The 72,089-nt window shown below is 39.2% G+C and overlaps 1 protein-coding gene, 1 non-coding gene and 4 pseudogenes across 2 annotated transcripts; 1 reads left to right on the top strand and 5 right to left on the bottom strand.

The window, feature by feature from the left end:
• Positions 1 to 13,935: 13,935 nt before the first annotated feature.
• LOC140607696 (U4 spliceosomal RNA) lies at positions 13,936 to 14,074 on the bottom strand. The gene has a single exon (XR_012009645.1). It is a non-coding gene; the product is annotated as a U4 spliceosomal RNA (small nuclear RNA).
• A 1,305-nt stretch (positions 14,075 to 15,379) lies between these two features.
• Positions 15,380 to 21,462, top strand: LOC140605644 (general transcription factor II-I-like; annotated as a pseudogene).
• A 2,304-nt stretch (positions 21,463 to 23,766) lies between these two features.
• LOC140607435 (olfactory receptor 1D2-like) lies at positions 23,767 to 24,743 on the bottom strand (annotated as a pseudogene).
• A 12,362-nt stretch (positions 24,744 to 37,105) lies between these two features.
• Positions 37,106 to 38,441, bottom strand: LOC140607434 (cyclin-J-like; annotated as a pseudogene).
• Positions 38,442 to 50,921: 12,480 nt separating this feature from the next.
• Positions 50,922 to 51,851, bottom strand: LOC140607433 (olfactory receptor 1A1). Its single transcript, XM_072782175.1, has one exon. It carries the CDS (start codon positions 51,849 to 51,851, stop codon positions 50,922 to 50,924), a length of 930 nt encoding a protein of 309 aa, XP_072638276.1.
• A 15,215-nt stretch (positions 51,852 to 67,066) lies between these two features.
• Positions 67,067 to 67,981, bottom strand: LOC140605643 (olfactory receptor 1A1-like; annotated as a pseudogene).
• Between the last annotated feature and the right edge of the window lie 4,108 nt (positions 67,982 to 72,089).

The following is a 72,089-nucleotide window of genomic DNA, read 5'->3' as shown; positions in this document are numbered from 1 at the left end:
TCTTCTTCCCAACTCACACAGGAGCAGCTTCAGCCTTCCTGTGTGTACAGGCAGTGACCCAGGATGTTGAGGAGACACTTATTTGTGGCTGGCCCCTTGGTGCTCTCTACCGGAAGAGAGAAGCGTGAGAGAATGTATTATGAGGTGGATTAGTCAAGTCAGGAGATAGCAAATAAAAGAGACACAGAAAGACAAGTTAGGCTATCTTCCAGATGACTTAAGTGTCATGCCTGCAAAGGGAACTGGCTGGGGGAAGTGATTCCCCATCATGGGAGACTTTCAGACAGGCTCATGATATAGTGATATAGGCTGAGTGATCGTTTCAGAGTTGATTCAAGCATTTAGTGGAGGTGAATGTGGTTAATTTCTCTTTTACCCCAAGATTCCAAATTACAGAATAATCATGTGCTGGTCCTTTGGTATTTGAGTTAAAATGGGGGTGATCCTTAGGACATGCTTTTTTGTGGGCTCACATCTATTTGTTACTCATATAGCTCTGCTAAGTTTCTATACTAAGACTGAGCGCTTTTGTTTCTCAGAGTGTTTTAAGCTTCAAGTTGAAGAGACTGTTTGCCTCTCAGGAAAGCAAAGAGTTTCAGTGAAAATAGGACCAGATGGGCTCATCCCAGAGGCCACTCCAAGACCTCCAGAGTGACCTGAGGATGAAAAAGAACACCATGGCAATGGCCTGACGGTCCCAGCTCTGAGCACTGGCCACCATTTCTGCTTCTGCCATGAACACAAAGATCTTCCACCTCCTTAGATCTCATCAGACTATTTCTTTCTGCAGCCTATTGCCTGAATTCAGCGTTCTCTGGGACATCCCTCTGACAGGAGGGAGGAAGAAAGGAGGGAAGAAAGCTGGAGAAAGTCAAAAGACACCTGGAAGGAATGATAGCCTCCTCTCTAGCCCTCAGGGCAAATGTCTTTTGTGTGCATCAGAATCGCCTGTAATACTTTAAAACAAAAAGCCGATTTTCTGGCTCCCTTCCTTGAAATATTATTTCTGTTTTGAGGACCAAGTCCTTTTTAGCAATCACTGATTTTTCTGATGGTGCACTTTAGGAAATCCTGTTTGAGTCTGTAAGAGTCAGTGGTTTCTGAACACTAGTGTGGTCAGTTGGCCTTAGGACACAAGGCTTTCTGTGGTGTGGCTGGATGGAGAGGGGAGAGAATAGGGAGTGGGGGACTGTATGGGCAAGGGCTCCAAAGTCAGCATAGAAAACTGTCCTTTTATCCCTATCTGCATGAGCTGTGAGCCTCCGCATCTCACCCATGAAGCCCTTTTTGCAGGCTTGAGAATTACATGTGTTGGCATGTGACAGAGCTTTGAAAACCATGGAGTTCTAAGAGGTGGGAGGGATTGTTGTATTCCCTTTAAATACTAAGGAGTTAGATTATATGAAAAATTTTAAAGTATGTGGGTATGTTCATGAGAGAGCTAATGGAGAAAACTGGTTGTGTGTGTGTGTATGTGTGTGAGTGAGTGAGTGAGAGAGAGAAAGAGACTGAGAGAGACATGCACACAGAGAAACAGAGAGACAGAGAATATCTGAGATGTCAAGACCTTACCCACTGCTCTGTGCTGCTCTCAGAGTTGGGTAGTACACTGCCTCCAGATTCCTTTTCAGGATGAAAATTCCATCAGGACACAAAGTACCTTAGGGCATTATTTCTGAATAGAATGGGAATTGATGCCTGGATTTTCAGTGCTTGCACAAAAAGAGAAGAATTTAAGTCTGTGGATACTCCAATGAGCTTGGTGAATCTGAGAACTGAACCCTGGATATAAGGTTTATGAAAAAAGGAACTGAACTGGAGCCATATCAGAGCTTATTTATCAGTTTTGGAGAGACACTGGGGAGGCAATCCCAAGACAGCTTGTTGAGATGAACCTGAATAATTGCTCCAATGTTAATATCTATATGCAAAGGTCTTGGGAAATAAGTCTTGTTTACAAGGAATAAACAAATACCACCTTGGGCAGCAATCCTAAAATATGCCCTAGGAGTTAGATTCAGCCGGAAAGAAAGAACTACACACATGCTATACCCTGGCTTTGAGTCATCAGAGGTCCAGAGAATCTCAAGCACTGAATTTGGATAATCCCAGATTGCTAGTGACTCCAAGTACTAAGTAAAAGAAAAAAAAATGTTTTAAAGATTTTATTTATTTATTCATGAGAGATAGAGAGAGAGGCAGAGACACAGGCAGAAGGAGAAGTAGGCTCCCCTCAAGGAGCTTGATGTGGGACTCGATTCCAGACATTGGGATCACTCCCTTAGCAGAAGTCAGATGTTCAACCGCTGAGCCACTCAGCATCTCAGTAAAAAAAAAAATTTAGAAAATCTTATCTGTAGGAAAATAATATCAACTTCAAATTATTTTTCTCTATTGTATTTTCAAGCAGTTTTGAGCACAGACACAAAGACAGGCAGACACACAAGGAAATAAGAGACTGAAAGCAAGAGCCAACAGCTGAAAGGCATATAGTAGAACAGTCAGACACAGAACGAAAAATAATGATGTTTGTGACTTTTTTTTGTTTCTTTTTTTACTTTTTTATTGTTTTGATTTTTTTTTTGTTTTGTTTTGTTTTGTTTTTTTGGTATATTTTTTTATTGGAGTTCGTTTAAAAATTTTCTTTGTAGACACCTTAGTGACACATTCTTGCAGGTTTGTTTGTCAGAGAATGCCATTCAGTTTTGAAGAATGTTTTTGCTGTATACAGTCTCTAATTATTTCAACAATTAAAAGATGACATGGTAATGTCTTCTCCTCATCATTTCTATTATGAAGTTAGTTGTTGTTCTAATTGTTACTCCTGTGAAGACAATGTGCCCCTACTCTCATCCCTAGTTGTTTTAAGAGTTTTCTTTCTATTTGGTTTTACATGTGTAGATTTAGTTTTGTTTGAATTTATACAACAGGGTTAGCTGAACAACCTAAACATGTAGTTTTATGTCTTTTATTTGTTTGGAAAATATTTGGTCATTATTTTCTCAAATATTGCTCCCTCTTTTTCATTTTCTTTCTCCTGTCTTTTTTGGATTCCAGTGATACATATGTTAGATTTACAGTGCATGTCCCACATATCTCTTATGGTCTCATCTGTTTTTTTTCTTTAAATTTTAAATTCAGTTTTGGTATTTTATAATGACATATCTTCTAGTTTATTAATTCTATACCCTGCTATTTCCAGTCTGCTGTTAAACGTACCCACTAAATTCTTAATTCCAGATACTCTATTTTTCACTTCTAGAATATTCACTGATTTCTTTTTATATATATGTCACTTCCTGGTGAAAATTATGCATCCTTTCATTATTTTCAGATATTAATTATTGTGTTTTAAATTCCTTATCTGCCACCTCTAAAATCAGCTTATGTTTGCTGCTTCTTTTCTTTTCTCTTCCTCCTTCTCCTTTATTTTGTTTTTCTCTTCATTATTGGCAACAATATTTTGCCTCTTCCATATTTCTGGTCTTTTTTATTGTATGCTGAACATTATTACCATTAGGATTGCTGTGGCTCCAGATGATGTCATCTTCTAATAGAGATGATTCTCCCTTTCCTGCTATGCAGATATGGTGAATGGGTTGATCACTTTATTACAACCAGGGATTAGTTTTGGCTTATGGCTGGGTTGCAGACTTAGGAAGACTAAATTTATTACTTCCTAGGGTGTGTTTCTCCCAGGCTTTTGATTGAAAACCTGATGAGTTCCTCAGCTCTAAAAGATAATGGGAGATTCTCTTTAGAGTTGTTTTTTTTCCTTTAGCTCTTTAGCCTCTTGCTCCATGAAACCTCAAAATTTGGCAAATAATATTGAGAAAAAGGCCAGATATGTGTTTGAAGAAGGCCTCTTCTTTTGATGAATCTTGGATTTCAGTCCTGAAAGACTGTAGGACATTTTTTGCTGACTTTTTAAAAACGTGTCCTCATTTTTTAGAATTGCACCAGATTCATCAAATGTCCCCTGAGGAAAACCAGCTATGTGTTTATGTCCCCTCAAATTTCCAGCAAGCATCCACTGCCGTAAGCTCGGATGCTTCCTATTTCCTTAGCAGAAATCCTCTGTCTCAGTCTGTGCCCAGGAAATAGCCTCCACATAAAATTAGTCAGTTGTACTTACCTCATCTCAGAGCATTCTGTCTCTCTCTGAAACTTTAATTTGTGTAGTTTTTGTTGCTTTTGCAACTCTTTGATGCCTTTTATTATTTAAAAAGTTATTTGTTGTTGTTGTTTTTTAAATGATTGCTGTGCAGAACATTGCTTGATGCAATCCACTATATTCTATATGAATGGAGAGACTTGTTTACTTTATTTCCTTTTTTAAAATTTAAAAAAATTTTTAATTTTTTAATAATAAATTTATTTTTTATTGGTGTTCAATTTGCCAACATACAGAATAACACCCAGTGCTCATCCCATCAAGTGCCCCCCTCACTGCCCGTCACCCATTCACCTCCACCCCCCGCCCTCCTCCCCTTCCACCACCCCTAGTTCATTTCCTAGAGGTAGGAGTCTTTATGTTCTGTCTCCCTTTCTGATATTTCCTACCCATTTCTTCTCCCTTTCCTTCTATTCCCGTTCACTATTATTTATATTCCCCAAATGAATGAGAACATATAATGTTTGTCCTTCTCCGATTGACTTACTTCACTCAGCATAATACCTTCCAGTTCCATCCACGTTGAAGCAAATGGTGGGTATTTGTCGTTTCTAATGGCTGAGTAATTTTCCATTGTATACATAAACCACAGCTTCTTTATCCATTCATCTTTCGATGGACACCGAGGCTCCTTCCACAGTTTGGCTATTGTGGACATTGCTGCTAGAAACATCGGGGTGCAGGTGTCCCGGCGTTTCATTGCATCTGTATCTTTGGGGTAAATCCCCAGCAGTGCAATTGCTGGGTCGTAGGGCAGGTCTATTTTTAACTCTTTGAGGAACCTCCACACAGTTTTCCAGAGAGGCTGCACCAGTTCACATTCCCACCAACAGTGAAAGAGGGTTCCCTTTTCTCCGCATCCTCTCCAACATTTGTGGTTTCCTGTCTTGTTAATTTTCCCCATACTCACTGGTGTGAGGTGGTATCTCATTGTGGTTTTGATTTGTATTTCCCTGATGGCAAGTGATGCAGAGCATTTTCTCATGTGCGTGTTGGCCATGTCTATGTCTTCCTCTGTGAGATTTCTGTTCATGTCTTTTGCCCATTTCATGATTCGATTGTTTGTTTCTTTGCTGTTGAGTTTAATAAGTTCTTTATAGATCTTGGAAACTAGCCCTTTCTCTGATACGTCATTTGCAAATATCTTCTCCCATTCTGTAGGTTGTCTTTTGGTTTTGTTGACTGTATCCTTTGCTGTGCAAAAGCTTCTTATCTTGATTAAGTCCCAATAGTTCTTTTTGCTTTTGTTTCCCTTGCTTTCATACATGTATCTTGCAAGAAGTTACTGTGGCTGAGTTCAAAAAGGGTGTTGCCTGTGTTCTCCTCTAGGATTTTGATGGAATCTTGTCTCACATTTAGATCTTTCATCTATTTTGAGTTTATCTTTGTGTATGGTGCAAGAGAGTGGTCTAGTTTCATTCTTCTGCATGTGGATGTCCAATTTTCCCAGCACCATTTATTGAAGAGACTGTCTTTCTTCCAATGGATAGTCTTTCCTCCTTTATCGAATATTAGTTGACCATAAAGTTCAGAGTCCACTTCTGGGTTCTCTATTCTGTTCCATTGATCTATGTGTCTGTTTTTGTGCCAGTACCACACTGTCTTGATGACCACAGCTTTGTAATACAACCTGAAATCTGGCATTGTGATGCCCCCAGATATGGTTTTCTTTTTTAAAATTCCCCTGCTATTTGGGGTCTTTTCTGATTCCACACAAATCTTAAAATAATTTGTTCTAACTCTCTGAAGAAAGTCCATGGTATTTTGATAGGGATTGCATTAAACGTGTAAATTGCCCTGGGTAACATTGACATTTTCACAATATTAATTCTGCCAATCCATGAGAATGGAATATTTTTCTATCTCTTTGTGTCTTCCTCAATTACTTTCAGAAGTGTTCTGTAGTTTTTCGGGTATAGATCCTTTACCTCTTTGGTTAGGTTTATTCCTAGGTATCTTATGCTTTTGGGTGCAATTGTAAATGGGATTGACCCCTTAATTTCTCTTTCTTCAGTCTCATTGTTAGTGTATAGAAATGCCATTGATTTCTGGGCATTGATTTTGTATCCTGCCACACTACCAAATTGCTGTATGAGTTCTAGCAATCTTGGGGTGGAGGCTTTTGGGTTTTCTATGTAGGGTATCATGTCATTGGCGAAGAGGGAGAGTTTGACTTCTTCTTTGCCAATTTGAATGCCTTTAATGTCTTTTTGTTGTCTGATTGCTGAGGCTAGGACTTCCAGTACTATGTTGAATAGCAGTGATGAGAGTGGACATCCCTGTCTTGTTCCTGATCTTAGGGGAAAGGCTCTCAGTGCTTCCCCATTGAGAATGATATTTGCTGTGGGCTTTTCGTAGATGGCTTTTAAGATGTCGAGGAATGTTCATTGTATCCCTACACTCTGAAGAGTTTTGATCAGGAATGGATGCTGTATTTTGTCAAATGCTTTCTCTGCATCTAATGAGAGGATCATATGGTTCTTGGTTTTTCTCTTCCTGATATGATGAATCACATTGATTGTTTTACGAGTGTTGAACCAGCCTTGTGTCCCGGGGATAAATCCTACCTGGTCATGGTGAATAATTTTCTTACACTACTGTTAGATCCTATTGGCTAGTATCTTGTTGAGAATTTTTGCATCCATGTTCATCAGGGATATTGGTCTATAATTCTTCTTTTTGGTGGGGTCTTTGTCTCGTTTTGGAATTAAGGTGATGCTGGCCTCATAGAACGAATTTGGAAGTACTCCATCTCTTTCTATCTTTCCAAACAGCTTTAGGAGAATAGGTATGGTTTCTTCTTTAAACGTTTGATAGAATTCCCCTGGGAAGCCATCTGGCCCTGGACTTTTGTGTCTTGGGAGGTTTTTGATGACTGCTTCATATTCCTCCCTGGTTATTGACCTGTTCAGGTTTTCTATTTCTTCCTGTACCAGTTTTGGTAGTTTGTGGCTTTCCAGGAATGCGTCCATTTCCTCTAGGTTGCCTAATTTATTGGCGTATAGCTGTTCATAATATGTTTTTAAAATCGTTTGTATTTCCTTGGTGTTGGTAGTGATCTCTCCTTTCTCATTCATGATTTTATTAATTTGGGTCTTCTCTCTCTTCTATTTAATAAGGCTGGCTAATGGTTTATCTATCTTATTAATTCTTTCAAAGAACCAACTCCTGGTTTTGTTGATCTGTTCCACAGTTCTTCTGGTCTCGATTTCATTGAGTTCTGCTCGAATCTTAATTAACTCTCTTCTGCTGCTGGGTGTAGGATCTATCTGCTGTTTTTTCTCTAGCTCCTTTATGTGTAAGGTTAGCTTTTGTATTTGAGTTCTTTCCAGTTTTTGAATGGATGCTTGTATTGCGATGTATTTCCCCCTCAAGACTGCTTTTGCTGCATCCCAAAGATTTTGAACGGTTGTATCTTCATTCTCATTAGTTTCCATGAATCTTTTTAATTCTTCCTTAATCTCCTGGTTGACCCTTGCATCTTTTAGCAGGATGGTCCTTAACCTCCACGTGTTTGAGGTCCTTCCAAACTTCTTGTTGTGATTTAGTTCTAATTTCAAGGCATTATGGTCTGAGAATATGCAGGGGACGATCCCAATCTTTTGGTATCGGTTCAGACCCGATTTGTGACCCAGTATGTGGTCTATTCTGGAGAAAGTTCCGTGTGCACTTGAGAAGAATGTGTATTCAGTTGAGTTTGGATGTAAAGTTCTGTAGGTATCTGTGAAATCCATCTGGTCCAGTGTATCATTTAAAGCTCTCGTTTCTTTGGAGATGTTGTGCTTAGAAGCCCTATCGAGTATAGAAAGAGCTAGATTGAAGTCACCAAGTATAAGTGTATTATTATCTAAGTATTTCTTCCCTTTGGTTATTAATTGATTTAAATATTTGGCAGCTCCCACATGCGGGGCATATATATTAATGATTGTTAAGTCCTCTTGTTGGATAGATCCTTTAAGTATGAGATAGTGTCCCTCTTCATCCCTCACTACAGTCTTCGGGGTAAATTTTAGTTTATCTGATATAAGGATGGCTACCCCTGCTTTCTTTTGAGGACCATTCGAATGGTAAATGGTTCTCCAATCTTTTATTTTCAGGCTGTAGGTGTCCTTCTGTCTAAAATGAGTCTCTTGTAGACAGCAAATAGATGGGTCCTGCTTTTTTATCCAGTCTGAAACCCTGCGCCTTTTGATGGGGTCATTAAGCCCGTTCAGGTTCAGAGTTACTATTGAAAGGTATGAGTTTAGTGTCATCATGATATCTATTCAGTCCTTGTTTTTGTGGATTGTTCCCCTGGACTTCTTCTTAAAGGGGAATTTTAAGAGTCCCCCTTAAAATTTCTTGCAGAGCTGGTTTGGAGGTCACATATTCTTTCAGTTCCTGCCTGTCTTGGAAGCTCTTTATCTCTCCTATTCTGAATGAGAGCCTTGCTGGATAAAGTATTCTTGGTTGCATGTTCTTCTCATTTAGGACCCTGAATATATCCTGCCAGCCCTTTCTGGCCTGCCAGGTCCCTGTGGAGAGGTCTGCTGTTACCCTAAGACTCCTCCCCATAAAGGTCAGGGATTTCTTGTCTCTTGCTGCTTTAAGGATCTTCTCTTTATCTTTGGAATTTGCAAGCTTCACTATTAGATGTAGAGGTGTTGAACGTTTTTTATTGATTTTAGGGGGGGATCTCTCTACTTCCTGGATCTGAATGCCTGTTTCCCTTCCCAGATTAGGAAAGTTTTCAGCTAGGATTTGTTCAAATACATATTCTGGCCCTCTGGCCCTTTCAGCACCCTTGGGAACCCCAATTAAACATAAGTTTTTCTTCCTCAGGCTGTCGTTTATTTCCCTTAATCTATCCTCATGGTATTTTAATTGTTTGTCTCTTTTTTCCTCAGTTTCCCTCTTTGCCATCAACTTGTCTTCCATGTCCCTCACTTGTTCTTCCACCTTGTTAACCCTCGTCGTTAGGACTTCTAGTTTGGATTACATCTCATTCAATTGATTTTTAATTTCTGCCTGATTAGATCTAAATTCTGCAGTCATGAAGTCTCTTGAGTCCTTTATGCTTTTTTCTAGAGCCACCAGTAGCTGTATAGTAGTGCTTCTGAATTGGCTTTCTGACATTGAATTGTAATCTAGATTTTGTAACTCTGTGGGAGAGAGGACTGTTTCTGATTCTTTCTTTTGAGGTGAGGTTTTCCTTCTAGTCATTTTGCTCAGTGCAGAGTGGTCAAAAACAAGTTGTATTGGGAGAAGGAGAAAAAGAGAGGAGAGAAAGAAGGAAAGAAAAGAGAAAAAGAAAGAAGAAAAAGGAAGAAAAAAAGAGAAGAAAAAGAGAAAACGTAAAAAACGGGTGGGGGAAGCAAACAGAAATCAAAAAGCAAAAAAGCAAAAAAGCAAAAAAGCAAAAAAAAAGAAAAAGAAAAACACGGGGGAGTATCTTCTGATTCTGTATACTTTAAGTCCCTTGACTCCCCCTGGAACTTGTCCGTCCAGCTGGTCTTCCGGGGGAGGGGCCTGTTGTGCTGATTTTCAGGTGTTAGCACTTGGGGGAGCTGCTCTGTCCCCTGCCTGGTGCAGGGCTCAGTGGGGGTTGTTTACCCCGTGAGGCCCCAGGAGGAACAACCGCAGTGGCGGGGCCAGCTCTGCAGCCCTGGAGTCAGCTCCCCCAGTAGCTCCGGAGCTCTCGGTCTGCAGGGCCTGGAGGCTCCAGGGCGGGGCCGCTGATCTGCTCAGCTCCGGGCAGGAGCATCCTTGCTGTCCTGGGACCTCCCGGCCTCTGCCTGTCCCGGGGGGAGGCCGGATCCTGGGCTGTGTCCCCGCGCCCTGGGCTCCCGGTCTGTGCTGTTGGATTCGCGCTCCCGGCCGCGCAGCCCCCTCCGGGGAGCCGCCGCCCGAGCCCCCCTACCCCCGCCCTGAGCTGCTCCGGGTCCCACCGTGCGCGCTGCAGCCCTTAGGGAGCTCGGCGCACTCTCCCGGGGTGCAGGTGTCTGTTAGTGTCCCAGGGAGCCCGAGGGCATCCCCGCCCTCCCGGGGTCCTGCTCCAACTCCCTGCGAGCGCCTTTCCGCCCGGGAAGATTGGTGAAGCTCCTGCTTCTCCGGGACGGAGGTTTCCTGTCCTGGGGACACTCGCCCCGGCCTCAGCCCGGCTCCTCGCGGGGCCCCTCCCCCTTGGATGCCTTTTGTTTCTTTATTTCTCCCCCCCCCCGTCTTCCTACCTTGATAGAAGCGCAAACTCTTCTCACTGTAGCATTCCAGCTGTTCTCTCTTTATTATTTTTTTTATTTATGATAGTCACACAGAGAGAGAGAGAGGCATAGACACAGGCAGAGGGACAAGCAGGCTCCATGCACCGGGAGCCCGACGTGGGATTCGATCCCTGGTCTCCAGGATCGCGCCCTGGGCCAAAGGCAGGCGCTAAACCGCTGCACCACCCAGGGATCCCCTGTTTTCTCTTTAAATGTCAGGCCGAATTCGTAGATTTTCAGGATGATTTGAAGGTTATCTAGGTAATTTGGTGGGACAGGTGACTTGGGGACCCTACTCTTCTGCCATCTTGCCCCTCCCCCAGCTCATTTCTCATATAGGTCCTGCTACCCACCCCAAAGCCACCATTCAGATCATTCAGATGGTTTTCTCACCAAACCGTCACAACAAATCCGGTCTCTCCACACTTACTTTTGCTCCCTCCCATCCCATTGACATCCATAATTTTTCTTTTTATAACTCAAACCTTCTTGTGCTATTATTCTAATTGAAGAGTTTCCACTTTCCAGTAACATTAAGTTCAAAATGGTTAACATGACCTTGTGGTCATGATCCTTTTATTTCATCAGATCCATTAGCTCATGTCCGATTCTCTATCCACTACAGGCATACCAAGTATTTCTCATTTTCTCAAAGGCATCCTGCTGTCACCCACCATATCACATCCTGTCTTGCATTACCTAACACATGCTGTCTGCATCTCATTCCGTTCTGTCTCCTAGGAATTCACCCCGATCATTAAACAGGGATTATTTGCTCTTTGTTAGACTTTAAGGATAAGGAAAGGTTCTATCTTGTTCATTGCTGAACCTCAACATTTAGAACAATGTGTGGAGGAAGGAAGGAAGGAAGGAAGGAAGGAAGGAAGGAAGGAAGGAAGGAAGGAAGGAAGTTAATTTATGCCTCCTGAGGGATTTCTTATTTGTTTCAACAGACACCAAAAATATTGAAGGTTGAAACATACACTGACACTGAGGCTTTACAAATTTGAGCTCTCTTATCTAAATCTGTTGCATTGATTTCCAGATAATGCACAGCAGACTGTCTAGAATTTCTCTCTGGGTCAGAATACTACCCCCTCTCAAGATATCCTGCTATATATATGGCTTACACTAATCTTTTTTTTGGGGGGGGGGAGCTTTTTTTGTGGTTTACACTAATCTACCCAGACAACAGTGCTATCATTTTTTCCTTAAGATTTACCCCACACAATATCAATATTAATGTAGGAAGAAATGAGATGGATGTGGAAGTCGAGAGATCATGAAAAAGCAAAAAGACGAGCATAATTTCCAATCTCTTGGATCTAGTTTCTGGTATCCTCCAACATCCTTCCCATAGTGTGAGTCAGGACTGACAAAAAAAAAAAAGAGCATTTCAGGATGAGAAAAAGATCTCCTAACCCTGAGGAGAGAAAAGTGTGCTTACTGCAGGACATTCACCAAGACTTTAGGGCTTAAATCAGGCATATGCATATGTTTTCACAATTGGACAGAGGAAAGAAAGATCTGTTACTATGTATTACTGGGGGAAGGATCTATCTCCGACTCCTCAGGAATTCCCTTTTCTGAGAAACAAGTGGGATCCATCTATTGTATAAAATACCTGATTAAGAGCCCAAACCATATATCACTTACAAATGCTGCCATTAATAAGCCCTATGAACTTCACTTACTCCTTTCATTTCCCTACATCTTACTTGCTTCAGCTTGAAAATGACAGTACTGATTTGTCCCTGCCTATCTTACAAAGCTACTGTAAATTGAAGTCTCTTTTGAGAAACCTCCTTACAAAACATAAAGGACTCTGTTGTGAAATGCTTGCGAATACTATTTTAAATACCTATTGAATCTGGTGACACAAATCAAGCTATTTCTAGTATGTTGAGCGTTTTTAAAAATTTTAGACTGCCTCAAGAACAATCCCATAGAGTCATATCATAAAACCCCAGTAACCTGAATGCTAAGGTTGAGAGAAGCTTAAGTCATATACCCTCCAGCCTAACTTACCAAGTATATCTCAAGGTGACTTCTGGGCTTTTGCCCAGGATCTCTCAACTCTTATTCATATATGAATATATTCATTTTATTTTATTTTATTCATATATTCATTTATAAGATCAGGGAGATTCAGACTCTGTAGTCATCACCTAAGTCTACACCATCCCTTCTCACTTCTCTCGTTCTGTCTTCCTGAGCCTGGGGAACATTGGGTCTCAGTGGAACCTATATCTTGGGGGGAAGGGACATTAATAACAAAGTAAATTCTAAACCTCCCTGGGACAAATTCCCTAGGATGTCTAAAGCAGGGACTTCTTAATTACTAGCCATCTTTAGGTAGGGAGATAGGCAACAGAAAAAATAGCTCATGCCCTAGTCCCACCAGAAATGCTGCCCTAGTTACCACAGCCCAGAAGATTTCTTCCTTCTTTGACTTAATTATTTTCACTCCTGAAGTATTTGCCTTCTGAAGTGCTTAAAAGTGATAACCAGGGCACCTGGGTGGCCCAGTGGTTGAGCATCTGCCTTTAGCTCAGGGTATGATCCTGGAGTCATGGGTTTGAGTTCCATATTGGGTTCCTTGCAGGAAGCCTGCTTCTCCCTCTGCCTATGTCTCTGCCTTTCCCTTTGTCACTCACGAATAAACAAATAAAATCTTTTTTTTAAAGTGATAACCTATTTTTCTGGATAGTCCAATTATTGTTTCAGAATTATCATCCTGAAAACAGGAAAAGAAATCCTCATGTTGATCAACTTATTCAATAATTGAGTTCCATAATTTATCCCTGCTACATTTAGGAAAAGTAACTGTGACTTATTTCCACACATCATTCATTATTTAATGATGAAATCTAATCACAGTTTGTAAACACAGCACAGACACTACCTCCTTACTTTCCTTGCCACTCCCAGCCACATTTGAAAACTGTGTCTTACATCTTAGATCTCTATGAGGCAACTGGATGAAAGGATAGATGGAAAGAAAATGGTGATCTCAGCAAACTGAATAATGTGCAAAGATTTAAGAAGTAAAGAGAACATGGCATACTCAGAAAATTCAAGAAAGTTCAGCATGACTATCACATATTGTTGAGGGAGAGAACACAAAGGCTTGGATGAGAATCAAGCAGATGCCTGGTTGGGGAAGATCTTGTAATATGTGTTACCAAGGCCAATTTCATCCTCATCAAAACATCTCTAAATGGTTTTAAGGGGAATTGCATGTTCAAATCTCAATCTTAGAACAGTAATTCAGATTAAAGGAAAACACACTAGCATTAAAAATAAGGAAGACAGAGAAATCATTAAAAGGCTTTTTCAGTACCCCAGGTCAGAGAAAAGAGTTTCTTGAATCCAGGTAGCAGCAACAGGGTTTCAAAGCATATATATTAGAAGAAGATCAATGGAACAGAATAGAGAATCCAGAAATGGGCCCTCAACTCTATTGTCAATTAATATTCAACAAAACAGGAAAGACTATCCACTGGAAGAAAGACAGTCTCTTCAATAAATTGTGCTGGGAAAATTGGACATCCACATGCAGAAGAATGAAACTAGACCATTCTCTTACACCATACACAATTAGCAATAATCGCGCCTCGGATAAACCTCATTGGCTACGATACTGCCACTGCGCAAAGCTCTTACACCATACACAAAGATAAACTTAAAATGGTTGAAAGATCTAAATGTGAGACAAGAATCCATCAAAATCCTAGAGAACACAGGCAACACTCTTTTTGAACTTGGCCACAGCAACTTCTTACAAGATACATCTATGAAGGCAAGGGAAACAAAAGCAAAAATGAACTATTGGGACTTAATCAAGATGAAAAGCTTCTGCACAGCAAAGGAAACAGTCAACAAAACTAAAAGACAACCTACAGAATGGGAGAAGATATTTGCAAATGACATATCAGATAAAGGGCTAGTATCCAAGATCTACAAGGAACTTATTAAACTCAACAGCAAAGAAACAAACCATCCAATCATGAAATGGGCAAAAAACATGAACAGAAACTTCACACAGACATAGACATGGCCAACAAGTACATGAGAAAATGCTCCGCATCACTTGCCATCAGGGAAATACAAATCAAAAGCACAATGAGATACCACCTCACACCAGTGAGAATGAGGAAAATTAACAAGACAGGAAACAACAAATGTTGGAGAGGATGTGGAGAAAGGGGAACCCTCTTGCACTGTTGGTGGGAATGTGAACTGGTGCAGCCACTCTGGAAAACTGTGTGGAGGTTCCTCAGAGGGTTAAAAATAGAGCTGCCCTACGACCCAGAAATTGCACTGCTGGGGATTTATCCCAAACATACTGATGCAGTGAAATGCCGGGACACCTGCACCGCAATGTGTATAGCAGCAATGTCCACAATAGCCAAACAGTGGGAGGAGCCTCGGTGTCCATCGAAAGGTGAATGGATAAAGAAGCTGTGGTTTATGTATACAATGGAATATTACTCAGCCATTAGAAACGACAAATACCCACCATTTGCTTCAACGTGGATGGAACTGGAGGGTAATATGCTGAGTGAAATAAGTCAATCGGAGATGGACAAAAATTATGTGGTCTCATTGATTTGGGGAATATAAAAAAATAGTGAAGGGGAGAAAGGGGAAAGGAGAGAAAATGAGTGAAAATATCAGTGAGAGTGACAGAACATGAGATACTCCTAACTCTGGGAAACAAACAAGGGGTAGTGGAAAAGGAGGTGGGCGGGGGGTTGGGGTGACTGGGTGACGGGCATTGAGGGGGGGCACTTCATGGGATGAGTACTGGGTGATATGCTATATGTTGGCAAATTGAACTCCAATTTAATAAAAAGAAGAATGCGTCACCTATAAATATTCAATAAATATTTTAACCAAACTAACATTTCTTGACACAAGTCTTTTTGGAAATAAAGTAAACACCAACAGGAGGAGGGGCAAGATGGCGGAAGAGTAGGGTCCCAAAGTCAACTGTCCCCACCAATTTACCTAGATAACCTTCAAATCATCCTGATTCTGCGAATTAGGCCTGAGATTTAAAGAGAGAACAGCTGAAACGCTACAGTGAGAAGAGTTCGCGCTTCTATCAAGGTAGGAAGACGGGGAAAAAGAAATAAAGAAACAAAAGGCATCCAAGGGAGAGGGGCCCCGCGAGGAGCCGGGCTGAGGCCGGGGCGAGTGTCCCCAGGACAGGAAACCTCCGTCCCGGAGAAGCAGGAGCTTCACAAATCTTCCCGGGCAGAAAGGCGCACGAGAGAGTTAGAGCAGGACCCCAGGAGGGCGGGGATGCCCTCGGGCTCCCTGGGACACTAACAGACACCTGCGCCCCGGGAGAGTGCGCCGAGCTCCCTAAGGGCTGCAGCGCGCATGGCGGGACCCGGAGCAGCTCCGGGGGGGGGGGGGGGGGGGCTCGGGCGGCGGCTCCCCGGAGGGGGCTGCGCGGCCGGGAGCGCGAATCCAACAGCACAGACCGGGAGCCCAGGGCGCGGGGACACAGCCCAGGATCCGGCCTCCCCCCGGGACAGGCAGAGGCCGGGAGGTCCCAGGACAGCAAGGATGCTCCTGCCCGGAGCTGAGCAGATCAGCGGCCCCGCCCCGGAGCCTCCAGGCCCTGCAGACCGAGAGCTCCGGAGCTACTGGGGGAGCTGACCCAGGGCTGCAGAGCTGGCCCCGCCACTGCGGTTGTTCCTCCTGGGGCCTCACGGGGTAAACAACCCCCACTGAGCCCTGCACCAGGCAGGGGGCAGAGCAGCTCCCCCAAGCGCTAACACCTGAAAATCAGCACAACAGGCCCCTCCCCCGGAAGACCAGCTGGACGGACAAGTTCCAGGGAAGTCAAGGGACTTAAAGTATACAGAATCAGAAGATGCTCCCCCGTTTTTGTTTTTTTGTTTTGTTTTTTTTTTTTTGCTTTTTTGCTTTGTTGCTTTTTGATTTCTGTTTGCTTCCCCCACCCGTTTTTTACGTTTTTTTCTTTCTCTTTTTTCTTTTTTTCCTTTTATTTTTCTCTTTTCTTTCCTTCTTTCTCTCCTCTCTTTTTCTCCTTCTCCCAATACAACTTGTTTTTGACCACTCTGCACTGAGCAAAATGACTAGAAGGAAAACCTCACCTCAAAAGAAAGAATCAGAAACAGTCCTCTCTCCCACAGAGTTACAAAATCTAGATTACAATTCAATGTCAGAAAGCCAATTCAGAAGCACTACTATACAGCTACTGGTGGCTCTAGAAAAAAGCATAAAGGACTCAAGAGACTTCATGACTGCAGAATTTAGATCTAATCAGGCAGAAATTAAAAATCAATTGAATGAGATGTAATCCAAACTAGAAGTCCTAACGACGAGGGTTAACAAGGTGGAAGAACAAGTGAGGGACATGGAAGACAAGTTGATGGCAAAGAGGGAAACTGAGGAAAAAAGAGACAAACAATTAAAATACCATGAGGATAGATTAAGGGAAATAAACGACAGCCTGAGGAAGAAAAACTTATGTTTAATTGGGGTTCCCAAGGGTGCTGAAAGGGCCAGAGGGCCAGAATATGTATTTGAACAAATCCTAGCTGAAAACTTTCCTAATCTGGGAAGGGAAACAGGCATTCAGATCCAGGAAGTAGAGAGATCCCCCCCTAAAATCAATAAAAAACGTTCAACACCTCTACATCTAATAGTGAAGCTTGCAAATTCCAAAGATAAAGAGAAGATCCTTAAAGCAGCAAGAGACAAGAAATCCCTGACCTTTATGGGGAGGAGTCTTAGGGTAACAGCAGACCTCTCCACAGGGACCTGGCAGGCCAGAAAGGGCTGGCAGGATATATTCAGGGTCCTAAATGAGAAGAACATGCAACCAAGAATACTTTATCCAGCAAGGCTCTCATTCAGAATAGGAGAGATAAAGAGCTTCCAAGACAGGCAGGAACTGAAAGAATATGTGACCTCCAAACCAGCTCTGCAAGAAATTTTAAGGGGGACTCTTAAAATTCCCCTTTAAGAAGAAGTCCAGGGGAACAATCCACAAAAACAAGGACTGAATAGATATCATGATGACACTAAACTCATACCTTTCAATAGTAACTCTGAACCTGAACGGGCTTAATGACCCCATCAAAAGGCGCAGGGTTTCAGACTGGATAAAAAAGCAGGACCCATCTATTTGCTGTCTACAAGAGACTCATTTTAGACAGAAGGACACCTACAGCCTGAAAATAAAAGATTGGAGAACCATTTACCATTCGAATGGTCCTCAAAAGAAAGCAGGGGTAGCCATCCTTATATCAGATAAACTAAAATTTACCCCGAAGACTGTAGTGAGGGATGAAGAGGGACACTATCTCATACTTAAAGGATCTATCCAACAAGAGGACTTAACAATCATTAATATATATGCCCCGCATGTGGGAGCTGCCAAATATTTAAATCAATTAATAACCAAAGGGAAGAAATACTTAGATAATAATACACTTATACTTGGTGACTTCAATCTAGCTCTTTCTATACTCGATAGGGCTTCTAAGCACAACATCTCCAAAGAAACGAGAGCTTTAAATGATACACTGGACCAGATGGATTTCACAGATACCTACAGAACTTTACATCCAAACTCAACTGAATACACATTCTTCTCAAGTGCACACGGAACTTTCTCCAGAATAGACCACATACTGGGTCACAAATCGGGTCTGAACCGATACCAAAAGATTGGGATCGTCCCCTGCGTATTCTCAGACCATAATGCCTTGAAATTAGAACTAAATCACAACAAGAAGTTTGGAAGGACCTCAAACACGTGGAGGTTAAGGACCATCCTGCTAAAAGATGCAAGGGTCAACCAGGAGATTAAGGAAGAATTAAAAAGATTCATGGAAACTAATGAGAATGAAGATACAACCGTTCAAAATCTTTGGGATGCAGCAAAAGCAGTCTTGAGGGGGAAATACATCGCAATACAAGCATCCATTCAAAAACTGGAAAGAACTCAAATACAAAAGCTAACCTTACACATAAAGGAGCTAGAGAAAAAACAGCAGATAGATCCTACACCCAGCAGCAGAAGAGAGTTAATTAAGATTCGAGCAGAACTCAACGAAATCGAGACCAGAAGAACTGTGGAACAGATCAACAAAACCAGGAGTTGGTTCTTTGAAAGAATTAATAAGATAGATAAACCATTAGCCAGCCTTATTAAATAGAAGAGAGAGAAGACTCAAATTAATAAAATCATGAATGAGAAAGGAGAGATCACTACCAACACCAAGGAAATACAAACGATTTTAAAAACATATTGTGAACAGCTATACGCCAATAAATTAGGCAACCTAGAAGAAATGGACGCATTCCTGGAAAGCCACAAACTACCAAAACTGGAACAGGAAGAAATAGAAAAGTTGAAGCACATAATTTTTGACAAATCCCAAAGACTATCATTTACTACCCCAAATCTTTAAAAAGTGTGAAGGCTAGTCAATTATTTCATTTAACACATCATTGCACAATGTAATTATTCATTTTATAATCATATTGAAAAATAAACCAAAAATTTCTATCTTATTTTTGCTTAAATTTTTCATATCATAATTTTTCTCTACACTAATTGTTGTGAGATTCATTTAATGTATAATAGGTTTGACACAGGTGCTCTTTGCTTGTTTACTAAATGTGTTGGAATTCCACATATTCCAGAAACATTCTCACTTTTTCCTGAAAAACATAATTATTTATTTTTTCCATTTTTGGTATCTCTATGAACCCAGTAAATGTTACCTTCTTCTGAGAAAAGCAATACCAAGAAGGCAATGATTAATGTTGATAAACTGGGGAGCTTATGCCCTGTCTAAAAGGTCAAAGTGCTACTGAGACACAGAAGGTTGCTTCTGTGTAGGAATATAGCCCCCATATCACAATATCTGCCAGGTATTTCACTCCATGTCTGACTTCTGTTTGTACAGATGCCCAATATTTCGTGCATCCAGTTTATTAGCAAAGCACTGGATGACTAGTCCAATTCCTGGGAGCACATTCCTTTAAACTATATATTTGGATTAAACTATAATTATTAAACTATACATTTGGTTTCTTATTTCAATCTTTCAACTTCTAATATTGACCACAATTAATATGAAAATTAATATTCTTTAGGTCAAATAAACAGATGCAGCCTTTGACAGAACTGCCCTTATTCTTGGGCAAAAGGGGCCCTTCCAGTGGGCCACATTTGCCCCACTTGGCACTCCTGACATTTTGGGCTGTACAATTTCTTGTTGTGGGTGCTGTCTTGTGCACCATAAGATGTTCAGCCACATCCCTGGCTTCCACCCACTTGTTGCCAGTGGCGTTACTCCTCATCCAAGCTGTGAGAACCAGAAGTGTCTCCAGACATTGCCAAATGGCCTCACGTGTGGTGTGGGGTGAATAATCGCCCCAGCTGAGATGCACTGCTTCGGAGTGCTCTTACAAATCACAAATACACATCGGTGCCTCCTCCACTGGGGATCTGGAGCTCAGTAATGGCACAGCAGGATCCAGAACCAGAAAGATCACTCTTGCAATATATAGCATTCAAGCCCCAGGGAAAGAGTCCATCACTTCACTTGCCCAAGGTCTTTGAGACAAAAGCAAATACATTTTAATGTTGTTAAGTCTTGTGTGCTGTGCTTCTGCTGATGGTGGTGGTGGACACTGCTTCAGAGTGTTGGGAGGGTTAGACCAGTGGAGCTCTAAGGTTAGAGAAAAGACTAACTTGTCAAGCCCTCCCTTTCATATAGCATGTGTGCAATGGACTTTTGAATGAATGAGTGTTGTTTCTTTTTCTTTTTAAAAAGATTTTATTTATTTGAGAGAGAAAGACAGCAAGCGAGCATAAGCAGGGGAAGTGGCAGAGGGAGAAGGAGAATCAGGCTCCCCACTGAGCAGGGAGCCTGATGTGGGGTTTGATCCCAGGACCCCTTGATCATGACCTGAGCTGAAGACATGTGCTTAAATGATTGAGCTGACTGAGTTGTTAACAATCCTAGATTAATTATTTCCTATTTGTCTCCTGGAATGGCTAGTAAATACTAAAGCCTTGCAGTCCCTGAAAAGACTATGAAGCACTAGGAGAAATTCAAAAGTTCCTGAAATTGAAGTCACTATGGAAGGCTCTAATAATAACAACTTCAAACCTCAGCAGTTCGAACCCCTACTCAGACTAATTGTTCTAATGTTCCCATTAAGCTTCAAGGGAGAGAGTTTTCCTTTGAGGCCTGGAATTGCCAAAATCATAGACCTAAAACAAAAAGTTGAAAATCTTTTGAAAAGAAAAATGCTGTGAAGCGCTTGGCCTTAAGCAAACTGTGAAAGTACCATTTGCATTATTTGAAGGCTTGCCTGAGGGTGTGCCATTCTGTCTGCAGTCTACTTTTGGCCTTCCGAGGCTGGGGAAGATAGAAACAAAGCTAAAATTAAGTTCGTCACTAAAAAGCCTGAAATGTTTGAGGCCGCAATTAAGGAGAGCACCTCCTTCTTGGAGAGCCCTACAAGAAGAATATTCATCACCCAGTGTTAATACTACTGCATCAGGGGTTGAAGATCTTAACATTATTCAGATGACAATTCCAGATGATGATAACAAAATAATATCAAAAGTTGAAAAAGCTAGACATCTCAGAGAAAAAGTTAATGACCCCTTCAGTTGAAAATTTGCTGAAGCTATTGTTATGGGTTTCCCAGTGAAAGTGCCCTGCAGGAAAATCACAATTAACCCTGGCTATGTGGTGGTTGATGGCATTCCTCTTGGAGTGTCATTCAAAGCCTCCAGTTACCTGGAAATCAACTCCATGGGAAGGACCTTAGATTCTGCTGAGTTCATTAAATTCAGTCATTAAACCATTTCTAGGACTTGTGATTATTAATCAGTTAGTTCATCAGAGTGTGTCAAAAGGCCCAGTGATGCAAGAATCAGCTGAGCCAAACCAGTTGGAGCTTCCTGCAACAGAAAAAATAAAGGAAACTGATGGAAACCCTTAGATTAAGCAAGAACCAGACCCTACACTGTAGATTCTTCCCTCCTAGTCTTGAAGTATCAGTGGGTCAGAAGAGCTATACAGACCTGTTACTTCCCCAAGCTGTGTAATATGCTTGTTGTAACAGAAATATCTTCCATAAAAACTTCTTCCTTCTTTTAGATAGAAATGTCTACTTTTCAGCAATTCTGTCAATTGAATTAAAGAGCAGAGTGACTGTAGATTTGGAATGGCTGGTTTACTGTGGAATGTATTATAAGGATTTTACAACAACGCTGGAAAAATGACAGGGATGAACCTCATCAGATATTTAATGTGTCAACAGGGCCTTCAACTATGGTGTTTATTTCCCAATCAAGTGACGATCTTACCTACTGGAACATCTCAGCTTCTGCAGCGAAGAAAGCACCTGTGATAGTCCAGTCCTTTAGTTTTTCTATTTGAAAAATCATTTAAATGATCCTTTTGTTCACAGCTCTCCTTGATGACTGAGTGAATAGTTAATATCTACATATTTGACTAAATCTTTTCCTAAGCTACCTATCATGGTTCATATGTTTTATTTTATCATAATTTAAAAACCGCCATCTGGATCAACTAACAGCCAGTAAGAGGTTAATATGTCAGCAGGTGGCTTACAGACAGAATACAGAGAATCTCTTCCACATTTATTTTTCATCCAAGTAAACGGCATGGTGTACCAGAAGTTTATTTATTTATTTATTTATTTATTTATTTATTTATTTATTTGTTTTTAAGTTTTTTTAATTTTAATTTTATTTTTTAAAAAGATTTATTTATTCATGAGAGACACAGACACAGGCAGAGACACAGGCAGAGGGAGAAGCAGGCTTCATGCAGGGAGCCCGACGTGGGACTCGATCCTGGGACTCCAAGATCACACCCTGGGCTGAAGGCAGCGCTAAGCCACTGAGCCACCTGGGCTACCCTGTACCAGATGTTTAAGATCAGTATGAATGTTTGGGCAAACTCAATGACATTAAACCCTCACTATAATGTAACCTAAACTGTGGTGTGGATTTCTTTGGAACACTGTCCCCGCTTGGCTCAGACTCAGGGGTTTTCATAGCCTTCATTATTTTATAACTCTACTTGTAACATTGAGGCTCTAGTGTGGGGAGTGAGGGGTCAATAAGCTAATTATGTACCCTCTGATATTCTGGACCATTTGTGGGAGAATCTTAAGTGTGTTGTGATTTCACTGACAATGAGAGCTGGAAAATACCAGCTATAAGAGAAGGTGGAGTATGTGATGGCCTAGAGTTTTCATTAGCTTTATCAGAATATTCACAATGGAGAATTACATTACATAGTAGCAGAAATGGGCATTTTATGTGTTGCTTATATTTTACTCCAAATTAAACTATAGGTATAGGGTAATAAGTAAAATGCATCTTTTCACAACACCCTCTCCCCTAAAAAAAAGAATAAAAAAGACTTGTGTTATGGCTTATCATGTAATCTACCCTGTAGAATGCTTTGTGGCACTGTAGAAGAATGCTTATTTGCTGCTGTTTTATGGAATGTTCTATATGTGTCTGTTAGGTCCATTTGGTCTGTAGTATTTCCAAGTCTGCTGTTCCCATTTTCTGCATGATTTATCTGCATGAATTATCTATCCATTGTTGAAAGTGGGGTGTTGAAGTTTCTTACTCTTATTGTTGCTGTCCGTTTTCCTCTTCAGGTCTGTTAATACTGCTTTCTGTACTTAGATGCTCTTAACTTGGGCACATATACATTTATAATTGTTATATCTTCATGTTAAATTGACTTAAAAAAATCATTTTATAATATCCTCATCTCTTGTGACATTTTGACCTAAAGTCCTGTTTGTCTGCTATAAACATAGCTACTTGTCCTCTTTAGGTTGCATATAATGTGGAATGTCTTTTTCCTATCCGTTCACTTCCAGCCATTGCATTCTTAAATCTTAAGTGATAATGTCTTGTAGTCAACATATAGTTGTGTATATTTATTTTATCCATTCAGATATTGTATATCTTTTAGTTGGTGAGTTTAATCCATTTACATGAATTATGGATTCCAGAGCATGGTGGCAATGTGGTACTGTGGTCACATAAGATGAAGGATCTTATCCTACAAAATTCTGGTATTGGTGCTAGTGTGATCTAATTTATTTCCAAGGCCTTTGTGACAGGAGGACTTTGGGTTATGTATACATGTTTTTCCTTCACCACAGATATATACATTCATTTTGAACCAGAGCTATGTCCTAATCACTCCTGTATCCCCCATAGGATAATGCTTTGCACATGATAGAAAATTCCCAGCCTCCACTTCAGCATCCATAATTACCTCATGTCAACCTCTGGAAGGCTTTCCCTAGGAACAGTCTTCCCAGAGCCCCATGCATGTCCTTGTTCTTCAGGCTGTAGATGAAAGGGTTCATCATGGGGGTCACCACAGCATACATCATTGTGGCTACTGAGTCCTTCATGGAGTAGGTGTGGAGGGGCTGCAGATATACCATACCAAGTGTCCCATAGAAGAGGGAGACTACAGCCAAATTGGGGGGGGCACAAGTGGAGAAGGCTTAGTACTTGCTAGAGGCTGAGGGCATTCAGAGGATGGCTTTGACAGTGTGGACATAGGACATGATCACAAACCCTAAGGGGGTCAGGAAGATAAAGATGCCTGGGGTAATCAGCAGTATGTGAATGCTCTGGGTGTTGGAATAGGCCAACCTTAGCATGACACACATCTCACAGAAGATGTAGCGGATCTTCCAGGAACCAAAGAAGGTCACTCTGGTCATAAGGAGGGTGTGGGTAAGGCCACAGATGACAGAAAGTGCCCAACACAAGGTGAGGAACAAAATAGAGAGTCCAGGGCTCATGGCTGTGACATAGTGGAGGGGGCGGCAGATGGCCACATAGTGGTCATATGCCATTGTGGCCAGAATGAGGTTGTCCAGTGTCACCAGGGAGACCAAGAAGTAGAGCTGTGTTAGGCACCCTGCATAGGAGATGGCTTTGTTCTGAGACTGAAGGTTTGCCAGCATCTTGGGTATTGTATTGGTGACAAAGAAGAGGTCTGTGAAGGAGAAGTTGGCCAGGAAGGAGTACATAGGAGTGTGCAAGCAGGGATCAGAGCCAATGGCCAGGATGATGAACACATTTCCCACCCCTGTAACCAGGGACCTGGACAGGAACATCCAGAACTGGACCTGTTGTTGCTCAGAACTGAGATCCCCAAGAGTAGGAATTCAGAGACTTCAATGTGGTTGCCTCCATCCATTTATCCAACTGTCTGCAACATCAGTACCATCAAATGTCTGCTAAATGTCCTTTGTTGAATAAGGACATTCAGATAAGCAAAATCAATGGCTTTTTTAGCATTAAAAAATATCTTAATTTCATAAAAACATCATTAAAATAGACTAAATTTTATAATTTCTTTTTAAATAAGAAGGAATAAGAGACACAAAAAAAAGAACATAGAAAGTCTTTATGCACCTAATCATTCCAACAACTTCTAATTTGGCATACTCAATATTCTAGGGATTATGTCAATGTCATATGTGAAACGGTATCATATTGTACTCTTGCAGTGCTTAAAGACTCAAATGTTGTGTTGTGATAGTGTATATTGCATACGTTTTCAAAGACATTTTTTAATAGTAAATTTATTTTTTATTGGTGTTCAATTTGCCAACATACAGAATAACACCCAGTGCTCATCCCATCAAGTGCCCCCCTCAGTTCCCGCCATCCAGTCACCCCCACCCCCCGCTCTCCTCCCCTTCCACCACCTCTAGTTCGTTTCCCAGAGTTAGGAGTCTTTATGTTCTGTCTCCCTTTCTGATATTTCCTACCCATTTCTTCTCCCTTCCCTTCTATTCCCTTTCACTATTATTTATATTCCCCAAATGAATGAGAACATATAATGTTTGTCCTTCTCCGATGGACTTATTTCACTCAGCATAATACCCTCCAGTTCCATCCACGTCAAAGCAAATGGTGGGTATTTGTCGTTTCTAATGGCTGAGGAATATTCCATTGTATACATAGACCACATCTTCTTTATCCATTCATCTTCCGATGGACACCGAGGCTCCTTCCACAGTTTGGCTATTGTGGACATTGCTGCTAGAAACATCGGGGTGCAGGTGTCCCGGCGTTTCATTGCATCTGTATCTTTGGGGTAAATCCCCAACAGTGCAATTGCTGGGTCATAGGGCAGGTCTATTTCTAACTCTTTGAGGAACCTCCACACAGTTTTCCAGAGTGGCTGCACCAGTTCACATTCCCACCAACAGTGCAAGAGGGTTCCCTTTTCTCCGCATCCTCTCCAACATTTGTGGTTTCCTGCCTTGTTAATTTCCCCCATTCTCACTGGTGTGAGGTGGTATCTCATTGTGGTTTTGATTTGTATTTCCCTGATGGCAAGTGATGCAGAGCATTTTCTCATGTGCATGTTGGCCATGTCTATGTCTTCCTCTGTGAGATTTCTGTTCATGTCTTTTGCCCATTTCATGATTGGATTGTTTGTTTCTTTGGTGTTGAGTTTAATAAGTTCTTTATAGATCTTGGAAACTAGCCCTTTATCAAAGACATTTAAAGCAAGATATATACATTATAAATATGGGTATTACACAAAGAATACAAAGAACAAAGAATGGTAAGTAAAACTATTCGAAAGGAAAAGGAAAAATTATTTGCTGAAATGAGAACTTATCTGGGAAATCTAAGATAATCAACAGATTTGCCATTAGGAATAAAAAAGGTTTACATTAAACTGAACAATTACACAGTACATGGACCCCAATCTAATGGAATTCTCATAGTCCTATCATGCAATTATTAAGATTATATGGTCAGAACGCTTGAATTCCAGACTGAGTCTTGCCACATGTGAGTTGTCTGGTAAATTACTTGAGCTCTTTAATAGCCCATTTCTTCATGTGAAAATGATCCTGGTAAAATTAAGGTAAAATTAAGTAGTAATGTTCTTAACATTGGGATCTTGTCTGCAATGAACAGTCAAAAACATTGGCTATTGCTTTTATATGTAAACAATAATTAGAAATAGTATAGAACATAATGTGAAGCAATCACATCCACATAATCAGCAAACAGGTCCACAGATTAAAATGTTAGCAGGATGAAAAAAATGTTAGCAGGAATCAGGAACTTCAAAATCTCCAGTGAGGTATGATGTAGAAATTTAATAATAGATACATGATGATACCAAACAGAAAGATAAATTTGTTGTAATGGTACATTTTTCTTTGAATTAATCTAAAATCTAATATATTGACTGGGTGACGGGCACTGAGGTGGGCACTTGACGGATGAGCACTGGGTGTTATTCTATATGCTGACAAATTGAACACCAATAAAAAATAAATTTATTAAAAAAATAAAAATAAAAAAATAAAATCTAATATATTGAAACAAAATTGTAACATGGCTTTAAAGAAATAAAAGATAATCTGTCATCTACAAATAAGCACGAAAACAAGCTAAGAAAATGTGGAGAAACAGAAAGAACGAGGTATTGCTTTGTCACATATCCAGGACTCTAAAACAGTGTGTACTAATGTTAGAATGAAAGATGAATAGAACTGGATAGATACTTTAGAAACAGAGCCAAGTGTATGTGGGATCAAGTGGATTATTATGATAAAACTTGAAATTAGTAGAAAAAAGTTGCACCATGCAATGAATGTCATTGGGACAACTGTCTATTATTTGGGAGAAAATCTAAATCAATGTCTTTATCTTACCAAATTGCAGCGATAGTAAAGACTAAACTACCTATTGCATCTTTTATCCTCTTGAAAATGTAATGTTTAAGAAGTAAAGATTTTACAAATAAAAATAAATAAATATAAATAAATTATATCAAATCCTACCAGAGTGATAGGTAGTGGAGTGATAGATAACTACTATTAAGATTTTGGTGTCTTTGGGACACCTGAGTGGCTCAGCAATTGAGCATCTGCCTTTGGCTAAGGGTGTGATCCTGGAGTCCTGGGATCGAGTCCCACATTAGGCTTCCTGCAGGGAGCCTGCTTCTCCCTCTGCCTAAGTTTCTGCCTCTCCCTCTGTCTTTCATGAATGAATAAATAAAATCTTTCAAAAAAAAAAAGGTTTTGGTGTCTTTTTCATTGAGGCACAAAAGGCAGAATAAGCCAGTTTTGTCAAGCATTGGGTAAAGAGCCTTGCAGAAAGAGAGCTGTATGTACAAAGGCCCTGAGGTGGGAAAGGTCTCGTTCCGTTTAAGGTACTAAATAAAAGTCAGTACAGCTGGAGGCTTAGAGATTTTTCTTATTCTTCTTGCATAACCTGTATAATTTTTTCTTTACTCTTTAAAATTTTAATTTTCCAATCTTTTTCATTGGTGTTTCTCCATCTGATAGAGGGTCTTTTCCAATCTAAAATTTATTTCTCCCTTCATTTTATTGCATTCTCTCATTATTTTATTTTCCTACATTTCTTGAAATTAATACTATAATGGATATATATTAATGTTTCATATTGGGAAACTCTAACCCCCTCCAAATCAGTAGCAAATCCAAACTTACCTCGCTGAAAATGAACAGACATATTAGAATCACAGTCATTTGAATGAATTAAAGAGTCTAAAAGTAAGTTATCATTCTAAGTAATCAGATGAATGGTCCCTTTATGCAGAAGACTTTTTTAATGAAAAGAGAGAAACTTTAAAAATTTGATTCATTATATCAAAGTAGGAGAATATTGCATCTATCTAAAGAGACTGCTTCACTTTTAGGAAGTCTTGCTTTTGTGTGAAAAATAAGAAGATTTAACACAGAGTAAGCAATTAACTTCTGGCATGACAGTGTGAGATGCTCCAGTGTCCAGTCCACAGGAAAACTGGTAGAAATATAGAAATATGGTAATTTAAAGTCACTGGAAATGATCCTAAGACTGAACAGCAAATGAAGAAACATCTATTCAAGAAACTCTTAGAAAATTCAGTGGAAAACACCAGAAGCTGTGGCATTTAAACTAAGATGCTCCCTCTCCCTCCTCCTAGCTCATTGATATGGGGACTTCACTCTAGACTTCTACATCCCAAAGCCACAGATCTCTTTATACCCAGAAGAAAAGCTTTCTTCCCAGGAGAGCAGATCTTTGGTGCTCCTAGTCATGCCCCCAGCTACCTGTTGCTGAGGTTAAGTCCTAGACAAGTGTAGTTAAGAGGTGGGTCCTTTTTCTGCTTAGCTTCCACTTCTTGAACAGAGGCTCTACCTTGGTGTGGAGTGCTGAGTTTATAGAAACTCCAATGGTCCTTGCTTATCCTGGCTTATGGAGTTGTTGATTCTACACCAGGAGAGGTAAGCTCCCTCTCCCTGGAACTCAGGCTGCTGCCTCTCTGACAAAGTGCTCAGCTTCTAGGGGCTGTGGGGTGACTTAGAAGATTGCTAATTTCCTCACCCCCAGTTCCAGAAACATGGTTTAGAAATTTGCTTGAGTGTAGAAGCAGTCCTAAAAAGTAGCTCTTAATTTATTCTCCCAAGAATTGAGTTCATTTGCAACAAAGCACAAATTCAAGCCTAAATGTGCTCTCAAGAACAGCAGAAAGGCAATTGGTATATATAGCCTAGGCTGTAGGCCAGTTACTGCACCATAGAAAATGGAGAAATAAGACAGCTGGAAAGAACCTTCATAGGGGCAGAAGAAATATTAAGCACTGAGTTAAAACACTATTCCTTCCAAGGAGTCACAATTTGATAGGATTCATTGTATGGCAATTTAAGTCACCAGAGAATTGCTGAAAATCATAGAACAACCAGCTGTCAAGTAGTGGAGTTTAATAGCTGAATGCTGTGAAGGAAAGAGAGGAAGAACCCTCCCAATTCTATGGTTAGCTCACAGTGACTGTAGGCATACTCACAGCTGTGCTGTCCCCAGGAGCAACACCAGAGGTTTAACACTGTGGGGATAAAATTGACTGCAATAAAATAATTCAGCCAACACTAAAAAAAAATAAGTAACATAACAAGATTCAGAAGGGAGGCTCAGTACCTAGAGTTGCTGCAATGTAGTATCTAAAATGTTCAGTTTTCAACAAATTCTTATACCTTAAAAAACAAAACAGGGAAATATGACCTATACAGCTGGATAAAAAAGCAGGTAAGAGAAACCATCTGTGAGAATGATGAAATGACAGCCCTAACAGAAAAAGACTTCAAAGAAGCCATTAAAAGTATGTTCATAGAACTTAAAAAACTCAACACTCGCAAACAATCCAATTTAAAAATAGCAGAAGACATTTCTCTAAAGACGATGTCCAGTTGGCCAACAGACAGATGAAAAAATGCTCAACATCACTCATCATCAAGGAAATGCAAATCAAAACTACAATGAGCTATCACCTCACACCTGTCAGAATGGCTAGCATATTTTTTTTTAAAGCACAAGAAACAACAGGTGTTATTGAGGATGTGGAGAAAAGAGATTTCTTGCACTGTTGGTGGGAAGAGAAACTGGTGTAGCCTCTGTGGAAAACAGTATGGAGGTTCCTCAAGAAGTTAAAAATAGAGCTACCATATGATTCAGCAATTGCACTACTGGGTATTACCCAAATAATATAAGAATACTAATTCAAAGAGATACTTGTAGCCCTATGCTTATCACAGCATTATTTACAATAGCCAAAGTATGGAAGCAGCCTAAGTATCCATTGATTGATGAATGGATAAAGAAGAGTGGTGTATATATATATATAGATATATATAGATATATATAGATATATATAGATATATAGATATATATAGATATATATACTGTTCATTCATAAAAAAATGAAATCTTGCCATGAATGGAGCTAGAAAGTAAGTATAATGCTAAGTGAAATAAGTTAGTCAGAGAAAGACAAATGCCATATGATTTCATTTATATATGGAATTTAGAAAAACAAAAACAAGTTAGGAAAGAGAAAGAGAGAGAAAAAGACAAATCAGGAAATAGACGCTTAACTCCAGAGAATAAACTGATGGTTACCAGAGGGGAGATGGGTGGGAGATGGGTGAGATAGGTGATGGGGATTAAGGAATGCAATTGTGATGAGCACTGGCTGGTGTATATAGAATTACTGAATCACTGTATTGTATACTTGAAACTAATTTAACACCATATATTTATTAACTGGAATTAAAATAAGTACTTAAAAATTAAAAATAAAAAAGATTTAAAATAGAAAATAAGGTTTATAAATTTAAAAACAGAGTATATTCATAGAAAAAAAGGAAAACATTCAAAGAAGTAAAAGAAAGGACAAACATTATATGTTCTCATTCATTTGGGGAATATAAATAATAGTGAAAGGGAATATAAGGGAAGGGAGAAGAAATGTGTGGGAAATATCAGAAAGGGAGACAGAACATAAAGACTCCTAACTCTGGGAAACGAACTAGGGGTGGTGGAAGGGGAGGCGGGTGGGGGGTGGGGGTGAATGGGTGATGGGCACTGGGGGGGGGCACTTGATGGGATGAGCACTGGGTGTTATTCTGTATGTTGGTAAATTGAACACCAATAAAAATAAATTTATTTAAAAAATAAAAAATAAATAAAATTCTGTAGAAAGATTGATATAGATTATGCAAGTTGAAAAAAGAGAGAAAATTAAGAGAGCCTCAGAGAAATGTGGGACATCATTAAGCACACCAACATATGTAGTAGGAGTACTGGAAAGAGGAGAGATAAAGAGAAAGAGAGAGAGAGAGTAAGACAGAGAGAAAGATATACAGAAAAATATTTGAAGAAATAATTACTGAAAACTTCCCAAATTGGTTGAAAAATACACATCTAGAAGCTCAATAAACTCCAAGTAGAATAAAAAGAGGATTCTGCAGATGTATCATCATAAAAAAGCTGAAAGGTGAATACTAAGAGAAATCCTGAAAGCAGCAAGAAACCAATAACTACTTACACAGGAACCATAACATTAACAGCTCACTTAGCAAAAACAGTGGGGTCCAGAAGGCAGTGGGATAACATATTTGAAGTATTAAACAAAAGTTAAAAAAAAAAAAAGCCTATCAAACAAGAATCACATGTCCAGTGAAGCTACTTTCCAAAAAAGGAAATATAAAATATTTCTCAGGTCAACAGAACTGAAAGAATTTGTTCCTGCTTCACAGAAAATACTGAAGGAGTTATTTTGAACTGAAAGTATAAGTGACCCCAGGTGTAATTCACATGCACACAAAAAACAAAGAACAGTGGTAAAGGCAATTAAGCAAATATAAAACACAGTATAAATGCTTATTTTCTCCTTTTTGCCTGAATCAATTTACAAACCAAGTTTACAGAATAATATGTATGTGATATATTGTTGAGCCTATAGCCTATAGATGTATATAATATGTGTGTAATATATTGTCAATAGCAGCACAAAGAATGTCAGTGGGATCAAAGCTGTACTGATGAAGGAAATGACTACAGAGGGTAAAGTAATAATTATAACAATATATGGTTCAGCTTGTAAACTAATAGATGTTATACTATAACCATAATAGTAGAAAAAAGAGGGAAAAGAGAATAGATCTACATAAGAATAATGTTCCTATACATCACTGGAATTAAGCTAGTATAGGCCTGAAGTGCTTCTCACATTTTAAGATGTATATAGAAGAACCTAGAGCAACCACTGAAACGAACAATCCAAACCTTAAAGAATATAGTTTCAAAATCATTAAAGAAATTAAAATGCTATATTAGAAACTATTCACTTAATGGAAAAGAAATCAGTTAAAGGAGGAATAGAGGCACAAAAAGACATGAGACGTGTAGGAAATGTTGTTATTTCTTGGTCTTTGTGTTCTTTGACACTTGCCCTATCCTACATTTTGCTTGAATGTCTGTTCTCCACAATACTGTGAGTGCTTCAAGAGCAGAGATGGTAGCATTACTTGTACCCCAGGACCTTGCATGGCATCAGACACAGCATAGGATCAACATATGAAGGTGGAACTGAACTGTACAGGGTATTAGGCATTGTGTGCATTCGAGATAAATGAATGAAGTACAGTGATCAGCTCAATAACTTAAATGAATCAGCAATACTACAGATAAAATGCAGTAATTAGAAAAATCAGCCAGGGTGACAGAGGAAGTAGGCCTGTTCTGGAATTTCAATCTGGAATATGATGAATTTGAAGTAGCAGTAGGACAAACAAATGCAGATGTATGGAAGATGAGTAACCCAAGAGATTAAAATTACTTGGGGCTCCAGTTTGGGGGAAGAGCAGAAGGCCCAGCAGTTAACAAATGAATAGATTTGTTATCTTCACAAAGTTGAATCCCCATGTACCCAGTGTGGGTGGTACAGTGGGGGGGGGCGGGGAGGACATTTTGAATCTGAAGTTTGGGTTCAAGTCCTAGTGTAACATATACAACTGTTTTTCTGAACAACTACCCCTTTGGAGCACTGATTAGAAAATGTGTTGCGTTTTATATATGTTAAAATATTGTATTTAGTTCACACAATATCACAAGTTGACTCTAATATTCCAACTTCTTGAATATGAGTTAATGAGCTTACCAAGTTGCTCAACCAGGAACTGATAGAGTCAGAATGAGAGTGCCCCTCTTATTCCTCCAAAGTCCATGCCCTCATCACTTTGCCATACAATAAATAAGACAATGCCTAGCCTAATGGAGGTTTGGAGAAGAGCTGAAATACTGTACACAGATGTACTTCTCCAACCTAAATGGGAATGACTGTAAAGGAAGTCCTATTCTTAATTTTTTCTCCAATTTCTGACTATTTTCCACTTCCTCCAGTAGGAAACCCTGCTCTCAGGACAAAGAGACATCAGGGGCCCTAGTCACCTCTTCATCCCCAGCCTGGCTCTGCCCACCTGTGTCTGCAGAGAGTGACCTAGATGCAGATCCATTTGTGGCTGGCTCCTGGGTCCTGTTTACCTGGGGAGAGATGAGTGACAGAAAGTAGCATCATGGACTTCCCATACATGGAGTATGATTTGTCCAAGTCAGCAGCTAGGGAGTAAAATAGAGACAAAGAGAAGAGCTAGTGCTCTGCCAATGAAGGGGGCTGGTGGGGAAGTGGATTCTCTATCACAAAAGGCATTCAAACATTATCCCAGAGGCTGAGTGGTCATTTCAGAGCTGATGCAAGCATTTAGTGGAGGTAGGTGTAGTTAAGATCTCTTTGAACTCTGAGATTCCAAACTGTAAGAGTAATCATGTGATAGACCTCTGGCATTTGAGTGAAAATGGGAGTAATTATTAGCACAGGCTCTAGAGACTTTTTGTATATACAGCTTCCCACATTTGTTATTTGTTACTGTAAAATTCACCTATGGTTCAACACCATGAATGAGATCATTTATTCTCCCAGTACTTAAGGGAGGGTTTTAACTGAAGAGATCTGTCCAAGGTGGTGGAATGATTTAGTGGCAGGGATGAGGCTTTGACCAGGAGTTCCAAACCACATGTTTGCTTTGTTAGTCCAGAACTGGGAGGAGTAACCCTGAAAACTTGAGACTAGCAAAAGAAGGACTGCTTGCCTCTTAGAAAAATAGTTGAGTGGGATCCTTGGGTGGCGCAGCGGTTTGGCGCCTGTCTTTGGCCCAGGGCGCGATCCTGGAGACCCAGGATCGAATCCCACGTCGGGCTCCCGGTGCATGGAGCCTGCTTCTCCCTCTGCCTATGTCTCTGCCTCTCTCGCTCTCTCTCTGTGACTATCATAAATAAATAAAAATTAAAAAAAAAAAAAAGAAAAATAGTTGACTGATAATGGGGACTGATGGGCTAATTCCAGAGACCACTCCAAGACCCCTGCCCCCCAAATGGCCTAAGGATGAAAACAAGCATGATGGTAATTCCCAGAGTGACCCCAACCCTGAGCACACCGGCCACCACCTCAGTTTCTGTCCTGGAGACAAAGGTCTTTCACCTTCTTAGACCTTATCAAAAAGAAGCATACATACAAAGAAATAAGATACCAAAGGCGAGAACCAACAGATGAAATGCATACAGGGACTCCAGACAATATAATAATCAGACACAGAAAAAAACCCCAAAGATTTTCGTTTATGAGCTAAAACCAAGCCTGAAAATTTGGATAGGAATTTTGACAAATTGACAAAATGTGAATAACCAGAACTCACATAAAAAACACATTGTTAGCATTTCACAATTATGTCCTCTTGCAGCCACTGTTCCTGCAAGACTAACCACTCCTAATAGCATAATTTACTTTTACCCATATTTTACTTTATATAAATGAAGTTACATCATTTGCGCCTATTTCACTTAACGTTATATATGTGAAGTTTATCCATATTGCTGCATGTGGTTATAAATAATTCATTACTGTATAATGTTCTGTTATGTGACTATACCACTAAAAGAAATCCATTCTATCTTGATAAGTACTAACAGTTTCCATTTTTGGCTGTTATGAATAGTGCAGCTATGCATACTCTTGGGCATCTATACTTTGTGCTAAGTGATTTATTGTTTTTTTTTTTAAATGTTTATTTTATTTATTTATTTTTTTAATTTTTATTTATTTATGATAGTCACACACAGAGAGAGAGAGAGGCAGAGACATAGGCAGAGGGAGAAGCAGGCTCCATGCACCGGGAGCCCAACGTGGGATTCGATCCCGGGTCTCCAGGATCGCGCCCTAGGCCAAAGGCAGGCGCCAAACCGCTGCGCCACCCAGGGATCCCTGATTTATTGTTTTAACTTTAACATTTAGATGTGTTATTAATCTAGAACTGATTATGATATTTGGTGAGGTAGAGGTCAAAATACATTTTTCCCCCACAAGTGTGGATATCCAGCTAAATATTAAATATGGTGTATTTTTCTGTTTTTTTTATTTTAAAAATTATTATATTTTTTTTCCAAATTTTTATTGAAATTCCAGTCGGTTAATATATAGTGTAATATTAGTTTCAGGTGTAGAATTTAGTGATTCATCATGTGTATAGAACACCCAGTGCTTATCACCACAAGTGCCCTCCTTAATATCCATCACCCTCTTAACCCATCCCCCTGCCCACCTCCCCTCCAGTACCTTCAGTTTGTTCTCTATAGTTAAGAGTCTGCTTCTTGGTTTGCCTTTCTTTTTTCCCCCCTATGCTCATAAGACCTAAATGTGAATAGGAAACCATCAAAATCCTAGAGGAGAACACAGGCAGTAGCCTCTTTGACAATGGCTGTAGTGACTTCTTACTAGATATATATCCAGAGGAATGTTGAGGAAGCAGAGCAAAACTAAACTATTTCATCAAAATAAAAGCTTCTGCACAGCAAAGGAAACAATCAACAAAACTAAAAGGCAATCTACAGAATGGGGGAAGATATTTGCAGACGACATATATGATAAAGGGTTAGTATCCAAAATAATAAAGAACTTACAAAACTGCATACCAAAAAAAGCAAGTAATCTAGTTAAAAACTGGGCAGAAGACATGAATAGCCACTTTTCTGAAGAAGACATACAGATGGCTAGCAGATACTTGCTTACTTTAAACAAATAATAATGTGGTATAGTCTTCAGAGTAGAGATCTTCTACATCTTTTGCTAGATTTATTCTTGTTTGTGCCTTTTATTAAATATTTCCCAGATTTCAATACCTACAGAAAAATAATTGTCCATACCAATAATTATATTATGTTATCATATATTTACTAAGCTAGTAAAATGAGTACAACAGTGAAACATTATTGGTGAGACTGTGAGTAAAGAGTATATTTTGATGACAAATTGACAGTATAGAACATGAACTTTAAAATTATTCATATGTATGTGTGGATGTATTTACTTTTAAGAATGTATGTGAGGGGAGTAAATCACATGAAAAATAGTGCATGTTGAAATGATTTTTTTTAATATTCAAAAATTTGAATTAATCCTCAAACAGTACAGTAGGGTAATCTTTGACAAAACTATGGTGTGAGGGTGTGTTGACACTTCTTAAAATGTATAGTTATGACACGTGTTAACTGTGTTGTTACAAACATATTCACATACAAAATATAAATATGAAAGAGTAACATAATTTAAGTTAAAAGGTAGAACTAAAAATATTGGTGAATATTTACTTAAGCAGTGAAAGATGCATGTTTATCAATGAATTACGAGAGAGTATAGGACAGTACAAATCTGTGTGTTTTCAGTTAATTGGGTAAATTTTTACTTTAAATCTATCTATCTAGCTAGCTAGATAGCTAGATAGCTATTTCATTGGAGTTAGATTTGCCAACATATAGTATAACACCCGGTGCTCATCCTGTCAACTGCCCCCCTCAGTGCCCATCACCCAGTCACCCCATTAGGGCCAACATTAGGCCCAGAGCCCACCAAAGGTCAAATCTCAATTAGAGTCTGTCCAAATTTTCTGTTGTATTGAATATTTTTGAAATATTTGGATCATCAGCCAGGGTTTAAAATTTTTATCACACAGGGATGTGTTTTAACAGGATTTGATATACATATTGTTAAAGTGTTTGCAGTGTTTGTTCAGTCCTGCCAGGTATTCAAGGTGCACTGAAAGGGAAATTCTGTCTTCCTGATGCTGGTATCTGAAGAGCTCTGATGCAATCTGGATCCCTTTCCTTTCGAAGAGAAGTTTACAAAAAGCTTGCCCCAGAGCTTCAAGTCCCAGAACAGTCTAGGTCAGGAATTACCTTCACATAAAATCACCTTTCAAAGCATGGAGTAATGCAAGGGTAATGTTCATTTATCTGATAACTCTGGTTATAAGAAACATTCGGACAGGGCTTCACTTGTACTGGTATTGCCAGTGACATCCCAATACCAGTCTGCAAATATCCTCAGCAAACAAAGGATATTTTGGGGACTTGTTACGTATGTTGTACAGCAGAGAGATTTGTCGTCTATATGACTTCCAAATCCTGTAAACGAAGCATTTCAGTGTTGTCATTTTCAGCTATAGACCATCCCACGATTATTGCTTTTACTTTTTCTATTAAGAGATGGCTCTGTATGTCAATTATTTTTCAATAAAATTGGGGGAAAAGGAAAAAATATGCACACGCCCGAGGCCCTGAACACTGGCTTGGAAGCCAGCAGGCCGGGTCTGCAGTGTGTCCAGTGTGTCGGGCGAGGTGTGTGTGGTAGATCCGATCTGCGGGCAGCCGGGCCCCTCCGCTACAGGATGGCGGTGCTGCAGGGAGGTGTGGTGCGTCTGATGGGGGCAGTGGGGCTGCTGGAAGTGAGGCTGGGAGGCCGACTGCAGCTCACTCAGCCCGCCGGCCCGGACCCTGCCTGTGCTGTTTGTTGGCCTCCTTGACATCGTTATCATGTGCGATCAATAGCGGTTCAATGCACTGCACTAAAAAGTCCCAGGAGTAAGCAGGAAGAGGATGCAGTCTTGTGAGCCACGTAGGAGAAGGACGAAGTATAATCCTTGAAGAAGCCACACATGCAGCAGCTTGCAAAGATACTTCCAGGAAATAATCTGCATCCTTGGCCATGTAGAGTTTCTTTTTTTCCCCAAGCAAATCATCGGCCAGCCATCATGAAGCTCTGTTTGGTGTACTGCTCCGGAGAGATAATACTCCATGAAATGGGCAGCTGCTGGAAGGCAGAAGTTCCACTGAAAGGTTTCTAATAATAGCAGTTCCATATGTAGCAAATTTTGCTCTGTTAATACTAGATTCCTATTAGTCATACAACCCAGGCTGTTGAGCTGTTCCAGCTTGGGCATGCTATCTTCTTTTTCTTCAGGTTTACTTGCTAACAGTGGGCAGGAAAGTGCAACTAAATGCAGCTGCTGGATAGAGAGGTCATATCGATCCATAAATGTCCGGCAAATAGCAAGATGTTGGGCAGAAGGGCAGAGGGTGAAGCGATTGCTCACCAATGGCAATCAGGTCAGCAAACTACCTTCTGAGACGCAGTGGAGGGGACGGACTGGCCTTTGTAGGAAGGCAACTTCAGCTCCTTGTATCGAAGCGCTTGACGTCCCCGCCACCACTTTCCCTCCAGCTCCATGGGACCGGGCTGCGGCCTGGCCAGACGCAACTTCGGGGGGAACCTTGGCGCTCACAGCCCCAGCCCCGTGGGCGGGGGAAGCCGGCCCGAAGCGCCCGCCTCAGCTGGGGCCCAGCACCAGCTCAGCCGCCCGTTCTCCATCTCTGTTGTGATCTTCTTTTATGTTTCCTTCCCTTCCCCTATGTTCATCTGTTTTGTTTCTTCCACATATAAGCAAAATCATGTATTTGTCTTTCTCAGACTGACTTATTTTTGTTCAGCATAATATACTCTTAGTTCCATTCATATTCTTGCAAATGGCAAGATTTTATTATTTTTGATGGCTAATATTCATATATGTTCATATGAATTCATATATAAATAGAGTCATATATATACCACTTCTTCTTTATTCATTCATCAGTCATGGACATTTGGGCTCTTTCCATAATTGGCTATTGTTGATAGTGCTGCTACAAAGGGTGGGATGCATGTGCCTCTTTGAGATGCTATTTTTATAACCTTTAGATAAATACCAGTAGTGCAGTTGCTGAGTCATACGGTAGTTCTATTTGTAACTTTTTGAGGAACCTCCACACAGTTTTCCAGAGTGGCCGCACCAGTTTGCATTCCCACCAACAGTGCAAGAGGATTCCCCTTTCTCTGCATCCTCTCCAACATCTTTTGCTTCCTGAATTGTTCATTTTAGCCATTCTCTGTGGTGTGAGGTGGTATTTCTTTGTGGTTTTGATTTATATTTCCCTGATGATGAGTGATGTTGAGCATTTTTCCATGTGTCTGTTGGCCATGTGTATGTCCTCCTTGGAGAAATGTCTATTCATGTCTCCTGCCCATTTCTTAACTGGATTATTTATATTCTGGGTGTTGATCTTGATGAATTCTTTATAGATTCTGGATACTAGCCCTTTATCCGATAGTACATTTGGAAATACCTTCTTCACTTATCTTCTCCATTCAGGACACTCATTTATTCGATCTGTTGTATTTCAGTTTTGTTGATTGTTCCCTTCACTATGCAGAAGCTTTTTATCTTGATGAAGTCCCAATAGTTCATTTTTACTTTTGTGTCTCTTGTTTTTGGAGATATGTCTAGGTAGAAGTTCTCTCCTCTAAGATTTTGATGGATTCCTGTCTCACATTTAGGTCTTTCATCCATTTTGAATTTATTTTTGTGAATGGTGTAAGAAAGTGGTCCAGTTTTATTCTTCTGTATGTTGCTGTCAGTTTTCCCAACACCATCTGTTGAAGAGACTGTCTTTTTCCCATTGTATATTCTTTCCTGCTTTGTCGGATATTAGTTGGCCATAGAGTTGAGTGCCCATGTCTGGGTTCTCTATTAGTGTCCATTGATCTATGTGTCTGTTTATGTGCTAGTACCATACTGTCTTGATCACAGCTTTGTAATACAGCTTGAAGTCTGGAGTTGTGATGCCTCCTGCTTCAGTTTTCTTTTTCAACATTCCTTCAGCTATTTGGGGTCTTTTCTGGATCCATACGGATTTTAGGATTGTTTGTTCTAGCTCTTCAAAAAACGCTGGTATTATTTTGCTTAGGATTGCATTGAATGTGTAGACTGCTTTGGGTAGTAGAAATGTATAGACATTTGTTCTTCCAATTCACGAGTATGAAATGTTTTCCCATTTCTTTGTGTCTTCTTCAATTTCCTTCATAAGAGTTCTTCAGTTTTCAGCCTATGAATCTCTTACATTTTTGGTTAGGTTTATTCCTAGGTATCTTATGGTTTTAGATGCAATTATAAATGAGATCAATTCCTTGATTTCTCTTTCTGCTGCTTCATTATTGGTGTATAGAAATGCAACATTTCTGTAAATTGATTTTTTATTCTATGACTTTGTTGAATTCATGAATCAGTTCTAACAACTTTTTTGGTGGAGTCTTTCAGGTTTTCTATATAGTGTATTATGTCATCTGTGAAGAGTGAAAGTTTGAGTTCTTCCTTGCCAAATTGGATACCTTTTATTTCTTTTTGTTGTCTGATTGCTGAGGCTAGGACTTTCAGTACTGTGTTGAGCAATAATGGTGAGAGTGGACATCCCTGTCGTGTTCCTGACCTTCGGGGAAAACTTTTTCCCCATTGAGTATGATATTAGCAGGGTAGCTGGCTATCAACAATTGACTTCTACTGGAGGAGATATTATCTACAGTAATCACAACCTATGTCATTAAGCATGTAACCAGATACTTGAAGGGAAATAAACAAAAATAAAAATAGCATTGCATAGTAGATTTTTATTTTCTTATGGAATCTAATTACCTTATTGTACATGTATTTGCCAAAACTTTTACCAGCCTAGCTTTCCAAGTTTCCACAATAATCAATGTCTTATGAAAATATTGGCCTGAGCTGATTTTGGGAGCAATACAGAACAGTGTGAGCTGAGAGCCACATATATTATGAACTGGTGACAGTGTTCCTGAATGCTACAATAAATAAATTTGAACTTTATTCTGCAGGCATTGTAAGGCTGTTGGACATTTCTAATAGGGTGGTAGTTACATTCAATGGAGATTAATCTGATTGTGATGTGCAGAATGGATAGAATGGGGGAGATTGGAGACTGAGGAATGTTTAGGAGGGGGTTTCAATCATTTATCTAAGAGACTATGAACTATCCATAAAATCACTCTTTCCTGGTCCCTAATTGTATGGATGCTACCATGCCACTAGAGTTCAGCACATATTAATGATGCCAGGCATTATGCCAAATGGTAAACATTGGTGTTGCAAAGATGAAATTGACCTGGTGAGAAACCTGGGTGTCATTATATACCCATTTTTCTTCTTCTTCATCTGCATCCAAATACTACCAAACCCTGGTGATTTTTGCTTTGTTAGTATAGTGAAAACTTACCCATTTCTTTTTGTTTGTCCACTGTCCTTGATTCCACTGCCACTACCTTCATTCAGGACACTCATTTATCACTTAGATTTGGGCATTCTTCTTGCCTATAGACATACCCACCTGCCATCTGGTCTCCTCACCACAGAAAGAATGGGATTTTTACAAATTATATCTGATTTTGTCACTCCTTCAGGGTTTCTCATTACTCTCAGGATAAACTCTAAACTTCTTCATATGGCCCGAAGACCCTTGATCATACTGGTGTTTATTATCGATGTCTCCATTGATTCAAGAACCTCCTTCTCCATTCTACACCCTATCTGCACAATTATATTTTCAATTACTTAGAAGATCTAGATACTTTTTCAGCCTTGGGGTTTTTCCTATCTTACTCTCTTGTGCTAGAATAGAATAGTCTTCTCTTAGGTCTCAGCTTAGTTGTCATTTCTTCAAGGAAATCTTCCCTGACCTATCATCTTACTAACAAACTCAGTTTTACATACCCCTTCTGATTCTGTGTATTCCCCATCACAGCATGTGTCACTCTGGTTTGTGACAGTCTATTTACTTGTCTGTGTCCTCCATTCTACTGTATCTTTAAGAGTAGCTTAAGAAAATGTCTATTTTGTTCATCTTTGAAATCTAGCATTAGCTCTGAGTCTGACACAATATAGGTGCTCAGTAAGTTTATGTTAATAAATAAACCTCAAGGAGGGACACCTGGGTGGCTCAGTGGTTGGGCATCTGCCTTCGGCTCAGGACGTGATCCTGGAGTTCCGGGATCAAGTCCCACGTCGGGCTCCCTACATGGGCCTGCTTCTCCCTCTGCCTGTGTCTCTCCCTCCCTCCATCTCTCTCTGTGTCTCTCATGAATAAATAAATAAAATCTTTAAAAAATCTCCTACATATTTAAAAAAAATAAACCTCAAGTAATAGAAAGAATTGAAAGGGGGAATTGGATAGATGTAATATCAGACAGAGGGAATTGGCTGGATCTTTTGATTAGTAGTTTCACACATAGCTTTTAGTTAATAAAGTCCTGGTCATAGGAATATGTAAGAAACATTATGGTTACAGAGACACAAAGATGTCAAACAAAACAAATATACTTTTTCTAGGTAAAATTCTGGGAATGGAACACTGTTTCATCTGAGGAATTAACTCACAGAATCCGTTTTCTACCTTGCTCCTTTTTCCCTCCAAAGTTCAACATGTCCTATGAATTTGTCAGCCCTAGCTGCACCCACTGGAATTACTGTTCACCAGGTAATAGTGGTATCTTCTTTTCTTCCTGACCATGAATATTTCTTACCAAACTATCTTTCTCTTGTATGTAGATACTGAAGGGCATGTTGCATGCTGTTGGCATTAAAAAAATCCATTAATCATTAAAATCCATTAAAAATTAAAAAATCCATCAGAGGAAAAAAATTGAAAGCCCAGAAACAGCACAGTAAATAACAGATTTTGTTCTGCTAACGATGGTAGTGTCAACTGGTAGGAAAAGAAAGGGATATTGAACAGATGGTACTGGGACAAGCTGGTTGACTCTATAGGGAAAATGAATTTAGATTCACACCTCACAGTGTTTACTGCATAAATTTCAGGTGGTTAAAGCATTATATATAGATACAACTATAAGGCAACCAAAAGAAAATACAGCATAATAGTTTCTGATCTTGGGACAAGGGTGGCCTAAAAAACCCCAAAACAATGGAACCAACAATAAAAGAAAAGAAAATGTAATCAAATTAATTTAAAAATTATCCTTTTAAAGAAAAAGATTACACAGAAAGTGAAAAGACAAGCAAAAATGTGGGGAGCTATTTTCAACATATATTATGGAACCAATATTCTTTTAAAAATATATTGGTGACAGGAGATTTACAGTTTATTTATTTATATTTATTTATTTATTTATTTATTTATTTATTTGAGAGAGAGTGAGAGAGCACACAAGCAGGGGGAGGGGCAGAGGGAGAAGCAGACTCCCTGCTATGCAGGTAGCCCGATGAGGTGCTCAATCTCAGGACCCTGGGATCATGACCCAAACTGAAGGCAGGCGCTTAACTGACTGAGCCACCCAGGTACTCCAAGAATTAATATTCTTAAAAGATAACCAATAATTTTTAATCAATTGGTAAAAGATAACCCCCAATAGAAAAATGAATAAATAACCACTAACTCTTAGGTCACATCCAGCAAGGGCAGAGCCTGGATCTAGCCTCAGTGTTTAATTCTAAGACCTGTGCTCCTTCTATTCCACTCGTGGTCTCCTTAAGTCACCACAATTTGTCTACTAGCAGGTAACATCTGCAAGGTCATCTACTGTGTGCCATTGACCAAAATGTGATCATGATAGGTGGTGTTGCCCCCACTCTCTCTTAAGAGTCCTCGCACTACTCTGGACCTATGTTTACTAGATTCTGTATTCTCCACAACCCTTAGATAGAGTTGTCTGTGTAGTGGAGGAGTAATGGGGCTCCCTGCATATTTGCACACAGCTGCATCCCTTCTAGGTACAGTTACTTCTGTGGTTCCCTGGCCTCCACAGCCGCTGGTTTTCCATTGCCTGAAGCTGACCCTCACCTCTTCCTCAGTCAGGACAGGGGTGGTTTATTGGCTTAAGGCAGATCAAAAGGGTCTCAGAATCCCCACCCTTGTCAGAGGGAGTCTCTTGACTGTTTCTGACTCAGCAGGCAGAAACCCTAACTTCCCCACTAACTTTCTTTTTAACTCCCCAAGTCACAGACCAGAGACCATGCTTTCTCTTTTCTTTCCATGTTTGCTATAGTTTGCTCTCAACTTTGAGGCCATCTCTTCTGTAAAAGTACTCAGCACTTCATCCAAACATAAAACTCATTCAGAGCTTTGTCTTTTCTTTTAAGATGGGGTCAGTGGGCATTTCCCCAGGCTTGTTATAAAATATAACTCCTGAGACTCAAATTCATTCTCATATTTTATATGGCTGTGTGCTTTTTTAACATACACATTTTCTGTGGTTGAGCGATTATGATTTTTGGTGAATGTAACTTGGAAGTCCTCTGAAGTCAGGTTCACATTTGAAAACAGAAACAAAATTTAGAGAACCCCTGTTCCCCACAAGTACATATAGGGAGGAAAAAAGTAAAAGTTACAAGGTTAGAAACAGGGAATGAGGTGGTAGTTGGGGACTGAATGATCAGGAACATTTCCAACTCTTATTCCTATATTGATCCTGAATGTAACACTTTATTCCACTTCCCAAAATAATATATATATTTTTGGCTGGTGCATTTATTAAAAATCCTGGAAGAATAAATGGGAAACCAATAATCTAATAATATTACAAGTGGTTACTTGTTAGAGGTATGAGAATTGGGTGGTTGAGACACAGGAGAGGGAGAGACGTTTTCAGATATATCTTTTAGCTCATTTTGAAGTTTGAACCATGTGTTTGTACTATGTAGGCTCACAAAATGTATAAAGTGAAAAACAGTGCAGTATAATGCAGCCTTTCTTTGCTGGAGGCTCTGTAAATAGTAGAGAAACTTCTTTGGTTGGAGCCATATCCTTTTAATGCTTTAATGTGGTGTGTGGGCATGAGTGTGTATGTTCATGTATTTGTGTATGTGTGTGGGTGTGTGAGTGCATTTGTGTCTCTTTCAGAGGCTAGAGGTTGAGTGTTCTTCTATAGCATAATGACTCTTACTGTCTATAAGAGTTTAAGGACCTGGCTCTCTGCCTCTAAAGTAGTGCACTATCATCATTGTTGCTACAGGACTGTTTGTGAGAGATGGGCAGCCAGCTGACCACATTGTGGGATGGACACAGGAGAAAGGGGAAGAAAATAAGCAGAATGGAGTCATGTATCTTCCTCTCTAGCTCTTACCTGGTTGCTTTTGCCAATCACTAAGGATGTTACTGGCAGGCTTTAGTTATTTACTTTTTCTAAACCTGCATGGCATGTTTTGAATTTCTTTTTCTTTTGTAGCACATAAGAATGTGCTTCTGTTGAGAATTGTTTCACTTTTTTTCCAGCTAAGTGCCTGCTCAAAATTACTGTGACAATACCTGCTATGTGTTTTAGCTGTTACAAAAAGGAGACATATATGTAGCCTGGTATCAATTCTAGATTGTACAAATGTCTTACTTCCTCCACTAGAATCCTCATTTTGTATCATGGCTCCCTTTCTTGAAATTTAGTTGCTCTACAAGACTCTTAGGCTTGAATCTTATACTCTTATACTCTTATACTCTTATACTCTTATACTCTTATACTCTCTATTTCCGTAACTTATCACTCCACTGTGGTCCATGTGCTGTTATTTTACTTCAAAATCTCCTAACTAACTTTAACTATTTAATTGAATACCTCCACAAAAATGTCCCACAAAAAACTCTTGAAAACATGGAACTAATTTGTCTTAAATGACTTTTTTGTTCACAATTTTCATTAAATGCACCATTGACTTTTTATTGAAGCCTTAATTCCTTGAAGCTATCTCCTTGCTTATTCTTTTCATACTATTTACCACATTCTATTGTTTCTATTTCCATTACCTTTGAGGTTAATACTTACAGCAATGGGACCAGCTGCTCTATGGAACAGATGCTCCAGGACATATTCAGTAGGGCTGATTATTAAATCTTAGTTTCAGGTGCAGTTGTGCTTGGGAAGGAATGAAGGGGTGTTATCCTGTTTGGAGTTTGCATCACCTCCTGAATTGCTGTTTACAGATGACTGGGGGATAGGAATATCAATCCCATACACAGTAAAAAAAATCTGCAGGTAGCTTTTAATTCCTCCAGAGCTTAGCTACTAATAGCCTACTGTTGACTGGAAACCTTATGAATAATGTAAATAGTTTATTCACACATATTATGTATGTTATATGTACTATATACTGTATTCTTATAATAAAGTAAGCTAGAGAAAAATAAAATTTTTATTAAGGGAATCATAAGGAAGCAAAAATACATTCATAGTGCTATACTATAAAAAGTTTGTGTGTAAGTGAAGTTCAAACCCATGTTTGTTCAAGGGTCAACTGTAGATCCTCTTTCTATAGCTTCACTGTTTCTTTAGTTTCTTCTGAGCTGTATAATTTAACTCCTGGTCTCATCAATCTTCTCTGCTCCCTTACTGCTGTCTATCCAATCTTAGCTCAACACAAACTCTCATTATTACTTCATGCAGAGCTTTTATCTATCTATCTATCTATCTATCTATCTATCTATCTATCTATCATCTATCTAATACCATAAATTCCCCTAGACCCACCATGCAGCCTGAAGTTAGGTCTTTAGTAATAGCTCATATCTAACTACATGGTATCCCCAGTTTCATTCTCCTCACTCTCCCCTTTTGAAATTCCCTCTCATACTAAATTCTATCCTCATCTTTGCCTTGCTTTTGTTTATAACACACTGTTATTGAATATATATCTTTTCCCAGAAAGTTTATTTTTTGTTGGTTTAGCTATTTATACCCTTATAAAAGGGTATTAGTAACAATCTTTGGGGATTTACATTTTTAGATATTACTATTATGTAGCTCAGATTCAGTAAAATTTTGGTATGTCTTTGCAGGCCATTCAGAAGAAGGAATTTCTCTACTGGCTGGAGAGACTAACCCAAGTATCAAGGACATTTTCTTGCCTTCATACAATGGGAGGCAAAGAGGGCCATGTCTAGAACTATGTCTTGGGTGACTTTTGTATTTCCATGCCTAATAATAGAGCTTAACAGGAACCACAGCAATATAATAATAATAGTAATAATAATAATAATAATAATAGTAACAGTACTATTGTGGACTGAGACCCCTCAGGACTGAAGTTTTGGTTCATCTATGCAGGCGAAGACCAAGTGGCAGCTGTTTGACAGCTCCCCTCAGAGATGTGAGTATCAGACATGTGATCATCCCCCTTCTGAGCTTCCAGTTTCTGGTAACACCACTTTTCCCTTTGTACTTAGGGGAAGTGATTTCTTCCTGCAGTTAATAATCTCTGGACTTTCATATCCATTTCTTTCTCCTTAGTCTTTTTCAGGACAAACCTATGTATCTACTTCCCTCTATTTAAAAAAATGTGTTATTATTATTTTTCTCTTCCAAGTTTTAATTTAAAATCAAGTTAGTCATTATATGGTCTCATTCATTTGGGGAATATAAAAATTAGTGAAAGGGAATAAAGGGAGAGAAAATGAGTGAAAATATCAGTGAGGGTGACAAAACATGAGAGACACCTAACTCTGGGAAATGAACATGGGGTAGTGGAAAGGGAGGTGGGCGAGGAGTTGGGGTGACTGGGTGATGGGCACTGAGCGGGGCATTTGGCGGGATGAGCACTGCGTGTTATGCTAAATGTTGGTAAAGTGAACTCCAATAAAAATTTTTTTTAAATAAATAGAATCAAGTTAGTTAACTTATAGCGTAGTGTTGGTTTCAGGAGAATTTAGTGATTCATCACTCACATATAACATCCAGTGCATATCACAACAAGTGCCTTCCTTAATGCTCATCTCCCATTTAGCCTATCCTTTCAACCACCCTCCTTGCAGCAACCCTTGGTTTGTTCTCTATAGTCTTTTATGGTTTGCCTCCTTCTCTGTTTTTATCTTATTTTATTTTTCCTTCCCTTCTCCATGTTCATTTGTTTTATTTCTTAAATTCCCCATGTAAGTGAAATCCTAAGGTATTTGTCTTTCTTTGACTGACTTATTTCACTTAATATAGTACCCTCTACTATTTCTGTCCATGTCATTGTGAATAGCAAGATTTCATTCTTTTTGATGGCTAGGTAATATTGCAGTGTATATATACACCACATCTTCTTTATTCATTCATCAGTAAGCAGACACTTTGCACTCTTTCCATAGTTTGGCCATGGGTAATAGTGCTGCTATAAACATTGAGGTGCATGTACCCCTTCAATTCTGAACTTTGGTATCCTTTGGATAAATATTTAGTAGAGCAATTGCTGGAGTATGAGGTAGTTGTCTTTTTAAGTTTTTGAGGAAACTCCATACTGATTTCCAGAGTTTGTATTCCCACCAAAAGTGCAAGGGGGTTCCTTTTTCTCTGCATCCTTGCCAGCATCTGTTTCCTGTGTTTCTACTTCCCTGTATTAAATCTTCTTGGTTTAACAATGCCAAATGTGATTCGTGTTTCCTGAATGGGCCTAAGCTGACCAACCCAAACTGACATACCAGCTATATACTGTACTAAAATACTAAGTCTTTTCTAGACTTAGTCCATCTCTGGACATTAGTGTGTGAAGCAATTTAAATTGTAGTATTAAAATGATTTCAGGACAGCATGTTTGACAGAGTCAAAGAGAAATGACGTGACATACTGGTACAGTGATTTTTATTTGCATTATATCCACACACATAGATTCTTATGATCACTGCAGGATACAGTAGAGGAAGTTAACTTCTCTTGTCCAAATTAAACAGAGGAATAGTGAAACATTGATATAGAGCAGCTAAGTGGTATGGAGTTCTCCTAAGAACCTACATTCTCAGGCCTTCTTTTATATTCTTCTCTTTGGCACTTAATATTTCACTATGGGATATATTTGAAACATCTCATATCATTTGGCCTTCTTCTTACCCACCAAAATTAATCTTATTGCATTCATTATTTAAACATAATATTGCAGGATTCATATATTCATTTCATACAAATTTATTAAATAATGACTATATGTCCGCACTGCCTAAGTGCTAAATATACAACAGTGAACAAAACAGATCCCAAATCTTCATATTCTCATGAGGAGAGACAGGCAATAAATTTATATAACATTTTCATTGGCCAACCTTGAAAATTCTCTACATAAAATACTTCCATTCCCTCTGTTTTGGTCAATCATTCACACAGATTCATATGCATTAGTAATCAAATCTTTTTTGGTTGAAAAGAAAATTGGGATAGTTCTCATTCTTGGTGTTTTAGAGACCCAGAATGCATTAAATGGTGAATAACATCATTTTTTGACTTCCAGATTCTTCCAACATGGACAACTAGCTGACAATGTGAATTATCTATAGAAAATAATAATTTCATATTTTTACAGGCAGTTAAAAATAGTAGATAATAAAACAGCTTGCACACTTTCTAAGATACACTCAATTCACCTCTTGAAAGTGTCATGCTGTTTGGAAATATGATATTTAGGGGCAATCGCTTATATATTATTAATATTTTGAGGAAGTCTTATAATTTTCTCACAAACTGAATCAGATCATAGGTTGTGGGGTTCCTTGGTAGGTATTTAGTGACCTGCTAGATTATCTGTTTCTGTAGGAAATATCACCTACATGTCAGGGCTGATCATCCAGAATCAAAGTCTCATCTTCCCTGTGACATACTGGAGAAACAAGGTCATATCATTTTCAATACTGTTCTTTTTTCTGCATCTACTTGGCACCCCAATTTTTTTGTCACTGTAATTTTATTTCATGATGTAATTAATTAAGTCAGCTATTTTTTATTTTAAAATGCAATAACTCAATTAATGAGTATCATTTTGTTAAGATTATAGGTAGAATGTTATGCTCTTTAGAAATAGTCTAGTTTAGGGATGCCTGGGTGGCTCAGTGGTTGAGCGTCTGCCTTCAACTCAGGACAATTCTGGGTCTGGGGATCGAGTCCCACATCGGGCTCCCTGTGGGGAGCCTGCTTCTCCCTCTGTCTATGTCTCTGCCTCTCTCTCATGAATAAATAAATAAAATATTAAAAAAAAGAAATAGTCTAGTTTCAACAACAATACAATAAGAACAAAAGTCTTTGCCAAGGTCATTTCCTTTAAAGATTTTCCTGGGTAGATAAATAAAGCTTTTAGTCTGAATATATCTATAATTATGAAATTATAGTTCAGAAAGTGATATTTTCATTTGTTCATCCCATGTTTACACCAAGAATCATGGGTATACTTTACATGACCAAGACTGCGAAAGATACAGTGATTAAGAACTCTTAAGACAATTCTTGCCTTCTGAGGCTTGTAAGCATAGTAGGGATAACTAGCACAATAGTAAAAAAATTGACATTTGAACAGTGACTTATAGTCTTTAAGTCATTGTCTACTGTGATCCTCAAACTTGTGACCATGGTGGGACAGATACTATTATTCCAAATATTTGTTGTAGACGTGGAGCTTCAGAACTTTTCTTTTTTTTTATTTAAAAAAATTTTTTTATTTATTTATGATAGACACACAGTGAGAGAGAGAGGCATAGACACAGGCAGAGGGAGAAGCAGGCTCCACACACCGGGAGCCCGACGTGGGATTCGATCCCGGGTCTCCAGGATCGCACCCTGGGCCAAAGGCAGGCGCTAAACCGCTGCGCCACCCAGGGATCCTGCTTCAGAACTTTTCAACTTTACTCTGATTAGAGTAGCTTATCTGGGACATGAACCCAATATTTCTGTGCTGCTAAAAGGACAGTAATCTGTACAAAGAGACAAATTAATGAGATGTGTAATAAATTGTATCTAGATTTCAGAGAAGAGGACTTTGTAGCTGGAAAGATCAAAGGCAGCTTCTTGGAGGGGATGAACTTTAGGGCTGGATTCCCAAGTGCATCATAACTGGTAACTGTATTTTCTAATATGGCCTCATATTTTTTATAAGGAGATTCTCTTGCATAATAGTATCCCCAGGGCAGCCTTCATGTCTCGGTTTCTCAAACTATAAATGAAAGGATTTAACATTGGGGTCACTGCCATGTACATAACAGTTATGATTGCATCCTTTAGGCTGTAACTAGACAGAGGGCGGAAATACATGCCCATGACTGTCCCATAATACAGAAAAACAACTGTGAGGTGGGAACCACAGGTAGAGAAGGCCTTGAGCACACCTTTGGTAGATGGGACCCGTAAGACTGTGGAAAAGACCTGGACATAGGAGATAATGATGCATAGTAATGGCACAGAGAAGACACCAACCCCTAGGTACATCATCCTCACATTAAAGAGGATGTCAGAACAGGACAGCTTAAGCAAAGGGGTAATATCACAGTAGAAGTTGGCTACTTCCTTGTTGCCACAGAAGGACAGCCTGGCTGTGAGCAGAGTGTGGGGGAGGGCATTGGCATTACCAACCACCCAAGACCCAACAACTAGGAGGACACAAGTCCATGGGCTCATGATTGTTGTGTAATGAAGTGGGCGACTGATGGCCACCGCACGATCATATGCCATTGCAGCCAAGATATAGCTATCTGTGTTGCCCAAGGCAATCATAAAATACAACTGTGTTAGGCATCCACCAAAGGAGATGGCTTTGCTGTGCAAGAGATGATTTGCCAGCATTTTAGGGATGGTTACAGAAGAGAAGAGGATGTCAACAAAGGAGAGGTTGGCAAGGAAAAAGTACATGGGATTGTGAAGGCGAACATCAGAGCGAATGGCCAAGATGATGAGCAAGTTTCCAATCAACGTGATGGGGTAAATGAACAGGAAGAGGGTAAAGAAAAAGTCTTCCTGGTCCTGCTGACCAGTAACTCCCAGGAGGATGAATTCCAGGGTAGAGGATTGGTTGTCTTCCCTCATGGCTCCTTGTTAAGAAAGGGGGAGAAGAATCCAGAATTATTAGTGGAGTTACTGGAATGATCTTCCTTATCCATTAGTTTTGGTTCAAGTGACCAGCAATCTCTATGATGTATTTACTGACTCCAGAGATAGCCGATATTTTGGAGGAATTATCCTTGTTGGTCAGTGGGACTGATTAACAAATAACCCTTGACACTCATGTCTAAGAAGTGAGCGATCTATGAATCAAAGATGCCCATCCTCCTCCATCCCAGAACCACCTCTCAAACACCTAGGATTTAACCAATCAACAATTACTTTATATATTGTATGTGCTAGATACTTTGCTAGGCTTATGGAAAAAGCACAAACGTGCAAAATACATTTTTAATTCACTTATTCAACATGTAAGACATAGTCTTTGTTCTCAGGGACTTTACAATGCAATGGAAAAGCCAAAAGTCACATGCTAATTGTATTACACTTGACAAGGAAGGGGCAGCAAAATGCTGCCAGTGCTGACAAAATACACTGGTGCAAGGGACATGTTATTAGAAGGACAAGCCATGAAATTGGGACTTGTCCAATGCCCAAACTAATAGTGATCCCAGAGTCCCAGAAGTAGCAGGTGTCTATGCTGACATTGGATGATTGTAAGTCACTCAGATCACTGGATTTAGGTCCTAGCAAAAGCAAGCCTAGTGAATTTCCTCCCCAATGTTTCCTTTTCTAGGAATAATTTCACTACCTCCTTTGATAGGTTGTGAAACTCTCTAATATTGATAATCACAAAGATTTTCCCTTCTCTCTTTTTATTATTTCTTTTGTGGAGTCATCCAACTCCCTGGTCATTTTAACTAGTGCTAAGTAAATTCTCAGGCCTATCTCTGTAGGCTTGATCTCTCTTTCCCATATTTCTACATGCAGCTATCTTGCCAACATGTCTATCCAAACACTGTACTGTGCACATCCAACCTCAGTAGTTTGCCAGCTTATTTGAAAAGGAAAACTATACTTTGTTTATTTCAATAACCCCAGAGAGACTGTTGTGGAAAATTGTGTGAACTTGATATTTCTTGGGTTAAATCAAGGCTTATTAAAAAAAAAAAAAAGCTTATTTTTTGGCCTCCCCACATGTGGGAGGTTCAGAAGGACACTCATCCAGTGTATACCTCACTTTTACATCTGATCTTGTTGATTGTTCCTTTAAAATAATTCTTATTTTAAAGGGATGCCTGTGTAGCTCATTGGTTGAGCATCTGCCTTTGGCTCAGGGCATGATCCTGGGGTCCAGGAATCAAGTCTGGCATCAGCCTCCCATCGAGGAGCCTGCTTCTCTTTCTGCCTGTGTCTCTGCCTCTTCTGTGTGTCTCTCATGAATAAATAAATTAAAAATCTTTAAAAAAATAAAAATTAAAAAAATTTTAAAAGCACATAGCTAAACCTAATACCTAAGAAATGGGAATATCTAGGTATGAGAAACAAGAAGAAAACTCAGAGCAAGCCACAGTTGATGCTGATCTTGAGAGAACTTGGGTTCTAGAGCCAAGGTCTGAGTCTTAATACTGCTACTACATCTCTGTGTAACTTTAAGCAATTAAATTCACCATTTTCGTCTGATAAAATGGCAAAAATAATTCTACTTACCCTTGGAGGTTTTGTGAGATTCAAAGGAAATAATGAAGGCAGTGCAGTTGCTGGTTCTCTATCCTTGATCTGTCACTTACAAAGACTCACTTTTCCAACAGTCACAGCTCCTACTGGAGTCAGCTCAGATGCTGTCAAAATGGTTTTGATTATGCAGCCTTCATTCCTTTTCCACGAATGGGAAGTTCATAGCCAGCTGCTGTAGCACTTGTTAACATTCCTCCTGGGGGGCACATGTGCTGCAGAAAGGGCCAGTAGTAGGCATGGAGGGTGGGTTTCTGATCCTCTGTACCTCAGATGATAGAGCTAAGACAGGGGTGGTTTAGAAAGAACCCTGAGTTGCCTAATCATGGAGCAGAAGGAGTGACTGTTCTAGATGGGGCATGAAGATGAGGAGGACTCCAGCTTCCTCCTCAGGAAGCAAGGTGGTCACAGAATAGAGAAAATTGGGAGTTATTTACCAGGTTATAATATCTCTTGAAACATGACTCCCTCGGGTCTTCATTCTGGCCATAGAGTAATTGTTGAGACTCATTACACACTCCTACCCCGAGGAGTGCCCTGAGGAGACACTGGTTCTCAAGAGTAATCTTTCCCAGGGTTCTTTTCTGGAAGGAAGGATGGGCAAAAGAGTTTCCCAGAGAATGTGTCTCCAGGGTCCAAGCTCTAAACTGACCTCTTCTAGCCATTTTGTTGGAATATTGGCCCCCATCCTCTGCTTCAGCACAAATTGGAATGTCCCCTTAGGTGCTGCAAAGACCATGGTACAATTGAGAAAAACAAAATAATCAATGAAATGAAACAATAATGAATTGAAAAGAAGATATTTGCAAATCATATGTTTGGCAAGGGGTTAATATCTGAAATATTTAAGGAACTCATAAAACACACAGACAAAATGCAATGAAAAAAATAGGCAGCAGAGTTGAATAGACATTTTCCAAAGAAGACATCCAAATGGCCAACAGGTATAGGAAATGATGAACAACATCACTAATCATCAGAGAAATGCAAATCAAAACCACCATGAGATGTCACCTCCCACCTGTTAAAATGGTATCATCAAGGAGATGTTGAGGTAACAAAGTTGGCAAGTATGTAGAGAAATGGAAACTTCTGTGCATGTTGGTGAGGATATAAATTGGTGTAGTCACTATGGAAAATAGTATGGAGATTCCTCAAAAAAAGTTAAAAATAGAACTACCCTATGATTCAGCAATCTCTTCTGGGTATATATCCAGAGGAAATGAAAACAGGATATTGAAAGGATATCTTCAGTCCCATTTTTACTGCAGCAATAGCTGAGATATGGGAACAACCTAAGTGTCCATCAACAGATGAAGGGATAAAGAAGATATTGTGTCTCTCTCTCTCTGTCTCTCTTTTTCTTATATATATTATATATATTTGATGGAATATTATTCAGCCATGAGAAAGAAGCAAATTCTGCCATTTGTAGTAACATAGGTGGACTTGGTGGGATCTAAGTGAAATAAGCCAGACACAGAAAGACAAATAATGAATGATTTCACTGTAGGAAAGTCACAGTCATAGTAACAAAGAGTAGGGGATAGTTTCTCAGGGCCTGGGGGTTGGGGAAAAAGGGAGATCAATTTTTATGTGTTGAGCCATCTTTGCATTTTAGGAGTAAGTCTCACTTGGTCATGATGTCTAAACCTTTTAATATGCTGCAGAACTCTGTTTGCTAGTGTTTTGTTGAGGATTTTTACATCAATGTTCATAAGGGATATTGGTATGCAGTTTTCTTTTCTTGTAGTGTCTTTGTCTATCTTTTTTTTTGTCTTTGTCTATCTTTGGTATCCTCACAAAATGAGTTATTAGGAAGTGTGCACTCCTCTTCAATTTTTTGGAAAAATTTGAGAAGTATTGGTATTAGTTCTTCTTTAAATGTGTGTTAAAATTCACCAGTGAAGTTCTTGGGCCCAGGGATTTTCTTTATTGGGTGATTTTAAATTTCTTGTGTAATCTCCTTACTAGTTACTGGTCTATTCAGGAATAGATTGCTTCTTCATGATTTAGTTTTGGAAGGCTGTGTGTTTCTAGGAATTGTGCATATAATTGTTTATAATTCTCTTTTATTATCCTTTTTTTCCTGTGGAATTGGTAGTAATGTCTCCACTTTCATTTCTGATTTTAATAATTTGAATCTTCTTTCTTTTTTCCTTAGTCCATCTAGCTAAATTTTGGAATTTGGTTGATCTTTTTGAAGAACTAACTTTGGTTTTATTGATTTTTTCTATTGTTTTTCTATTCTTTATTTCATTTTTCTCTGCTCTAATCTTTATATTTCCTTTCTTCTGCTAGTTTTGGGTTTTAGTGTCTCCTCCTCCTCCTCCTCCTCCTCCTCCTCCTCCTTCTTCTTCTTCTTCTTTTTAATAGTTCCTAAAGTTGTAAAGTTAAGTTATTGATGTGAGCTCATTCTTATTTTTTTAATGTAAACAGTTTTAGCTATTAATTTCCCCTTTAGCACAGCTTTTGCTGAATTGCATTATTATATACTCCAATACAATTTAAAATAGGAATTTTTAATGTTAATCAAAATAAGACAGTTTGGAAAGACAAATACTATTTGATTCCCCTCATATGTGGATTTTAAGTAAGAAAAATACAGCATCCATTCCTGATCAAAACTCTTCAGAGTGTAGGGATAGAAGGAACTTTCCTCGACATCTTAAAAGCCATCTACGAAAAGCCCACAGCAAATATCATTCTCAATGGGGAAGCACTGGGAGCCTTTCCCCTAAAATCAGGAACAAGACAGGGATGTCCACTCTCACCACTGCTAGTCAACATAGTATTGGAAGTCCTAGCCTCAGCAATCAGATAACAAAAAGACATTAAAGGCATTCAAATTGGCAAAGAAGTCAAACTCTCCCTCTTCGCTGATGACATGATACTCTACATAGAAAACCCAAAAACCTCCACCCCAAGATTGCTAGAACTCATACAGCAATTTGGTAGTGTGGCAGGATACAAAATCAATGCCCAGAAGTCAGTGGCATTTCTATACACTAACAATGAGACTGAAGAAAGAGAAATTAAGGAGTCAATCCCATTTACAATTGCACCCAAAAGCATAAGACACCTAGGAATAAACCTAACCAAAGAGGTAAAGGATCTATACCCGAAAAACTATAGAACACTTCTGAAAGAAATTGAGGAAGACACAAAGAGATGGAAAAATATTCCATGCTCATGGATTGGCAGAATTAATATTGTGAAAATGTCAATGTTACCCAGGGCAATTTACACGTTTAATGCAATCCCTATCAAAATACCATGGACTTTCTTCAGAGAGTTAGAACAAATTATTTTAAGATTTGTGTGGAATCAGAAAAGACCCCGAATAGCAGGGGAATTTTAAAAAAGAAAACCATATCTGGGGGCATCACAATGCCAGATTTCAGGTTGTACTACAAAGCTGTGGTCATCAAGACAGTGTGGTACTGGCACAAAAACAGACACATAGATCAATGGAACAGAATAGAGAACCCAGAAGTGGACTCTGAACTTTATGGTCAACTAATATTCGATAAAGGAGGAAAGACTATCCATTGGAAGAAAGACAGTCTCTTCAATAAATGGTGCTGGGAAAATTGGACATTCACATGCAGAAGAATGAAACTAGACCACTCTTTTGCACCATACACAAAGATAAACTCAAAATAGATGAAAGATCTAAATGTGAGACAAGATTCCATCAAAATCCTAGAGGAGAACACAGGCAACACCCTTTTTGAACTTGGCCACAGTAACTTCTTGCAAGATACATCCAGGAAGGCAAAAGAAACAAAAGCAAAAATGAACTATTGGGACTTCATCAAGATAAGAAGCTTTTGCACAGCAAAAGATACAGTCAACAAAACTAAAAGACAACCTACAGAATGGGAGAAGATATTTGCAAATGACATATCAGATAAAGGGCTAGTTTCCAAGATCTATAAAGAACTTATTAAACTCAACACCAAAGAAACAAACAATCCAATCATGAAATGGGCAAAAGACATGAAGAGAAATCTCACAGAGGAAGACATAGACATGGCCAACACGCACATGAGAAAATGCTCTGCATCACTTGCCATCAGGGAAATACAAATCAAAACCACAGTGAGATACCACCTCACCCCAGTGAGAATGGTGAAAATTAACAAGGCAGGAAACAACAAATGTTGGAGAGGATGTGGAGAAAGGGGAAGCCTCTTGAGCTGTTGGTGGGAATGTGAACTGGTGCAGCCACTCTGGAAAACTGTGTGGAGGTTCCTCAAAGAGTTAAAAATAGACCTGCCCTATGACCCAGCAATTGCACTGTTGGGGATTTACCCCAAAGATTCAGATGCAATGAAACGCCGGGACACCTGCACCCCGATGTTTATAGCAGTAATGTCCACAATAGCCAAACTGTGGAAGGAGCCGCGGTGTCCATCGAAAGGTGAATGGATAAAGAAGATGTGGTTTATGTATACAATGGAATATTCCTCAGCCATTAGAAACGACAAATACCCACCATTTGCTTCAACGTGGATGGAACTGGAGGGTATTATGCTGAGTGAAGTAAGTCAGTCGGAGAAGGACAAACAGTGTATGTTCTCATTCTTTTGGGGAATATAAATAATAGTGAAAGGGAATATAAGGGAAGGGAGAAGAAACGTGTGGGAAATATCAGAAAGGGAGACAGAACGTAAAGACTGCTAACTCTGGGAAACGAACTAGGGGTGGTGGAAGGGGAGGAGGGCGGGGGGTGAGGGTGACTGGGTGATGGGCACTGAGGGGGACACTTGACGGGTTGAGCACTGGGTGTTATTCTGTATGTTGGTAAATTGGTAATTGAACACCAATAAAAAATTATTTTATTAAAAAAAATGAGCTTAGGCCAAAGAAGATAGAAAGGAGCAAACCACAAACTAACTGTATGAAATCATACTGGTTATTAGAGGGGAGGTTGATAGGAGCATGGATTAAATAGGTGTTGGGAATTAAGGACTTCACTTGTAATAAACATTGGTTTTTTATGGAAGTATTGGATCACTAAATTGTACACCTGAAACTAATATCACATGGTATATTACCTAAATGTAATTTAAATGAAAACTTAAAAAAATTGGAAGTTCAACTCTAAAAAATTAGGAATTTTATTAATGAATATCCTTATCTATACCTCATCCTCATTTATACTGAAGTTATGATAAGTTCAGTATAAATGCCTCCCTGCCCTATTATGAAATAAGCTTTTTATTAGAGATACATATTATATCATGTTACTGAAACATCAATTGATTTCCCAATTAATGATCATTTTTAATGAGAAATAGGTTTTGAATGAAGCATTCTTATGGATGATATCAGTATTTTTCCTAATATGTAATATCCTAATTAACTTTTCCAAGTATGTATTATTCCTTGCATTCCTGGAATAAACTCCATGTGGTAAACATATTGTGTTCTCTTGATGTTTTATTGAACGGTTCTCATATTTTTTCAGAATTTTTGCATCAATATTTCCAAGTCAGATTGATCTGTGGTTTTAGTTTTGTGCAATATTTGTCACATTTTTAAATCAATATTCCACTTACTTTAAAAAAGACTCAAAAGGTTTTCTTTCCCTTCTATCCCCTGACTGAATAACTGTCCTTAGAAGACACCCATCCTGCTATCTCTTTCTTCAGGAGAGAGAAAGCATGATTTTAGAGTAGAAATGTTTCCTTTGTTTTGCTTTTTACCCAAGTGCATGGCCCAATGAGACACCATTTAACAATGTCTATGACCTCTTGGGAAACCAGAGGCATGAATGGCATGTGATAGCTATGATTTATGTTACTGTCGTTTCTCCTTGTGAATTCCTTGGCATTTTTTGTAGTGACATTGGATACATTTGGATGGATTGAATAACAGTGATGAGAATGGGAACTGAGACTAGAAGGATCACTTCTCTTTCTTCCTTTAAAGTCATGACGGGGGGGGGGGCAGTCTGGGTGGCTCAGCGGCTTAGCACCGCCTTCAGCCCAGAGCATGGGGACCCAGGATAGAGTCCCACATAGGACTCCCTGCATGGAGCCTGCTTCTCCCTCTGCCCATGTCTCTGCCTCTCTCTCTCTCTCCTCTCTGGGTATTCTCATGAATAAATAAATAAAATCTTAAAAAAAATAAATTCATGATGGTTAAAAGAGGTACTTCATGTGTAGAGCCTCACATATGTCCAGGCACATAAAATTGCTCCATAAGTGGCAGATAACAATTCATTATCTTTATAATTAAAGAAAAGTAATAATAAATATTGTTTTTAAATGACAGAGATGCCTGGGTGACTCAGAAGTTGTGTCTGCCTTCAGCTCAGGGTGTGCTCTTGGGGTCCTGTGATTGAGTCCTGCATCCGGCTTCCTACAAGGAGCCTGCTTATCCCTCTATGTCTCTGCCTCTGTCTCTGTGTCTCTCATGAATAAATAAATAAAATCTTAAAAAAAATAAATAACAAAAAATAATAAAGTTTGATAACTTTTATTTGAGTCCATGTTTCCCACCTCTGCCCTATAACCTATAACTATTATTATGGCTGGACTGTCCTCTCTGCTTGTCAAAATCCTAGTTATGACTCCTTCACATATCCTGACTTCTTTAGATATCTCTCATTATTTTATGTCTTCTCTGTAGGCTAGCTGTTGAGTCAGGAAAACACATTGGACATCAAGAAAAGTGAGCTCAGGGAACCATGGGTGGCGCAGCGGTTTAGCGCCTGCCTTTGGCCCAAGGTGCGATCCTGGAGACCCGGGATCGAGTCCCACATTGGGCTCCCAGTGCATGGAGCCTGCTTCTCCCTCTGCCTGTGTCTCTGCCTCTCTCTCTCTCTCTCTCTCTGTGACTATCATGAATAAATAAAAAAATTTTTAAAAATCAAAAAAAAAGAAAAAAAGAAAAAAGAAAAGTGAGCTCAAATCCTCACTTGCTTCTTTCTAACTAAAGACATCTGGTAAGTCACATTACCTTTCAGAGATTTGGTTTTTTCCTCTATAAAAAAAGGGTATTATTGTCTATGCTGCAGGACTGATTTGAAAATAGAGACAATCATATATGTGAATAAAGTACATATGCATATACATTTAAACAAAAACTAAATGAACTGCTTGCTTTTTCTGAAACTACATGGTATGCGGAACTTCCTTTGTAGTGCTCATCACTTTGTCCTTGTGATGGCTATCGTTTCATTTTCTCCAAAACAAATATTTGTTTGTCCGCTCAGTTGTATAATGACAATGCACTGAAAATACACTGTACTATGGGCTATTTTAAAAATCCTTTTATTTTTTTATTTTGTCAAATTTTATTTAAAATCAATTAATTAACTAATAGTGTATTATTAGTTTCAGAGGTAGAGCTTAGTGATTCATCAGTTGCATATAACACCCAGTGCTCATTACGTTAAGAGCCCTCCTTTTTTTTTTTATTTATTTTTTTTTATTGGTGTTCAATTTACTAACATACAGAATAACCCCCAGTGCCCGTCACCCATTCACTCCCACCCCCCCCCCCTCCCCTTCCAACACCCCTAGTTCATTTCCCAGAGTTAGCAGTCTTTACGTTCTGTCTCCCTTTCTGATATTTCCCACACATTTCTTCCCCCTTCCCTTATATTCCCTTTCACTATTATTTATATTCCCCAAATGAATGAGAACATATAATGTTTGTCTTTCTCTGACTGGCTTACTTCACTCAGCATAATACCCTCCAGTTCCATCCACGTTGAAACAAATGGTGGGTATTTGTCATTTCTAACAGCTGAGTAATATTCCATTGTATACATAAACCACATCTTCTTTATCCATTCATCTTTCGTTGGACACCGAGGCTCCTTCCACAGTTTGGCTATCGTGGCCATTGCTGCTAGAAACATCGGGGTGCAGGTGTCTCGGCGTTTCACTGCATCTGTATCTTTGGGGTAAATCCCCAGCAGTGCAATTGCTGGGTCGTAGGGCAGGTCTATTTTTAACTGTTTGAGGAACCTCCACACAGTTTTCCAGAGTGGCTGCACCAGTTCACATTCCCACCAACAGTGTAGGAGGGTTCCCTTTTCTCCACATCCTCTCCAACATTTGTGGTTTCCTGCCTTGTTAATTTTCCCCATTCTCACTGGTGTGAGGTGGTATCTCATTGTGGTTTTGATTTGTATTTCCCTGATGGCAAGTGATGCAGAGCATTTTCTCATGTGCATGTTGGCCATGTCTATGTCTTCCTCTGTGAGATTTCTGTTCATGTCTTTTGCCCATTTCATGATTGGATTGTTTGTTTCTTTGGTGTTGAGTTTAATAAGTTCTTTATAGATCTTGGAAACTAGCCCTTTATCTGATATGTCATTTGCAAATATCTTCTCCCATTCTGTAGGTTGTCTTTGAGTTTTGTTGACTGTATCCTTTGCTGTGCAAAAGCTTCTGATCTTGATGAAGTCCCAATAGTTCATTTTTGCTTTTGTTTCTTTTGCCTTCGTGGATGTATCTTGCAAGAAGTTACTATGGCCGAGTTCAAAAAGGGTGTTGCCTGTGTTCTTCTCTAGGATTTTGATGGAATCTTGTACAGCATCCATTCCTGATCAAAACTCTTCAGAGTGTAGGGATAGAGGGAACATTCCTCGACATCTTAAAAGCCATCTATGAAAAGCCCACAGCAAATATCATTCTCAATGGGGAAGCACTGGGAGTCTTTCCCCTAAGATCAGGAACAAGACAGGGATGTCCACTCTCACCACTGCTGTTCAACATAGTACTGGAAGTCCTAGCCTTAGCAATCAGACAACAAAAAGACATTAAAGGCATTCAAATTGGCAAAGAAGAAGTCAAACTCTCCCTCTTCGCCGATGACATGATACTCTACATAGAAAACCCAAAAGTCTCCACCCCAAGATTGCTAGAACTCATACAGCAATTCGGTAGCGTGGCAGGATACAAAATCAATGCCCAGAAGTCAGTGGCATTTCTATACACTAACAATGAGACTGAAGAAAGAGAAATTCAGGAGTCAATCCCATTTACAATTGCACCCAAAAGCATAAGATACCTAGGAATAAACCTAACCAAAGAGGTAAAGGATCTATACCCTCAAAACTATAGAACACTTCTGAAAGAAATTGAGGAAGACACAAAGAGATGGAAAAATATTCCATGCTCATGGATTGGCAGAATTAATATTGTGAAAATGTCAATGTTACCCAGGGCAATATACACATTTAATGCAATCCCTATCAAAATACCATGGACTTTCTTCAGAGAGTTAGAACAAATTATTTTAAGATTTGTGTGGAATCAGAAAAGACCCCGAATAGCCAGGGGAATTTTAAAAAAGAAAACCATATCTGGGGGCATCACAATGCCAGATTTCAGGTTGTACTACAAAGCTGTGGTCATCAAGACAGTGTGGTACTGGCACAAAAACAGACACATAGATCAGTGGAACAGAATAGAGAATCCAGAAGTGGACCCTGAACTTTATGGGCAACTAATATTCGATAAAGGAGGAAAGACTATCCATTGGAAGAAAGACAGTCTCTTCAATAAATGGTGCTGGGAAAATTGGACATCCACATGCAGAAGAATGAAACTAGACCACTCTCTTTCACCATACACAAAGATAAACTCAAAATGGATGAAAGATCTAAATGTGAGACAAGATTCCATCAAAATCCTAGAGAAGAGCCCTCCTTAATGCCCATCACCCTGTTACCCCATCCCCCCACTCACCTTCCTTCCAGCAACTCTGTTTGTTTCCTGTAGTTAAGAGTCTGTTATGGTTTGCCTCTCCTCTGATTTCATCTTATTTTCCCCCCTCCCTTTCCCTATGTTCATCTGTTCTGTTTCTTAAATTGCACATATAAGTGAAATCATATGATTATTGTCTTTGACCAATTGACTTATTTCACTTAGTATAATACCTCCAGTTCCAGCTAAGTCATTGTAAATGGTAAGATTTCTTTTCTTTTCTTTTCTTTTCTTTTCTTTTCTTTTCTTTTCTTTTCTTTTCTTTTCTTTTCTTTTTCTTTTTCTTTTTTTTTTTGATGGCAGAGGAATATTGAATTGTATGTATATACCAGATCTTCTTTATCCATTCACCTGTCAGTGGATGTTGGGCTCTTTCCATATTTTGGCTATTGTGAACATTACTGCTATAAGCATTGGGGCGCATGTGCCCCTTCAAATCCCTGTTTGTATCCTTTGAATACAACATACTGAGAAAGACACATAGTCTGACTTGCAGCGCTGACATCAGTCAAGATTGTACAAGTTTCTTCCTTCTTCCACTAGAATCCTTATTCTCCATTATGGAGCCCTTTCTTAAAACTTAGACATTCTACAAGAGTCTCCTTAGATGACTTCATCTATTTCCAAACTTTCCTTATATCAACTCCACTCTGATTCATGCTTTGTTAATTTTGCTGTGATACTTCATATCTTCACTGTACAATTTATTGAATACTTCCACAAGACTGCGCCACAGGAACTCTTTAAAATCTGCCCTAAGTGGGAATAATTACAAAAAAAAATACTCTCTTCTTGACTATTTTCATTGCAGGCATTCTTTATTGTCATAAAAGTTGCTCTATTCTGTTTTTTCTATTTCTTCATTACTTTTGCATCTAGATTATTTTTTATTTTGTTTTATTTTATTTTTGCATCTAGATTCTTTGTCTATATTTTCACTGTCTCTTCCTAGACTTCTCTGAGGTTCTCAATTAAACTCGTGGTCTTCCCACTCCCTGTGACTCCCTTACTATTCTCTCTCTCTAATCTTTGATTAGAGAGAAGCTCCCCTCATTGCTTCATGCAGGTCTTTTCTCCTCCTCCTCCTCCTCCTCCTCCTCCTCCTCCTCCTCCTCCTCCTTCTTCTTCTTCTTCTTCTTCTTCTTCTTCTTTCTTCTTCTTCTTCCTTTTAATATATCTACATCTATCTGTCTATCCATCATCTATCTATTTATTAATTTGTTACAGGAAATATTGTAAACATGTATCAATCCATCACCCAACATGAAAGTTGCACTTTGGTAATAATGTCTATCGGTTGCTACCCCATTCCATTCCCTTGAGTCTTTCCTCTTAAATATCCTCCATTCTGAATCCTATACTCCTTGTTCTCATGCTTTTGTTTTTAATGCATTTTTAAAATATTTTATTTATTTATTTGAGAAAGAGAGAATGCACCAACAAGGGGGGGTGCAGAGGCAGAGGGAGAAGCAGAGTCCCCACTGACCTGGGAGCCAAATGCAGGACTCAATCCCAGGACCTTGGGATCATGACCTGAGGGGAAAGGAGATGCTTAACTGACTGAGCCACCCAGGCACCCTCTAATGCATTTTTTATTACATCTATGTCTATTGTCACAAAGTGGGTTTTTGGCTCTTCAGTTGTTCACAACTTTATGAAAAGGTGATTAATAATTATCTTTCAGGATTTACATATTTTAGTTTATATTATTATGAAAAGATTAACCAAATTGTAGCAACACTTTATGGGCCTTTCATAAAATAAAGGATTTCTCTACTAGCTGAAGTGATTGATTCCAATTAGAAGGACAGCGTGTTGATACTACATAATGAGGTGCCAGAAGGACCATGCCTATAGCTATGTCTGGGATGCATTAGCATTTCCATGAACAGAAAGAGAATAGAAACTACATAAACAGCCCTCTTGCTCCCCCAAGAGAGGAAGTACAAATGAGGACTCAGATGTTTCAGGAACAAAGTGGGGTCACTTCAGCAGGTGCAGATCAAGGGGCAACAGTTTTGCAGCTCTTTTCAAAGATCTGAGCATCAGATATGAAGTCATCCCTCTCTGAACTCCCAGTTCTGGTAGCAACACTGTTTCCATTTAGATCCTTCAGTTTTAGTGGAAGTAACTTCTTCCTGCAGGGTAATAACTTTGGGGTTATACCAGCATCCCTCTTTTTCCCCTGTACTCACTTTCAGAATACACTCATGCATTAGATTCTTTGTTTTAAGTCATTTGTATTGAAAAAAAAAAAGAGTATATTTGTTTATTCACTTGATTTTTTTTTCTGTTGATGTTTGAGGGTTTTTTTTTGGGGGGGGGCGGTTATTGAAGTTCAATTTGCCAACATATAGCATAACACCCAGTGCTCATCCTGTCAACTGCCCCCCTCAGTGCCTGTCACCCAGTCACTCCAACCCCCCGCCCACCTCCCCTTCCACTACCCCTTGTTCATTTCCCAGAGTTAGGTGTCTCTCATGTTTTGTCACCCTCATTGATATTTTCACTCATTTTTCTCTCCTTTCCCTTTATTCCTTTTCACTAATTTTTATATTCCCCATAATGAATGAGACCCTATAATGTTTGTCCTTTTCTGATTGACTTATTTCAGTCACTCACCTCCAGGTCCATCCACATCGAAGCAAATGGTGGGTATTTGTCATTTCTAGTGGCTGAGTAATATCACTTGATTTTTTTAGATTCTACAAATGAGTAAAATCATATGGTTTTTGTCTTTTTCAGTTTGACTTATTTCATTTACCATAATGCATTTCTAGGTCCATCGTGTTGCTGCAAATGGTGTGATCTCATTCTTTTTAATGGCTGTCTAATATTCCAGGTGTGTGTGTGTGTGTGTGCGTGTGCGTGCGTGTATGTGTGTGTGTTGAGTGTATTACATGTTCCATATCCATTTGTATATCAATGGGGGGGGCATAATGGGTTGAAGAGGAGTAGGAAATACAAGCTTCCAGTTATGGAATAAATAAGTCATAGGAATAAAATGTATAGCATAAGGAATATGGTCAGTGGTATTGTAATAATAGCATTCTCTGGCAACAGATGATAGCTACACTTACACTATACATTACACTTATGCATAGTGTAATGTATTAACTTGTCAAATCACTGTGTTGCACACTTGAAACTATGTAACGTATCAACTATACTCAAATAAAAACATTTAAAAATAATGGATATGATTTCTCTTTCTTAAATGATTGGAAAGTAACTTTCTGAGGGACATTTGGGTGGCTCAGTAGATTAAGTGTCCAACTCATGATTGTATTTTATTTATTTATTTTTAAAAATTTTATTTATTTATTCATGAGAGACACAGAGAGAGACAGAGACACAGAGGGAGAAGCAGGTTGTACCTTAATGACCAACTTTGGGAGAAATAGAATGATGTGTTAAGACAGGTCTCACCCTCAAAGTTTGCAAGCAAAGTGGAAATGATGAAATGTAGTAGTCCAAGAAAATTGACATTTGAATAGGGCCTTACAGCTTTCAAAGTATGATTCACACCTTATGACAGACAAGGAAGACGTTCTTATTTTTATTCTATAGTTATGGAAGTTAAGTGCTAGTCAGTAGCACAGTTGGGACATGATCCCAATATTCCTTTGCTGTAAAAGGAATAATAACATTTACATATTGACAATCCTAATAGGATGTCTTATGAAACTGTTACAAGGTTTCTGAGAAGGGGAATTCAGTGGCTGGAAAGAACAAAGGTTGCTCCTTGAAGGGGGAGGACATTGGGGCTGGATTTTCAAGTGCATCCTAATTGATGAATCCAGTTGATTCTCCAATATGACCTCACCTTGGTTAAAAGCTGCAGAATTTCCCCAGGGCAGACTTCATGTCTTGGTTTCTCAGACTATAAATGAAAGGATTTAACACTGGGGGCACTGTGATGCACATCACAGTTATCACTTCATCTTTTAGGCCATAACTAGTCAGAAGGTAGAAATACATGCTCATAACTGTCCCATAATACAGGGAAACAATTGTGAGGTGGGAACCACAGGAGAAGGCCTTGAGCACTCCCTTCCTGGATGGAACCTGCAAGTCTGTGGAAAAGACTCAGACTTAGGAGATGATGATACATAGTAATGGCACAGAAAAAACACCAACCCCTAGGTATATCATCCTCACATTTAAGTGGGTGTCAGAACAGGATAGCTTGAGTCAAGAGACAATGTCACAGTAGAAGTTGGCTACTTTCTGGTTGTCACAGAAGGGCATACTAGCTGTGAGCAGAGTGTGGGGGAGGGCATTGGCATTTTCAACTACCTAAGACCCAACAACTAGGAGGACACAAGTCCATAGGCTCATAATCATTATATAATGAAGAGGATGACTGATGGCCACCGCATCATCATAAGCCATTGAAGCCTGGATATAACTATCTGTGAAACCCAAGGCTAACATGAAACACATTTGTGTTAGGCATCCCCCAAAGCAGATGGCTTTGCTCCCTAAGACATGGTTGGCTAACATTTTAGGGATGGTTACAGAAGAGAAGAGGATGTCAACAAAGGAGAGATTGGCAAGGAAAAAATACATAGGGTTGTGAAGGCGAATGTCAGAACGAATGGCCAAGATGATGAGCAGTTTTCCAATCAATGTGATGGGGTAAATGAAGAGGAAGAGGATGAAGAAGAAGTCTTACTATTTTTACTGTCTACTAACTCCCAGGAGGATGAAACCAAGGGTAAAGGACTCATTGTCTCCTCCCATGGATCCTTCAGCAAAAAGGAGAGAGCAATCCAGAATTATTAGTAAAGTTACTCTGTATAATTATCTTTCTAAACCACCACATCTGACTGTTGTGGTTGTGGTGTCTACGCGTGGGACTTATTCAGTTCCTAGATAGCCAATAAGTAGCAGGGGTAAATCCCTGTTGGACAGGGATTAGCCCTGGACACTCATGTATACAAAGTGAGTAATCTTGAATCAGAGGTTCTCATCTACTCAAGCCCAGCATCATCAACCATACACCTAAGGTTTAATAATTTAACAGATAAAGTTAACGTTCTATGTGCTAGAAATTGTGTTAGGCTTTTTGGAAATCACAAATATGTGAAAACACGGTTTATGCATCCGTTTAGTCACACATGACATAGTCCTTGCTTTGAAAAAACTTAGAACAAAATTGGAAGCCAAAACTATGCACTGATTTTATTACACATAAAAAAAAAAGAATGGTAGTTTGATAGCTTTAAAAAAAAAAAACTCTCCAGTGCAAAGGATGGTCAGTACAAGGAATATCTGAGAAAGCTAGAAATTTTTCCACTGACCTTTGAGAGAATGAGCCCAGACCCAGGAGATAACAAGTGCCTGCTCTGGCATGAGAAGATTATAACTCACAAGACGACTGGAGTTAGGTCATAGTAAAATACATGAATTTACTTCCCTCATATCCATTTTTATCTTTTTAAAAAATATTTTATTTATTTATTCATGAGAGGCACAGAGAGAGAGAGAGAGAGAGAGAGAGAGGCAGAGACACAGGCAGAGTGAGACCCTCATATCCATTTTTTAAAAAAATTATTTATATATATATTTTTTTTACATATTTTTTAATTGGAGTTGAATTTGCCAACATATAGCTCATATCCATTTTTAAAGTAGACATTCACCTTTGATAGGTTTCCTTTCTATTCCAAACCCTTTAACATATGTAATCACAGTGTTTTTTTCTCTTCAACTTTCTCTTACTTTTTTCTTCCCCTTTGGTGACTCATCCAACTCCATCGTGGCTTCAGCTACTGCTTAGGGGAATCTTAGTTCTGTATTTGTAGGCTTGATTTTACATAATTCCACATTCACTCATCTTGTCAACCTGTCTGAGCCCAGTCTGTATATTTAATCTAAGTAGATTGCAAGCTCTTTTAACAGAAGAATCTCTCTTGTCTACTTTATCCCTTGTAAGATAATTGTGGAATATTATTCATTTTATGTACCAATAAGTTTGCAGCTTATAGTTCTTGAATTATGTGAAAATTTATTTCATGGGTTTCCCACATAAGGGATGCTACTTGGCACTATGACTTTTACCAAGTTATCCCTCATCTCTGCATTTGATCCTATTGATTCTTCATTTAAAATATTTTGTACAATGCTTTTCTACTTACTGTCTCAGTGCTTTAGTTTGACCGCCATTATTTTCTGCATGAAATCTTATAATGATTTATAATCTTATAATCTTATAATTGATTCCCTCTTCTTTGATCCATCTTAAGGCATATCAATGGTGGTAGAGACTACTAAGCTGCTCACCCAAATCTAAGTTATTCTCTTCTTCCTGGACACTTAGTTTGACTACATTTCCCAAATTCTACATTGATATGTGGGCATATGATGGAGATCTAGGCAATCTACTCATGTGCTCCAATTCTGGTCTTCCTCCACGCTCTTTTTACATTATTGACAGCTGGATGCAAATGAACAGGAAGCTAAATGAGATGGTGGAGTCACATAATGGAATGAGTCTGTGTCCCAAGTTTTCAAATGTAGGAGAGCCCCCATCCACCAAGAAGACATGCTAATACCGGGCATGTAGGAGAGTAACAAACTTTTATTCTTTTTAAACCATTACACATAGCTTTTGCAGTATTTGCCACTGTTGTCCAAGAAATTCTAAGTAATTCACTAATATTTCTAATTAATTTAACCTATAATTAATTCATTTACCATTTCTCAGTGTCTCCTATATTGTACATGGGAACTGTATGTTAGGCACAGAGGATGCAAGTAAAATTATCATTCCCCCCAGTATTATGTGCTTTTTCCAGCTCTGCACCTGGATATGGTTTTGTCTCTTGAAATGGTTTTCCATGTGTTCACATGAAATCATAATATCTCATTGTTAAGAAGATTCTATCAACTCTGGAGGGCTCAGAGACTATGGTTACCTTATATGGTAAGGAAGTATCATATTTTGAGTTGGAGCTCTTGGCATAATGGCAGGTTTAGTGATGTCAGCAGGTCTCATTCCAATTTAAACACCTAGAAATCTAGATAAATTATAAAAGTTTTTAAAATTTCTTGTATAAACCTAAGAGAAAGAAATGATAGTATGTAGGCATGAGAAACAAAAGAAAGAGCAGGGGTTATAAGTCTGAGATGGTGGCTCCTTGGGGATTCAGCCAGCAATGAGGCTCAAAGTCTGGGGTCTGGAGAATCATTGCCCCTTATACAAGAGAAGTGCCACAGAGCCATATAGGGAAAATTCAGTTTGAGCCTTCTGCACAATATGCTGGAAGCCTTGTCCTATTTTGAATTGAGCAGTAGAACACATTTTGCTACAAAGAAAATGGAGCACATTTCAAAGACAAAGTACTTATACATTTGAGGAATACTTCAGGGCAAAGGAATTATATATCTTTATTAGGAGCATCAGATTAAAGCAGGAAAATCAGTCTGGAAAAGATGCTTGGGTTCATATGTGGAGGATTTTGAACCAATGCAAACACTTCATTCTATATTCACTGGGAGGTAGGATCAGTATAGTGGGGGTAGGTTGCACTAACTCTTTGTGATAATAGGCATATGCATCTTTTGTTTAATGTAAATATAGATATCTGGACATATAAATAAAGCGATCAATAGGGCAACATTTTGGAGTGACAATCTGGTACAGAGACAACCACAAGGAGATAAAGGAAGTGAAGGAATGTAAGAAAAACTGCACCAGAAAAGAATGAGAAGGTATAATCATGGCAGGAACTAAAGAAACAGAGAACCCAAATAGGGGGCGCTGAGCAGTCATGAACTGAAGATGTAGAAGCACAGAGCAAGATGTTGGAGGTGATAATGGGGAGAGATGATTCTAGCAAAGCTCAGGAGGAAGAGGTGGCAGACAGAATCTTATCCTCCCCCGAGGAGGAGTAGGACATGTACCAACGGGAATGTGAGGCAGTGACAGCCTCAAGTTCCCTGGAAAGACATCCAGTTCCCGGGCAATACTGGCCACTAATTGCTCTTCTTGGGAAGTGTTTGTGCCCTGAGAACTCCAGCATTTGAGGGTGCTGAGAACAGTCAGGATACAGGAGACAAAGTGCTTCCCCCTTGGCATCAGTAGCAGCAGACAAGGCCAACAAAAGTCCTCTGAATGCTTTCAGTGTCCCTGATAGTTCATATCATGAGTGTTTTGATGACGAAGTAACATAATTTTCATAATTTTAATAACAGGTCTGATTAATGATAATTATCTAATGACTTAGCACTAAGGGGCCTCTTAGCCAACACCCTTGAATGTGGGAGTACACGTTTTTCCCCTATGAAACATGGGCTCCTGCAGGTCCACGCACGTGCATACACACACACACACACACACACACACACACACACACACTCCTTCAGGAGTCAGAAAAGGCTCAGACCTGAGAAAACCAATAGAAACACTTCCTCTTGTTCTTGTTTTTATGGACAAGAACCCATAGGTAGCCACAATTAGAAGGGGAGGGATTCTCACCACTGCCCCCCAACTTTCTCCCATTTGGCCACCAAATCTTAAGAGTCTAATTCTGGAGCCAAGGTGCGAGCTCTTGTTTTGCTCCTACCTCTGTGTAACTTTAGGTAATTCAATTCACCATTTTTTCATCTGATAAAATGACAAAATAATTCTCCTTACCTCTGGGGGTTTTGTGAGAGTTGAAGGAGATAACACAGGTAGTGTTCTGTATCCTTTGATATCACTGTTATAAAAACTTCAACATCCACAGGAGTTGGGCTCTCCACTGGGGAGACAGCTCAAATACTGTTAAAAAGGATCCTGAGCCTGGGGACTTCACTCCTCTTCCACAAATGGGGAGTTTAGAGCCAGCATCTAATGTTTGTTAGC

This window comes from Canis lupus, chromosome 16 (assembly GCF_048164855.1).
Source record: "Canis lupus baileyi chromosome 16, mCanLup2.hap1, whole genome shotgun sequence".
Taxonomy (NCBI): Eukaryota; Metazoa; Chordata; class Mammalia; order Carnivora; family Canidae; genus Canis; species Canis lupus.
The sequence above is the reverse complement of the archived record's forward strand: the minus strand, read 5'-3'. Positions and strand labels throughout refer to the sequence as shown.

What these genes read in the sequence shown, in the direction of transcription:
- LOC140607433 (XM_072782175.1), bottom strand. Translation starts at nt 51,851, where the DNA reads ATGAGGGAAGACAACCAATCCTCTACCCTGGAATTCATCCTCCTGGGA.